This window comes from Pseudophryne corroboree, chromosome 1 (genome assembly GCF_028390025.1).
Source record: "Pseudophryne corroboree isolate aPseCor3 chromosome 1, aPseCor3.hap2, whole genome shotgun sequence".
Taxonomy (NCBI): domain Eukaryota; kingdom Metazoa; phylum Chordata; class Amphibia; order Anura; family Myobatrachidae; genus Pseudophryne; species Pseudophryne corroboree.
This window is the reverse complement of record NC_086444.1, coordinates 155,358,089-155,430,177: the sequence shown is the minus strand read 5'-3', so window position 1 is coordinate 155,430,177 and position 72,089 is coordinate 155,358,089. Positions and strand designations below refer to the sequence as shown.

At 44.0% G+C, this 72,089-nt stretch overlaps 1 protein-coding gene across 1 annotated transcript; it reads left to right on the top strand.

The window, feature by feature from the left end:
• The first annotated feature begins 29,721 nt into the window (after positions 1 to 29,721).
• Positions 29,722 to 31,493, top strand: LOC134888031 (proteinase-activated receptor 1-like). The gene is made up of 2 exons (XM_063913268.1): positions 29,722 to 29,866; positions 30,508 to 31,493. Exons 1-2 carry the CDS (start codon positions 29,722 to 29,724, stop codon positions 31,491 to 31,493), a joined length of 1,131 nt encoding a protein of 376 aa, XP_063769338.1.
• Positions 31,494 to 72,089: the final 40,596 nt, after the last annotated feature.

Here is a 72,089-nt window from a genome sequence, read left to right as displayed (position 1 = left end):
TACAGGAGCTTGGTTACAAGAGGAAGGGATTTAGTGGTCAGTGGACTGCTTCCGCTGTCATCCAAAGTTTTTGAACTTGTCACTGACTTATGATGAATGCGCTGCAGGTGACGTATAAGGGAGGATGTTCTGAGGTGGTTAACGTCCTTACCCCTACTTATTACAGCTTGACAAAGGCAACACACGGCTTGACACCTGTTGTCCGCATTTGTGTTAAAATAATTTCACACCGAAGAGGTGATTTTTTTTTGTAATTTGACCAGGCATGTCAATGGCCATATTCGTCCCACGGACAACAGGTGTCTTCCCGGGTGCCTGACTTAAACAAACCACCTCACCATCAGAATCCTCCTTGTCAATTTCCTCCTCAGCGCCAGCAACACCCATATCCTCATCCTGGTGTACTTCAACAGTGACATCTTCAATTTGACTATCAGGAACTGGACTGCGGGTGCTCCTTCCAGCACTTGCAGGGGGCGTGCAAATGGTGGAAGGCGCCACCTCTTCCCGTCCAGTGTTGGGAAGGTCAGGCATCGCAGCCGACACAATTGGACTCTCCTTGGGGATTTGTGATTTAGAAGAACGCACAGTTCTTTGCTGTGCTTTTGCCAGCTTAAGTCTTTTCATTTTTCTAGCGAGAGGATGAGTGCTTCCATCCTCATGTGAAGCTGAACCACTAGCCATGAACATAGGCCAGGGCCTCAGCCGTTCCTTGCCACTCCGTGTCGTAAATGGCATATTGGCAAGTTTACGCTTCTCCTCAGACGCTTTTAATTTAGATTTTTGGGCCATTTTACTGAACTTTTGTGTTTTGGATTTTACATGCTCTCTACTATGACATTGGGCATCGGCCTTGGCAGACAACGTTGATGGCATTTCATCGTCTCGGCCCTGACTAGTGGCAGCAGCTTCAGCACGAGGTGGAAGTGGATCTTGATCTTTCCCTATTTTACCCTCCACATTTTTGTTCTCCATTTTTTAATGTGTGGAATTATATGCCAGTATCAATAGCAATGGCCTACTACTATATATACTGCGCACAACTGAATTGCACCACAGGTATGGATGGATAGTATACTTGACGACACAGAGGTAGGTAGAGCAGTGGCCTACTGTACCATACTGCTATATATTATATACTGGTGGTCAGCAAACTGTGCAAAACTTAAATGCACCACAGGTATGGATGGATAGTATACTTGACGACACAGAGGTAGGTAGAGCAGTGGCCTACTGTACCGTACTGCTATATATTATATACTGGTGGTCAGCAAACTGTGCAAAACTTAAATGCACCACAGGTATGGATGGATAGTATACTTGACGACACAGAGGTAGGTAGAGCAGTGGCCTACTGTACCGTACTGCTATATATTATATACTGGTGGTCAGCAAACTGTGCAAAACTGAAATGCACCACAGGTATGGATGGATAGTATACTTGACGACACAGAGGTAGGTAGAGCAGTGGCCAACTGTACCGTAATGCTATATATTATATACTGGTGGTCAGCAAACTGTGCAAAACTTAAATGCACCACAGGTATGGATGGATAGTATACTTGACGACACAGAGGTAGGTAGAGCAGTGGCCTACTGTACCATACTGCTATATATTATATACTGGTGGTCAGCAAACTGTGCAAAACTTAAATGCACCACAGGTATGGATTGATAGTATACTTGACGACACAGAGGTAGGTAGAGCAGTGGCCTACTGTACCGTACTGCTATATATTATATACTGGTGGTCAGCAAACTGTGCAAAACTGAAATGCACCACAGGTATGGATGGATAGTATACTTGACGACACAGAGGTAGGTAGAGCAGTGGCCTTCTGTACCGTACTCCTATATATTATATACTGGTGGTCAGCAAAATTATGCACTGTACTCCTACTATATACTACAATGCAGCACAGATATGGAGCGTTTTTCAGGCAGAGAACGTATAATACTGGTGGTCACTGGTCAGCAAAACTGTGCACTGTACTCCTCCTATATAATACTGCTGGTCCCCAGTCCCCACAATAAAGCAGTGTGAGCACAGATATATGCAGCACACTGAGCACAGATATGGAGCGTTTTTCAGGCAGACAACGTATAATACTGGTGGTCACTGGTCAGCAAAACTCTGCACTGTACTCCTCCTATATAATACTGCTGGTCCCCAGAATAAAGATATGCAGCCCCCTGAAACAAAGTGAGAGGACGCCAGCCACGTCCTCTCACTATCATTTCCAATGCATGAGTGAAAAATGGCGGCGACGCGCGGCTCCTTATATAGAATCCGAATTTCACGAGAATCCGACAGCGGGATGATGACGTTCGGGCGCGCTCGGGTTAACCAAACCATACGGGAGAATCCGAGAATGCCTCGGACCCGTGTAAAATGGGTGAAGTTCGGGGGGGGGTTCGGTTTCCGAGGAACCGAACCCGCTCATCTCTAATCATAATGACATTGCATCAGCGTTTACATGATGAATGTTAATGTGGTCAATGTCAACATGGCAAACATGCTGACATGTTGCATTTCAACATTCTGAATGTCGACAAAATTTACTGAACTCATATTATCCTGACACATCTATAACAAGTGTTTGTTTTTTCAGACAGATTTGTTTTCTTACTTAATAACATTTCATAGTCACCCCTTCTGATCACCAACCAACATAAAGCCTTAGTATGCACAGCTATTGCCCACTCACTTCATATTTCTATCACTGCCCCTCCATATCATTCTCATTACCTCCTGTATAGTTCTCTCATCCATATTTCTATCACTGCCCCTCCATATCATTCTCATTACCTCCTGTATAGCTCTCTTATTCTCTCATCCATATTTCTGTCACTGCCCCTCCATATCATTCTCATTACCTCCTGTATAGCTCTCTTATTCTCTCATCCATATTTCTGTCAGTGCCCCTCCATATCATTCTCATTACCTCCTGTATAGCTCTCTTATTCTCTCATCCATATTTCTATCACTGCCCCTCCATATCATTCTCATTACCTCCTGTATAGCTCTCTTATTCTCTCATCCATATTTCTGTCACAGCCCCTCCATATCATTCTCATTACCTCCTGTATAGCTCTCTTATTCTCTCATCCATATTTCTATCACTGCCCCTCCATATCATTCTCATTACCTCCTGTATAGCTCTCTTATTCTCTCATCCATATTTCTATCACTGCCCCTCCATATCATTCTCATTACCTCCTGTATAGCTCTCTTATTCTCTCATCCATATTTCTGTCACTGCCCCTCCATATCATTCTCATTACCTCCTGTATAGTTCTCTTATTCTCTCATCCATATTTCTGTCACTGCCCCTCCATATCATTCTCATTACCTCCTGTATAGCTCTCTTATTCTCTCATCCATATTTCTGTCACTGCCCCTCCATATCATTCTCATTACCTCCTGTATAGTTCTCTTATTCTCTCATCCATATTTCTGTCACTGCCCCTCCATATCATTCTCATTACCTCCTGTATAGCTCTCTTATTCTCTCATCCATATTTCTGTCACTGCCCCTCCATATCATTCTCATTACCTCCTGTATAGCTCTCTTATTCTCTCATCCATATTTCTGTCACTGCCCCTCCATATCATTCTCATTACCTCCTGTATAGCTCTCTTATTCTCTCATCCATATTTCTGTCACTGCCCCTCCATATCATTCTCATTACCTCCTGTATAGCTCTCTTATTCTCTCATCCATATTTCTGTCACTGCCCCTCCATATCATTCTCATTACCTCCTGTATAGCTCTCTTATTCTCTCATCCATATTTCTGTCACTGCCCCTCCATATCATTCTCATTACCTCCTGTATAGCTCTCTTATTCTCTCATCCATATTTCTGTCACTGCCCCTCCATATCATTCTCATTACCTCCTGTATAGCTCTCTTATTCTCTCATCCATATTTCTGTCAGTGCACCTCCATATCATTCTCATTACCTCCTGTATAGTTCTCTCATCCATATTTCTGTCACTGCCCCTCCATATCATTCTCATTACCTCCTGTATAGCTCTCTTATTCTCTCATCCATATTTCTATCACTGCCCCTCCATATCATTCTCATTACCTCCTGTATAGCTCTCTTATTCTCTCATCCATATTTCTGTCACTGCCCCTCCATATCATTCTCATTACCTCCTGTATAGCTCTCTTATTCTCTCATCCATATTTCTATCACTGCCCCTCCATATCATTCTCATTACCTCCTGTATAGCTCTCTTATTCTCTCATCCATATTTCTGTCACTGCCCCTCCATATCATTCTCATTACCTCCTGTATAGCTCTCTTATTCTCTCATCCATATTTCTATCACTGCCCCTCCATATCATTCTCATTACCTCCTGTATAGCTCTCTTATTCTCTCATCCATATTTCTGTCACTGCCCCTCCATATCATTCTCATTACCTCCTGTATAGCTCTCTTATTCTCTCATCCATATTTCTGTCACTGCCCCTCCATATCATTCTCATTACCTCCTGTATAGCTCTCTTATTCTCTCATCCATATTTCTGTCACTGCCCCTCCATATCATTCTCATTACCTCCTGTATAGCTCTCTTATTCTCTCATCCATATTTCTGTCAGTGCCCCTCCATATCATTCTCATTACCTCCTGTATAGCTCTCTTATTCTCTCATCCATATTTCTGTCACTGCCCCTCCATATCATTCTCATTACCTCCTGTATAGCTCTCTTATTCTCTCATCCATATTTCTATCACTGCCCCTCCATATCATTCTCATTACCTCCTGTATAGCTCTCTTATTCTCTCATCCATATTTCTGTCAGTGCCCCTCCATATCATTCTCATTACCTCCTGTATAGCTCTCTTATTCTCTCATCCATATTTCTGTCACTGCCCCTCCATATCATTCTCATTACCTCCTGTATAGCTCTCTTATTCTCTCATCCATATTTCTATCACTGCCCCTCCATATCATTCTCATTACCTCCTGTATAGCTCTCTTATTCTCTCATCCATATTTCTGTCAGTGCCCCTCCATATCATTCTCATTACCTCCTGTATAGCTCTCTTATTCTCTCATCCATATTTCTGTCAGTGCCCCTCCATATCATTCTCATTACCTCCTGTATAGCTCTCTTATTCTCTCATCCATATTTCTGTCACTGCCCCTCCATATCATTCTCATTACCTCCTGTATAGCTCTCTTATTCTCTCATCCATATTTCTGTCACTGCCCCTCCATATCATTCTCATTACCTCCTGTATAGCTCTCTTATTCTCTCATCCATATTTCTGTCACTGCCCCTCCATATCATTCTCATTACCTCCTGTATAGCTCTCTTATTCTCTCATCCATATTTCTGTCACTGCCCCTCCATATCATTCTCATTACCTCCTGTATAGCTCTCTTATTCTCTCATCCATATTTCTATCACTGCCCCTCCATATCATTCTCATTACCTCCTGTATAGCTCTCTTATTCTCTCATCCATATTTCTGTCAGTGCACCTCCATATCATTCTCATTACCTCCTGTATAGCTCTCTTATTCTCTCATCCATATTTCTGTCACTGCCCCTCCATATCATTCTCATTACCTCCTGTATAGTTCTCTCATCCATATTTCTATCACTGTCCCTCCATATCATTCTCATTACCTCCTGTATAGCTCTCTTATTCTCTCATCCATATTTCTATCACTGCCCCTCCATATCATTCTCATTACCTCCTGTATAGCTCTCTTATTCTCTCATCCATATTTCTATCACTGCCCCTCCATATCATTCTCATTACCTCCTGTATAGTTCTCTCATCCATATTTCTGTCACTGCCCCTCCATATCATTCTCATTACCTCCTGTATAGCTCTCTTATTCTCTCATCCATATTTCTGTCACTGCCCCTCCATATCATTCTCATTACCTCCTGTATAGCTCTCTTATTCTCTCATCCATATTTCTATCACTGCCCCTCCATATCATTCTCATTACCTCCTGTATAGTTCTCTCATCCATATTTCTGTCACTGCCCCTCCAAATCATTCTCATTACCTCCTGTATAGCTCTCTTATTCTCTCATCCATATTTCTGTCACTGCCCCTCCATATCATTCTCATTACCTCCTGTATAGCTCTCTTATTCTCTCATCCATATTTCTATCACTGCCCGTGCCCCTCCATATCATTCTCATTACCTCCTGTATAGTTCTCTCATCCATATTTCTGTCAGTGCCCCTCCATATCATTCTCATTACCTCCTGTATAGCTCTCTTATTCTCTCATCCATATTTCTGTCAGTGCCCCTCCATATCATTCTCATTACCTCCTGTATAGCTCTCTTATTCTCTCATCCATATTTCTGTCAGTGCCCCTCCATATCATTCTCATTACCTCCTGTATAGCTCTCTTATTCTCTCATCCATATTTCTATCACTGCCCCTCCATATCATTCTCATTACCTCCTGTATAGTTCTCTTATTCTCTCATCCATATTTCTGTCACTGCCCCTCCATATCATTCTCATTACCTCCTGTATAGCTCTCTTATTCTCTCATCCATATTTCTATCACTGCCCCTCCATATCATTCTCATTACCTCCTGTATAGCTCTCTTATTCTCTCATCCATATTTCTATCACTGCCCCTCCATATCATTCTCATTACCTCCTGTATAGTTCTCTTATTCTCTCATCCATATTTCTATCACTGCCCCTCCATATCATTCTCATTACCTCCTGTATAGCTCTCTTATTCTCTCATCCATATTTCTATCACTGTCCCTCCGTATCATTCTCATTACCTCCTGTATAGTTCTCTTATTCTCTCATCCATATTTCTGTCACTGCCCCTCCATATCATTCTCATTACCTCCTGTATAGCTCTCTTATTCTCTCATCCATATTTCTGTCACTGCCCCTCCATATCATTCTCATTACCTCCTGTATAGTTCTCTTATTCTCTCATGCATATTTCTGTCACTGCCCCTCCATATCATTCTCATTACCTCCTGTATAGTTCTCTCATCCATATTTCTATCACTGCCCCTCCATATCATTCTCATTACCTCCTGTATAGCTCTCTTATTCTCTCATCCATATTTCTATCACTGCCCCTCCATATCATTCTCATTACCTCCTGTATAGTTCTCTCATCCATATTTCTGTCACTGCCCCTCCATATCATTCTCATTACCTCCTGTATAGCTCTCTTATTCTCTCATCCATATTTCTGTCACTGCCCCTCCATATCATTCTCATTACCTCCTGTATAGTTCTTATTCTCTCATCCATATTTCTGTCACTGCCCCTCCATATCATTCTCATTACCTCCTGTATAGCTCTCTTATTCTCTCATCCATATTTCTGTCACTGCCCCTCCATATCATTCTCATTACCTCCTGTATAGCTCTCTTATTCTCTCATCCATATTTCTATCACTGCCCCTCCATATCATTCTCATTACCTCCTGTATAGCTCTCTTATTCTCTCATCCATATTTCTGTCAGTGCCCCTCCATATCATTCTCATTACCTCCTGTATAGCTCTCTTATTCTCTCATGCATATTTCTGTCACTGCCCCTCCATATCATTCTCATTACCTCCTGTATAGCTCTCTTATTCTCTCATCCATATTTCTGTCACTGCCCCTCCATATCATTCTCATTACCTCCTGTATAGCTCTCTTATTCTCTCATCCATATTTCTGTCACTGCCCCTCCATATCATTCTCATTACCTCCTGTATAGCTCTCTTATTCTCTCATCCATATTTCTATCACTGCCCCTCCATATCATTCTCATTACCTCCTGTATAGCTCTCTTATTCTCTCATCCATATTTCTGTCAGTGCCCCTCCATATCATTCTCATTACCTCCTGTATAGCTCTCTTATTCTCTCATCCATATTTCTGTCACTGCCCCTCCATATCATTCTCATTACCTCCTGTATAGCTCTCTTATTCTCTCATCCATATTTCTATCACTGCCCCTCCATATCATTCTCATTACCTCCTGTATAGCTCTCTTATTCTCTCATCCATATTTCTGTCAGTGCCCCTCCATATCATTCTCATTACCTCCTGTATAGCTCTCTTATTCTCTCATCCATATTTCTGTCACTGCCCCTCCATATCATTCTCATTACCTCCTGTATAGCTCTCTTATTCTCTCATCCATATTTCTATCACTGCCCCTCCATATCATTCTCATTACCTCCTGTATAGCTCTCTTATTCTCTCATCCATATTTCTGTCAGTGCCCCTCCATATCATTCTCATTACCTCCTGTATAGCTCTCTTATTCTCTCATCCATATTTCTGTCAGTGCCCCTCCATATCATTCTCATTACCTCCTGTATAGCTCTCTTATTCTCTCATCCATATTTCTGTCACTGCCCCTCCATATCATTCTCATTACCTCCTGTATAGCTCTCTTATTCTCTCATCCATATTTCTGTCACTGCCCCTCCATATCATTCTCATTACCTCCTGTATAGCTCTCTTATTCTCTCATCCATATTTCTGTCACTGCCCCTCCATATCATTCTCATTACCTCCTGTATAGCTCTCTTATTCTCTCATCCATATTTCTGTCACTGCCCCTCCATATCATTCTCATTACCTCCTGTATAGCTCTCTTATTCTCTCATCCATATTTCTATCACTGCCCCTCCATATCATTCTCATTACCTCCTGTATAGCTCTCTTATTCTCTCATCCATATTTCTGTCAGTGCACCTCCATATCATTCTCATTACCTCCTGTATAGCTCTCTTATTCTCTCATCCATATTTCTGTCACTGCCCCTCCATATCATTCTCATTACCTCCTGTATAGTTCTCTCATCCATATTTCTATCACTGTCCCTCCATATCATTCTCATTACCTCCTGTATAGCTCTCTTATTCTCTCATCCATATTTCTATCACTGCCCCTCCATATCATTCTCATTACCTCCTGTATAGCTCTCTTATTCTCTCATCCATATTTCTATCACTGCCCCTCCATATCATTCTCATTACCTCCTGTATAGTTCTCTCATCCATATTTCTGTCACTGCCCCTCCATATCATTCTCATTACCTCCTGTATAGCTCTCTTATTCTCTCATCCATATTTCTGTCACTGCCCCTCCATATCATTCTCATTACCTCCTGTATAGCTCTCTTATTCTCTCATCCATATTTCTATCACTGCCCCTCCATATCATTCTCATTACCTCCTGTATAGTTCTCTCATCCATATTTCTGTCACTGCCCCTCCAAATCATTCTCATTACCTCCTGTATAGCTCTCTTATTCTCTCATCCATATTTCTGTCACTGCCCCTCCATATCATTCTCATTACCTCCTGTATAGCTCTCTTATTCTCTCATCCATATTTCTATCACTGCCCGTGCCCCTCCATATCATTCTCATTACCTCCTGTATAGTTCTCTCATCCATATTTCTGTCAGTGCCCCTCCATATCATTCTCATTACCTCCTGTATAGCTCTCTTATTCTCTCATCCATATTTCTGTCAGTGCCCCTCCATATCATTCTCATTACCTCCTGTATAGCTCTCTTATTCTCTCATCCATATTTCTATCACTGCCCCTCCATATCATTCTCATTACCTCCTGTATAGTTCTCTTATTCTCTCATCCATATTTCTGTCACTGCCCCTCCATATCATTCTCATTACCTCCTGTATAGCTCTCTTATTCTCTCATCCATATTTCTATCACTGCCCCTCCATATCATTCTCATTACCTCCTGTATAGCTCTCTTATTCTCTCATCCATATTTCTATCACTGCCCCTCCATATCATTCTCATTACCTCCTGTATAGTTCTCTTATTCTCTCATCCATATTTCTATCACTGCCCCTCCATATCATTCTCATTACCTCCTGTATAGCTCTCTTATTCTCTCATCCATATTTCTATCACTGTCCCTCCATATCATTCTCATTACCTCCTGTATAGTTCTCTTATTCTCTCATCCATATTTCTGTCACTGCCCCTCCATATCATTCTCATTACCTCCTGTATAGCTCTCTTATTCTCTCATCCATATTTCTGTCACTGCCCCTCCATATCATTCTCATTACCTCCTGTATAGTTCTCTTATTCTCTCATGCATATTTCTGTCACTGCCCCTCCATATCATTCTCATTACCTCCTGTATAGTTCTCTCATCCATATTTCTATCACTGCCCCTCCATATCATTCTCATTACCTCCTGTATAGCTCTCTTATTCTCTCATCCATATTTCTATCACTGCCCCTCCATATCATTCTCATTACCTCCTGTATAGTTCTCTCATCCATATTTCTGTCACTGCCCCTCCATATCATTCTCATTACCTCCTGTATAGCTCTCTTATTCTCTCATCCATATTTCTGTCACTGCCCCTCCATATCATTCTCATTACCTCCTGTATAGTTCTCTTATTCTCTCATCCATATTTCTGTCACTGCCCCTCCATATCATTCTCATTACCTCCTGTATAGCTCTCTTATTCTCTCATCCATATTTCTGTCACTGCCCCTCCATATCATTCTCATTACCTCCTGTATAGCTCTCTTATTCTCTCATCCATATTTCTATCACTGCCCCTCCATATCATTCTCATTACCTCCTGTATAGCTCTCTTATTCTCTCATCCATATTTCTGTCAGTGCCCCTCCATATCATTCTCATTACCTCCTGTATAGCTCTCTTATTCTCTCATGCATATTTCTGTCACTGCCCCTCCATATCATTCTCATTACCTCCTGTATAGTTCTCTCATCCATATTTCTATCACTGCCCCTCCATATCATTCTCATTACCTCCTGTATAGCTCTCTTATTCTCTCATCCATATTTCTATCACTGCCCCTCCATATCATTCTCATTACCTCCTGTATAGTTCTCTCATCCATATTTCTGTCACTGCCCCTCCATATCATTCTCATTACCTCCTGTATAGTTCTCTCATCCATATTTCTGTCACTGCCCCTCCATATCATTCTCATTACCTCCTGTATAGCTCTCTTATTCTCTCATCCATATTTCTGTCATTGCCCCTCCATATCATTCTCATTACCTCCTGTATAGCTCTCTTATTCTCTCATCCATATTTCTGTCACTGCCCCTCCATATCATTCTCATTACCTCCTGTATAGTTCTCTTATTCTCTCATCCATATTTCTATCACTGTCCCTCCATATCATTCTCATTACCTCCTGTATAGCTCTCTTATTCTCTCATCCATATTTCTGTCACTGCCCCTCCATATCATTCTCATTACCTCCTGTATAGTTCTCTCATCCATATTTCTATCACTGCCCCTCCATATCATTCTCATTACCTCCTGTATAGTTCTCTCATCCATATTTCTGTCACTGCCCCTCCATATCATTCTCATTACCTCCTGTATAGCTCTCTTATTCTCTCATCCATATTTCTGTCACTGCCCCTCCATATCATTCTCATTACCTCCTGTATAGCTCTCTTATTCTCTCATCCATATTTCTGTCACTGCCCCTCCATATCATTCTCATTACCTCCTGTATAGTTCTCTTATTCTCTCATCCATATTTCTGTCACTGCCCCTCCATATCATTCTCATTACCTCCTGTATAGCTCTCTTATTCTCTCATCCATATTTCTGTCACTGCCCCTCCATATCATTCTCATTACCTCCTGTATAGTTCTCTTATTCTCTCATCCATATTTCTGTCACTGCCCCTCCATATCATTCTCATTACCTCCTGTATAGCTCTCTTATTCTCTCATCCATATTTCTGTCACTGCCCCTCCATATCATTCTCATTACCTCCTGTATAGTTCTCTTATTCTCTCATCCATATTTCTGTCACTGTCCCTCCATATCATTCTCATTACCTCCTGTATAGCTCTCTTATTCTCTCATCCATATTTCTATCACTGCCCCTCCATATCATTCTCATTACCTCCTGTATAGCTCTCTTATTCTCTCATCCATATTTCTGTCAGTGCCCCTCCATATCATTCTCATTACCTCCTGTATAGCTCTCATTAATCTCTCATCCATATTTCTGTCAGTGCCCCTCCATATCATTCTCATTACCTCCTGTATAGTTCTCTTATTCTCTCATCCATATTTCTGTCAGTGCCCCTCCATATCATTCTCATTACCTCCTGTATAGCTCTCTTATTCTCTCATCCATATTTCTGTCAGTGCCCCTCCATATCATTCTCATTACCTCCTGTATAGCTCTCATTAATCTCTCATCCATATTTCTGTCACTGCCCCTCCATATCATTCTCATTACCTCCTGTATAGTTCTCTTATTCTCTCATCCATATTTCTGTCAGTGCCCCTCCATATCATTCTCATTACCTCCTGTATAGCTCTCATTAATCTCTCATCCATATTTCTATCACTGCCCCTCCATATCATTCTCATTACCTCCTGTATAGTTCTCTCATCCATATTTCTGTCAGTGCCCCTCCATATCATTCTCATTACCTCCTGTATAGCTCTCATTAATCTCTCATCCATATTTCTATCACTGCCCCTCCATATCATTCTCATTACCTCCTGTATAGTTCTCTCATCCATATTTCTGTCACTGCCCCTCCATATCATTCTCATTACCTCCTGTATAGCTCTCTTATTCTCTCATCCATATTTCTATCACTGCCCCTCCATATCATTCTCATTACCTCCTGTATAGCTCTCTTATTCTCTCATCCATATTTCTGTCACTGCCCCTCCATATCATTCTCATTACCTCCTGTATAGTTCTCTTATTCTCTCATCCATATTTCTATCACTGCCCCTCCATATCATTCTCATTACCTCCTGTATAGCTCTCTTATTCTCTCATCCATATTTCTGTCAGTGCCCCTCCATATCATTCTCATTACCTCCTGTATAGTTCTCTCATCCATATTTCTGTCACTGCCCCTCCATATCATTCTCATTACCTCCTGTATAGCTCTCTTATTCTCTCATCCATATTTCTATCACTGCCCCTCCATATCATTCTCATTACCTCCTGTATAGCTCTCTTATTCTCTCATCCATATTTCTGTCACTGCCCCTCCATATCATTCTCATTACCTCCTGTATAGTTCTCTTATTCTCTCATCCATATTTCTATCACTGCCCCTCCATATCATTCTCATTACCTCCTGTATAGCTCTCTTATTCTCTCATCCATATTTCTGTCAGTGCCCCTCCATATCATTCTCATTACCTCCTGTATAGTTCTCTCATCCATATTTCTGTCACTGCCCCTCCATATCATTCTCATTACCTCCTGTATAGCTCTCATTAATCTCTCATCCATATTTCTATCACTGCCCCTCCATATCATTCTCATTACCTCCTGTATAGTTCTCTCATCCATATTTCTGTCACTGCCCCTCCATATCATTCTCATTACCTCCTGTATAGCTCTCTTATTCTCTCATCCATATTTCTATCACTGCCCCTCCATATCATTCTCATTACCACCTGTATAGCTCTCTTATTCTCTCATCCATATTTCTATCACTGTCCCTCCATATCATTCTCATTACCTCCTGTATAGCTCTCTTATTCTCTCATCCATATTTCTGTCACTGCCCCTCCATATCATTCTCATTACCTCCTGTATAGCTCTCTTATTCTCTCATCCATATTTCTATCACTGCCCCTCCATATCATTCTCATTACCTCCTGTATAGCTCTCTTATTCTCTCATCCATATTTCTGTCACTGCCCCTCCATATCATTCTCATTACCTCCTGTATACTGTAGCTCTCTTATTCTCTCATCCATATTTCTGTCAGTGCCCCTCCATATCATTCTCATTACCTCCTGTATAGCTCTCTTATTCTCTCATCCATATTTCTGTCAGTGCCCCTCCATATCATTCTCATTACCTCCTGTATAGCTCTCTTATTCTCTCATCCATATTTCTATCACTGCCCCTCCATATCATTCTCATTACCTCCTGTATAGCTCTCTTATTCTCTCATCCATATTTCTGTCACTGCCCCTCCATATCATTCTCATTACCTCCTGTATAGCTCTCTTATTCTCTCATCCATATTTCTATCACTGCCCCTCCATATCATTCTCATTACCTCCTGTATAGCTCTCTTATTCTCTCATCCATATTTCTATCACTGCCCCTCCATATCATTCTCATTACCTCCTGTATAGCTCTCTTATTCTCTCATCCATATTTCTGTCACTGCCCCTCCATATCATTCTCATTACCTCCTGTATAGTTCTCTTATTCTCTCATCCATATTTCTGTCACTGCCCCTCCATATCATTCTCATTACCTCCTGTATAGCTCTCTTATTCTCTCATCCATATTTCTGTCACTGCCCCTCCATATCATTCTCATTACCTCCTGTATAGTTCTCTTATTCTCTCATCCATATTTCTGTCACTGCCCCTCCATATCATTCTCATTACCTCCTGTATAGCTCTCTTATTCTCTCATCCATATTTCTGTCACTGCCCCTCCATATCATTCTCATTACCTCCTGTATAGCTCTCTTATTCTCTCATCCATATTTCTGTCACTGCCCCTCCATATCATTCTCATTACCTCCTGTATAGTTCTCTTATTCTCTCATCCATATTTCTGTCACTGCCCCTCCATATCATTCTCATTACCTCCTGTATAGCTCTCTTATTCTCTCATCCATATTTCTGTCACTGCCCCTCCATATCATTCTCATTACCTCCTGTATAGCTCTCTTATTCTCTCATCCATATTTCTGTCACTGCCCCTCCATATCATTCTCATTACCTCCTGTATAGCTCTCTTATTCTCTCATCCATATTTCTGTCACTGCCCCTCCATATCATTCTCATTACCTCCTGTATAGCTCTCTTATTCTCTCATCCATATTTCTGTCAGTGCACCTCCATATCATTCTCATTACCTCCTGTATAGTTCTCTCATCCATATTTCTGTCACTGCCCCTCCATATCATTCTCATTACCTCCTGTATAGCTCTCTTATTCTCTCATCCATATTTCTATCACTGCCCCTCCATATCATTCTCATTACCTCCTGTATAGCTCTCTTATTCTCTCATCCATATTTCTGTCACTGCCCCTCCATATCATTCTCATTACCTCCTGTATAGCTCTCTTATTCTCTCATCCATATTTCTATCACTGCCCCTCCATATCATTCTCATTACCTCCTGTATAGCTCTCTTATTCTCTCATCCATATTTCTGTCACTGCCCCTCCATATCATTCTCATTACCTCCTGTATAGCTCTCTTATTCTCTCATCCATATTTCTATCACTGCCCCTCCATATCATTCTCATTACCTCCTGTATAGCTCTCTTATTCTCTCATCCATATTTCTGTCACTGCCCCTCCATATCATTCTCATTACCTCCTGTATAGCTCTCTTATTCTCTCATCCATATTTCTGTCACTGTCCCTCCATATCATTCTCATTACCTCCTGTATAGCTCTCTTATTCTCTCATCCATATTTCTATCACTGCCCCTCCATATCATTCTCATTACCTCCTGTATAGCTCTCTTATTCTCTCATCCATATTTCTGTCAGTGCCCCTCCATATCATTCTCATTACCTCCTGTATAGCTCTCTTATTCTCTCATCCATATTTCTGTCACTGCCCCTCCATATCATTCTCATTACCTCCTGTATAGCTCTCTTATTCTCTCATCCATATTTCTATCACTGCCCCTCCATATCATTCTCATTACCTCCTGTATAGCTCTCTTATTCTCTCATCCATATTTCTGTCAGTGCCCCTCCATATCATTCTCATTACCTCCTGTATAGCTCTCTTATTCTCTCATCCATATTTCTGTCACTGCCCCTCCATATCATTCTCATTACCTCCTGTATAGCTCTCTTATTCTCTCATCCATATTTCTATCACTGCCCCTCCATATCATTCTCATTACCTCCTGTATAGCTCTCTTATTCTCTCATCCATATTTCTGTCAGTGCCCCTCCATATCATTCTCATTACCTCCTGTATAGCTCTCTTATTCTCTCATCCATATTTCTGTCAGTGCCCCTCCATATCATTCTCATTACCTCCTGTATAGCTCTCTTATTCTCTCATCCATATTTCTGTCACTGCCCCTCCATATCATTCTCATTACCTCCTGTATAGCTCTCTTATTCTCTCATCCATATTTCTGTCACTGCCCCTCCATATCATTCTCATTACCTCCTGTATAGCTCTCTTATTCTCTCATCCATATTTCTGTCACTGCCCCTCCATATCATTCTCATTACCTCCTGTATAGCTCTCTTATTCTCTCATCCATATTTCTGTCACTGCCCCTCCATATCATTCTCATTACCTCCTGTATAGCTCTCTTATTCTCTCATCCATATTTCTATCACTGCCCCTCCATATCATTCTCATTACCTCCTGTATAGCTCTCTTATTCTCTCATCCATATTTCTGTCAGTGCACCTCCATATCATTCTCATTACCTCCTGTATAGCTCTCTTATTCTCTCATCCATATTTCTGTCACTGCCCCTCCATATCATTCTCATTACCTCCTGTATAGTTCTCTCATCCATATTTCTATCACTGTCCCTCCATATCATTCTCATTACCTCCTGTATAGCTCTCTTATTCTCTCATCCATATTTCTATCACTGCCCCTCCATATCATTCTCATTACCTCCTGTATAGCTCTCTTATTCTCTCATCCATATTTCTATCACTGCCCCTCCATATCATTCTCATTACCTCCTGTATAGTTCTCTCATCCATATTTCTGTCACTGCCCCTCCATATCATTCTCATTACCTCCTGTATAGCTCTCTTATTCTCTCATCCATATTTCTGTCACTGCCCCTCCATATCATTCTCATTACCTCCTGTATAGCTCTCTTATTCTCTCATCCATATTTCTATCACTGCCCCTCCATATCATTCTCATTACCTCCTGTATAGTTCTCTCATCCATATTTCTGTCACTGCCCCTCCAAATCATTCTCATTACCTCCTGTATAGCTCTCTTATTCTCTCATCCATATTTCTGTCACTGCCCCTCGATATCATTCTCATTACCTCCTGTATAGCTCTCTTATTCTCTCATCCATATTTCTATCACTGCCCCTCCATATCATTCTCATTACCTCCTGTATAGTTCTCTCATCCATATTTCTGTCAGTGCCCCTCCATATCATTCTCATTACCTCCTGTATAGCTCTCTTATTCTCTCATCCATATTTCTGTCAGTGCCCCTCCATATCATTCTCATTACCTCCTGTATAGCTCTCTTATTCTCTCATCCATATTTCTGTCAGTGCCCCTCCATATCATTCTCATTACCTCCTGTATAGCTCTCTTATTCTCTCATCCATATTTCTATCACTGCCCCTCCATATCATTCTCATTACCTCCTGTATAGTTCTCTTATTCTCTCATCCATATTTCTGTCACTGCCCCTCCATATCATTCTCATTACCTCCTGTATAGCTCTCTTATTCTCTCATCCATATTTCTATCACTGCCCCTCCATATCATTCTCATTACCTCCTGTATAGCTCTCTTATTCTCTCATCCATATTTCTATCACTGCCCCTCCATATCATTCTCATTACCTCCTGTATAGTTCTCTTATTCTCTCATCCATATTTCTATCACTGCCCCTCCATATCATTCTCATTACCTCCTGTATAGCTCTCTTATTCTCTCATCCATATTTCTATCACTGTCCCTCCATATCATTCTCATTACCTCCTGTATAGTTCTCTTATTCTCTCATCCATATTTCTGTCACTGCCCCTCCATATCATTCTCATTACCTCCTGTATAGCTCTCTTATTCTCTCATCCATATTTCTGTCACTGCCCCTCCATATCATTCTCATTACCTCCTGTATAGTTCTCTTATTCTCTCATGCATATTTCTGTCACTGCCCCTCCATATCATTCTCATTACCTCCTGTATAGTTCTCTCATCCATATTTCTATCACTGCCCCTCCATATCATTCTCATTACCTCCTGTATAGCTCTCTTATTCTCTCATCCATATTTCTATCACTGCCCCTCCATATCATTCTCATTACCTCCTGTATAGTTCTCTCATCCATATTTCTGTCACTGCCCCTCCATATCATTCTCATTACCTCCTGTATAGCTCTCTTATTCTCTCATCCATATTTCTGTCACTGCCCCTCCATATCATTCTCATTACCTCCTGTATAGTTCTCTTATTCTCTCATCCATATTTCTGTCACTGCCCCTCCATATCATTCTCATTACCTCCTGTATAGCTCTCTTATTCTCTCATCCATATTTCTGTCACTGCCCCTCCATATCATTCTCATTACCTCCTGTATAGCTCTCTTATTCTCTCATCCATATTTCTATCACTGCCCCTCCATATCATTCTCATTACCTCCTGTATAGCTCTCTTATTCTCTCATCCATATTTCTGTCAGTGCCCCTCCATATCATTCTCATTACCTCCTGTATAGCTCTCTTATTCTCTCATGCATATTTCTGTCACTGCCCCTCCATATCATTCTCATTACCTCCTGTATAGTTCTCTCATCCATATTTCTATCACTGCCCCTCCATATCATTCTCATTACCTCCTGTATAGCTCTCTTATTCTCTCATCCATATTTCTATCACTGCCCCTCCATATCATTCTCATTACCTCCTGTATAGTTCTCTCATCCATATTTCTGTCACTGCCCCTCCATATCATTCTCATTACCTCCTGTATAGTTCTCTCATCCATATTTCTGTCACTGCCCCTCCATATCATTCTCATTACCTCCTGTATAGCTCTCTTATTCTCTCATCCATATTTCTGTCACTGCCCCTCCATATCATTCTCATTACCTCCTGTATAGCTCTCTTATTCTCTCATCCATATTTCTGTCACTGCCCCTCCATATCATTCTCATTACCTCCTGTATAGTTCTCTTATTCTCTCATCCATATTTCTATCACTGTCCCTCCATATCATTCTCATTACCTCCTGTATAGCTCTCTTATTCTCTCATCCATATTTCTGTCACTGCCCCTCCATATCATTCTCATTACCTCCTGTATAGTTCTCTCATCCATATTTCTATCACTGCCCCTCCATATCATTCTCATTACCTCCTGTATAGTTCTCTCATCCATATTTCTGTCACTGCCCCTCCATATCATTCTCATTACCTCCTGTATAGCTCTCTTATTCTCTCATCCATATTTCTGTCACTGCCCCTCCATATCATTCTCATTACCTCCTGTATAGCTCTCTTATTCTCTCATCCATATTTCTGTCACTGCCCCTCCATATCATTCTCATTACCTCCTGTATAGTTCTCTTATTCTCTCATCCATATTTCTGTCACTGCCCCTCCATATCATTCTCATTACCTCCTGTATAGCTCTCGTATTCTCTCATCCATATTTCTGTCACTGCCCCTCCATATCATTCTCATTACCTCCTGTATAGTTCTCTTATTCTCTCATCCATATTTCTGTCACTGCCCCTCCATATCATTCTCATTACCTCCTGTATAGCTCTCTTATTCTCTCATCCATATTTCTGTCACTGCCCCTCCATATCATTCTCATTACCTCCTGTATAGTTCTCTTATTCTCTCATCCATATTTCTGTCACTGTCCCTCCATATCATTCTCATTACCTCCTGTATAGCTCTCTTATTCTCTCATCCATATTTCTATCACTGCCCCTCCATATCATTCTCATTACCTCCTGTATAGCTCTCTTATTCTCTCATCCATATTTCTGTCAGTGCCCCTCCATATCATTCTCATTACCTCCTGTATAGCTCTCATTAATCTCTCATCCATATTTCTGTCAGTGCCCCTCCATATCATTCTCATTACCTCCTGTATAGTTCTCTTATTCTCTCATCCATATTTCTGTCAGTGCCCCTCCATATCATTCTCATTACCTCCTGTATAGCTCTCTTATTCTCTCATCCATATTTCTGTCAGTGCCCCTCCATATCATTCTCATTACCTCCTGTATAGCTCTCATTAATCTCTCATCCATATTTCTGTCACTGCCCCTCCATATCATTCTCATTACCTCCTGTATAGTTCTCTTATTCTCTCATCCATATTTCTGTCAGTGCCCCTCCATATCATTCTCATTACCTCCTGTATAGCTCTCATTAATCTCTCATCCATATTTCTATCACTGCCCCTCCATATCATTCTCATTACCTCCTGTATAGTTCTCTCATCCATATTTCTGTCAGTGCCCCTCCATATCATTCTCATTACCTCCTGTATAGCTCTCATTAATCTCTCATCCATATTTCTATCACTGCCCCTCCATATCATTCTCATTACCTCCTGTATAGTTCTCTCATCCATATTTCTGTCACTGCCCCTCCATATCATTCTCATTACCTCCTGTATAGCTCTCTTATTCTCTCATCCATATTTCTATCACTGCCCCTCCATATCATTCTCATTACCTCCTGTATAGCTCTCTTATTCTCTCATCCATATTTCTGTCACTGCCCCTCCATATCATTCTCATTACCTCCTGTATAGTTCTCTTATTCTCTCATCCATATTTCTATCACTGCCCCTCCATATCATTCTCATTACCTCCTGTATAGCTCTCTTATTCTCTCATCCATATTTCTGTCAGTGCCCCTCCATATCATTCTCATTACCTCCTGTATAGTTCTCTCATCCATATTTCTGTCACTGCCCCTCCATATCATTCTCATTACCTCCTGTATAGCTCTCTTATTCTCTCATCCATATTTCTATCACTGCCCCTCCATATCATTCTCATTACCTCCTGTATAGCTCTCTTATTCTCTCATCCATATTTCTGTCACTGCCCCTCCATATCATTCTCATTACCTCCTGTATAGTTCTCTTATTCTCTCATCCATATTTCTATCACTGCCCCTCCATATCATTCTCATTACCTCCTGTATAGCTCTCTTATTCTCTCATCCATATTTCTGTCAGAGCCCCTCCATATCATTCTCATTACCTCCTGTATAGTTCTCTCATCCATATTTCTGTCACTGCCCCTCCATATCATTCTCATTACCTCCTGTATAGCTCTCATTAATCTCTCATCCATATTTCTATCACTGCCCCTCCATATCATTCTCATTACCTCCTGTATAGTTCTCTCATCCATATTTCTGTCACTGCCCCTCCATATCATTCTCATTACCTCCTGTATAGTTCTCTTATTCTCTCATCCATATTTCTATCACTGCCCCTCCATATCATTCTCATTACCACCTGTATAGCTCTCTTATTCTCTCATCCATATTTCTATCACTGTCCCTCCATATCATTCTCATTACCTCCTGTATAGCTCTCTTATTCTCTCATCCATATTTCTGTCACTGCCCCTCCATATCATTCTCATTACCTCCTGTATAGCTCTCTTATTCTCTCATCCATATTTCTATCACTGCCCCTCCATATCATTCTCATTACCTCCTGTATAGCTCTCTTATTCTCTCATCCATATTTCTGTCACTGCCCCTCCATATCATTCTCATTACCTCCTGTATAGCTCTCTTATTCTCTCATCCATATTTCTGTCAGTGCCCCTCCATATCATTCTCATTACCTCCTGTATAGTTCTCTTATTCTCTCATCCATATTTCTGTCAGTGCCCCTCCATATCATTCTCATTACCTCCTGTATAGCTCTCTTATTCTCTCATCCATATTTCTATCACTGCCCCTCCATATCATTCTCATTACCTCCTGTATAGTTCTCTTATTCTCTCATCCATATTTCTGTCAGTGCCCCTCCATATCATTCTCATTACCTCCTGTATAGCTCTCTTATTCTCTCATCCATATTTCTATCACTGCCCCTCCATATCATTCTCATTACCTCCTGTATAGCTCTCTTATTCTCTCATCCATATTTCTGTCACTGCCCCTCCATATCATTCTCATTACCTCCTGTATAGCTCTCTTATTCTCTCATCCATATTTCTGTCACTGCCCCTCCATATCATTCTCATTACCTCCTGTATAGCTCTCTTATTCTCTCATCCATATTTCTGTCACTGCCCCTCCATATCATTCTCATTACCTCCTGTATAGCTCTCTTATTCTCTCATCCATATTTCTGTCACTGCCCCTCCATATCATTCTCATTACCTCCTGTATAGCTCTCTTATTCTCTCATCCATATTTCTGTCAGTGCCCCTCCATATCATTCTCATTACCTCCTGTATAGCTCTCTTATTCTCTCATCCATATTTCTGTCACTGCCCCTCCATATCATTCTCATTACCTCCTGTATAGCTCTCTTATTCTCTCATCCATATTTCTGTCAGTGCCCCTCCATATCATTCTCATTACCTCCTGTATAGCTCTCTTATTCTCTCATCCATATTTCTGTCAGTGCCCCTCCATATCATTCTCATTACCTCCTGTATAGTTCTCTCATCCATATTTCTATCACTGCCCCTCCATATCATTCTCATTACCTCCTGTATAGCTCTCTTATTCTCTCATCCATATTTCTGTCACTGCCCCTCCATATCATTCTCATTACCTCCTGTATAGCTCTCTTATTCTCTCATCCATATTTCTATCACTGCCCCTCCATATCATTCTCATTACCTCCTGTATAGCTCTCTTATTCTCTCATCCATATTTCTATCACTGTCCCTCCATATCATTCTCATTACCTCCTGTATAGCTCTCTTATTCTCTCATCCATATTTCTGTCACTGCCCCTCCATATCATTCTCATTACCTCCTGTATAGTTCTCTCATCCATATTTCTGTCAGTGCCCCTCCATATCATTCTCATTACCTCCTGTATAGCTCTCTTATTCTCTCATCCATATTTCTATCACTGCCCCTCCATATCATTCTCATTACCTCCTGTATAGCTCTCTTATTCTCTCATCCATATTTCTGTCACTGCCCCTCCATATCATTCTCATTACCTCCTGTATAGCTCTCTTATTCTCTCATCCATATTTCTGTCAGTGCCCCTCCATATCATTCTCATTACCTCCTGTATAGCTCTCTTATTCTCTCATCCATATTTCTATCACTGCCCCTCCATATCATTCTCATTACCTCCTGTATAGCTCTCTTATTCTCTCATCCATATTTCTGTCAGTGCACCTCCATATCATTCTCATTACCTCCTGTATAGCTCTCTTATTCTCTCATCCATATTTCTATCACTGCCCCTCCATATCATTCTCATTACCTCCTGTATAGCTCTCTTATTCTCTCATCCATATTTCTGTCAGTGCCCCTCCATATCATTCTCATTACCTCCTGTATAGCTCTCATTAATCTCTCATCCATATTTCTGTCAGTGCCCCTCCATATCATTCTCATTACCTCCTGTATAGTTCTCTCATCCATATTTCTGTCAGTGCCCCCTTCTTAGCACTCTCACTCTGCACTACAGGGTGTACTAGGCCTTGGAGAGAGATGAAGTTCCAACCAAGCAGCTTCTGTCATTTTTTAAACACAACCTGTAACTTGGCAGTTAGCAGCTGGTTGGCTGGTACTTTATCTCTGTCCACTTTATCTCTCTCCAAGACTTAGGGGTCTATTTACTAAGCCTTGGATGGAGATAACGTTGCTGGAGACAAAGTACCAGCCAATCGGCTCCTAACTGTCATTTTTCAAACACAGCCTGTGGCATGGCAGTTAGGAGCTGATTGGCTGGTACAGGACCGGTGCTAGAGTGTCTGGCGCAACCCTGCAAACTAAAAATTTGCGCCCTCTCTCCCATACCTAATAAAGGGACAGCATACGCTGAAGGCGCGCGCTGGAAAAAGTGGTGTGGTCTCACAAGAAAGGGACGTGGCCACATAATAGTATCCCCAATTCTAATTACGTCACACAGAAGCACAATCTTACTCACATAACACTGCATATAGTACCCCTGATTCATATTACACCACACAATAGTGTCTCTTAGTTACACAGTAATGCCCCTTACACATGTTGCACCACACAGTAGTACCCCTTATACACGTTACATCACACTGTAATGTACCTTATACACAATACCCACGGTCGTACTCCTTATACACATTGGGGGTAATTCAGATCTGATCGCTGCTGTGCGTTTTCGCACAGGAGGCGATCAGATCCGAACTGCGCATGCGTCTGAGTCGCATTGCGCAGGCGCTTCGGATGGCTACAACGGGCATTGGCGGTCAGCGACGGGATGGTGCGAAGGATCCATTCGCACGGGCGTTCGCAAGGTGATTGACAGGAAGAGGCCATTTGTGGGTGGCAGCTGACCATTTTCAGGGAGTGTCCGGAAAAACGCAAGCGGGCTCAAGCGTTTTGAGGGAGGGTGTCTGACGTCAGCTCCGGCCCTGATCAGCAGGAGTCAATCGCACTAGAAGAATAAGTCTTGTGTAAGAAAAAACAATTTGTGTTCCCTAATGCACACTGAGTGAGAAATAATACTACATAATAATCAGATAATACGGAGAGCTTAGTTGCGTATATCTGCAGATATAGGGTAAAGCCCCCAGGCCGTTCGGCAAGGCATCTCCGTCACTGGGAGTCCCTAATACTAGGTATGGGTCCAGGGTGCAGGACCCCATCACGTCGGCACAGGTCGGCTACTCCAGGTCAGCACACAGATGAAAGTTAATAAGGGTTAATAAGAAGCACATAAGTGCTATATAAGTGAAGTGTGATTAAAAGAATACAAAAATATATACAAAGTTTTTAGCAGCCGTGCAAACGCTATGCCACCGCCCACTGGGAGTGTATTTTAGCTTAGCAGAAGTGTGAACGAAAGGATCGCAGAGCGTCTACAAAAATGTTTTGTGTAGTTTCAGAGTAGCTCAAAACTTACTCAGTGCTTGCGATCACTTCAGACTATTCAGTTCCGGATTTGACGTCACACACCCGCCCAGCGTTCGCCCAGCCACGCCTGCGTTTTCCCTGGCACGCCTGCTTTTTTCGGAACACTCCCTGAAAACGGTCAGTTGCCACCCAGAAACGCCCACTTCATGTCAATCACTCTGCGGCAACCAGTGCGACTGAAATGCATCGCTAGACCCTGCGTAAAACTGCATCGTTCGTTGTGCCCGTACATCGCGTGTGCGCATTGCGTCGCATACGCATGCGCAGAACTGCCATTTTTTAGCCTGATCGCTGCGCTGCGAACAAATGCAGCTAGCGATCAACTTGGAACGACCACCAGAGAACACAGTGCAGAGAGAATGTTCTTTACCTCACATCACGGTCTCACGTGAAGGAACATAAAGCACAGTGACAGAGGAGAGACAGCCTGTGCGGACGGAGTTGCCGGCTGTTGGTGTGTGTGTGTCTGTGTGCGCGCATGGAAGGGGGGAGAATACCTCCGCTGCGTGCGCTTCTGGTAGGGAGGGAGGGAGGGAGGAAGTGACGGGAGAAGTGTGAACTGACCGAAGACAAGCCCCAAGCCGGCGCCGCTGCGCTGTCATACTGCTAACGGGTGCAGCGGCAGCAGACAGCAACAGCAGAGTAGCAGAGCAGGGAGAGCGCCTCTCCTGCACAGCGCCTCCCTGCTTTGCAGACTCTGCTGAGCGGGTAGCGCCGGGCCTGGGCTGGTACTTTATCTCCAGCGACTTTATCTCCATCCAAGGTTTAGTAAATAGACCCCTTAGTACATAGACCCCTCAGCCTGCTGCATACACATCTCTTTAGCTGCTGAGTCGCTCATTCAGAGAGGAAGTGAACACAGACATTTCCTCTCTGAGTGCCATGAGGTTGCTGTGGCGTTGCCTGGCTGATGTCTGGATCATTTCAGACAGTGATCTGAGGAGCCACATTTGCTGAAAACTTTCTGCCCTTCACTGCTGCCCCCCAACATCCATCACCTGGAGCACAACCCCCTTAGGACACCCATATTTTCTCCCTAGCATACAGTACTATGACCACTGGCATTAAGGCTGGTGTTACATTGGGATTGGGACATCTAAAAAATAGAAAATGTCTCTTTAGTGCGCTCTGATTGCTGCCTTTGAACTTGGTGCTGAATTTTGGGATTTCCCAAGGGTGTCGTACGGTATGCCGGCGGTCGGGCTCCCGGCGCCCAGCATACCGGCGCCGGGAGCCCGACCGCCAGCATACCGACAGCGTGGCGAGCGCAAAGGAGCCCCTTGCGGGCTCGCTGCGCTCGCCACGCTGCGCTCGCCACGCTGCGGGCACGGTGGCGCGCTACGCGCGCCACACTATTTTATTCTCCCTCCAGGGGGGTCGTGGACCCCCACGAGGGAGAATAGTTGTCGGTATGCCGGGTGTCGGGATTCCGGCGCCGGTATACTGTGCGCCGGGATCCCGACATTCGGCATACAGATGACCACCCTTTCCCAATGCCCTGAAATTACAAAGTGCAAGAACTTTTGGCACAAAGCTCAAAATGGTGCTTCCAGGTCCAGATATACCACTATTTGTTAATCACATACATGAAAAAACATTGGAATTTTATACTTATACATTTTCTTTCATCCAGTGATTCTCAGAGAGCAGATAACGTGTAGTCCACAGATATAGATAGATAGATATCCCCTGTTCCAATTAGATCACATGGGTCCTCATAATATGTAGAAAATAGAATGGAAATGTACATATTATAATATTATTATTATTATTATTATTATATTTTATTTATAGGGCGCCACAAGTGTTTTGCAGCGCCGTACAAAGGACAGTACAGGGAGACAAAACTTAGCATTACAGTAAATAAATAACAAACATAGAGTACAGGTAACAAAGAGCACCACAATTCTCAAAACATAATACAGCTTAGATGTAAGTAGCGGGGGAGTAGTCACCGCACTACTTGGGGCTGGCGGCCATAGATAGAGATGAGCCTTTACCAGCAGGAGAAAAAGCAATTTAAATACAATTTAATACTCCATTCACACAAAAATTACATAAAATTCACACGCATTGTTATGAAACTTTTAAAAACAAATTTAGCACAATATATATGGATATGACAATCTTTCTTTTGTATATGAAAGATCCACACTTCCTATTATCATGCTATGCCAGCACACATGGAATTAAGGCAGTGTCCCAAGAGTAAATGGAGGCTCTAATTACCAGATGGCTTGAGAACTGGCAACGGACAGTTCTCAAGCAGATTGTATCTCGGTGGAATCCTGTGCCCTCCCGGGTAAGGCACCACAGACTAGGCAAACACTCTAGCACTTTGGGATTGGAACATACTTGTCTACTCTCCCGAAAATCGTATGGCACTCCTGGCCCCCCTGGGAAGTGGACAAGTCTCCCGCATGCCGCTCACCCCCGGCCGCACCTCACTGCTCACCGCATCCCCCCTCTCACCGTGGCAACCCATCACACAGAAGGGGGCGATGATGTGATTCGTGCATTACATCATCATAGCCCCGCCCCTGCTTTACAATGCCGGTAATGTGGGCATTATAAAGCAGGGGCGGGGCTATGATGATATGATCATGTCACCACACTCCCTCCTATGTGACCTGGCTGCTCCCAAAATGTAGGCAAGTATGGATTGGAAGTGTATATTGTCCCGGGAAAGATCCATGAGACTAACTAAAAGTATATATATATATATATATATATATATATATATATATATCCACAGTATATACTGTATACAGTACATGAAATTTAAGAAATAAAAATAATGAAAAGATGTAACTATATATAAACAGAGAAAAAAGTTTTTTCCTTTTACTGTACATTTTAGGAATAAGAAAATACCTATAGGTTTTGAGTAACCTCAATACCTATAGGTATGTCTGTAGCACCTTACAAAGTACATAAACAAAATGAAAAGAGTCACAGTATATAACATTGCATAACATGGATAAGGTTTATAAATGTTGCTGCATAAGCATGAGAATTTGAGTTGGGTTCTGAATGGGAAGGTGAGCCAGTGCAGGGCTTGCTGGAAGTGGGAGGCAGATGTAATACATTTAGAGAAGATGAACCTGTGGCAGTATTGAGGAGAGATTGCAGTAGATACAGATCGGAGGCAGGGAGGCCAGATAAGAAGAGGTTGCAGTAGTCCAATCTGGAGATGATCAGAGAGTGGAAGAGGGTCTTCGTTACCACCAGGGTGAGAAAGGTTCTGATCCTGGAAATGTTTCTGAGATGGAAATGCCAGGACTATGAGAAATACTGAATGTGTAGTTTGAAGGAGAGGGAGGCAAAGAATAACTCCAAGACAGTGCACTAGTAGGTTAGAGTAGATGGTGGTGTTGTCAATAGATAATGAAATTGAGGGATCAGCTCAGTCTTAGCCATGTTAAGTTTAAAAGAGTCTTGAGATCCAGGATGAAATAGCAGAGAGACAGTTAGAGATACAAGTGCTGAAACAGGGGGAGAGGACAAGAGAAGGAGAGGTAGATCTGAGTGTAATCAGCATATTGATATTGGAGGCCAAAAGAGTGGATGTGCTCACCTAGAGAGGATGTATGTATAGATAACAGGAGAGGTCCCAGAACAGAACCTTGCGAGACACCTACCAGTGGGGCAGGGGGGAATGGAGATATGAGAGGAGACAGAGAATGAACGATCAGAGAGATACACAGCCAGGAGAGAGCAGTATCACACAGACCAAGGGAGTGTAGGATTTACAGGAGGGGAGGGTAGTCTACAGTGTCAAAAGCAACAGAGAGGTCAAGGAGAATAAGAAGAGAGTAGTGGCTCTTGGATTTGGCAGCTAGAAGGTCATTACTGACTTTCATGAGGGTAGTTTTTGTGGAGTGGAGATGACAAAAGCCAGACTGAAATGGGTCAAGCAGAGAGTAGGAAAAAAGAAAGGTGATAAGGAAGTTGTAGACAATGTGCTGTGGGAGTTTGGAGGGACGAGAAAGATGGAGTGGTAGTTTGAGAAATTGTTAGGCTCAAGGGTGGGTTCTCTGAGAATGAGAGAGACAAGAACATGCTTTAATGCAGAGGGTACAGGTCCTGAGGAGAGGGAAAAATTAAGGAGATGGGAACAGTCAATGGGAGAGAGGTGGTGGAGGTAAGAGAGGATAGGGTATATTAGGGAGGTGGAAGGCGGGGGACTGGATGAGGGCCATGACTACAGTATATCTGTAGATAATGAGGAAAAAGATTTCAGAGTTGGTAAGATGAATGGGGAGGGTTATGGGGAGTCAAATTTACATCTGAAGTCGATGGCAAAGTCAAGGGCAGAGAGTGAGGAGGGCAAGGATGTGTCAGGGAGGGGTTTCAAAGTGTCAAAGAGATAATGGGGGCTGGAGACTGGGAGTACAGTAGATAAACTTCTTGAAATATGACTGTTTACAGAAATAGAGGACAGCACTGTAGAATAGGGGCACACATGTGAAATAGAGGAAGTCTGTATGGCAACATGATTTCCTCCACTGTCACTTGGCGGTTTTTCAATACTTTTGTAGATCTCTGGTGCATTTGGAATGAAATGCACTAAACTTTTCAGCCCTGTCACTTCTGAATGTCAGCGACCAGCCATGGTTCTGCCTATCACATCCAAATGAGGAAGATGCAAAAGCATGAAGAGGGAGGTGGTATGTTGCAAGAGGAAAATGGGTGGTCATGGCAGATATGAATAGGAGTAGGAAGTACAGATAGAATAGTGGACAAAAGGAGATACACAGGCAAAAGGGTGAAAGAAATACAAAAAGGAGAAAAAGATGCACCCACACAATGGCGGTGGGGCAGAGGTAAACATGGTGAGTGGATGGGCAGAGTTACACATGGGTATGAAGGAGGGGCAGATTCACATATGGAGAGATGCTTAACATTTAGGGGAAAATGGAATCTGGGATAGAAGAGGAGGCGGAAAGTCAAGGCAGCTGGATGGGCGAACTGCCCAACTTTGAGCCAATGGATCCAACTTCCAATGAGGGAATAGGAGAACAGGGGAACCATATGTGGGGACTGGGACACTACACACCAGGTACCTCCTGAAAGAGAGGTCATCCATGAGAAAGGCCACATGAGCTTGCACCCATGACAGAGGGGCCCTCATGAGCTTATTCTTCTTAATCAGGTATTGCCAGTACCAATGACCCCAAAACTATTTAAAGGAATCAGGTTAACAATTCAGAGGTAATATTTTCTAATATATTATATGTGCAATATGCACAATTAGGAGAGTGTGAGCATAAGGAAGTTAATAAGTTGTTAAGCAGTTGATTTAAGAGGATGTAAGAGGATTTGGGGGTTCATAAAGAACTTATTTATTTCTTTGCTCTACAGTAGGGATAGGATGCAATTTTACATAGAGGGCAAGATGGTTAGATTGCTGACGTTTTAAACGAAGAACAAGGGGATGGTGAAGATTAAAGGAAATCACAACATAGCATAGATTGGGAACAGGGCTTAATAAAGAGAACTGGGGGAATTTATACAAAAATTATATTTATACAAACATTAGAAAAATGAAGTTACAATAGAAAAGTGACTCTGGTGATGATCAATAAAAAAAGATTCCAAGCAAAACAATCTGTTTCAATTGTATATAATGATTAAATCTCATTTTATCCCATCATAAAACTTACCTTTAAATAAATGTCTAACAATTTGTTTCTTCTGTAGATCGAATTCTCGCCTTTGACAAAAAAACAGATGATGCCACATTTTACCTCTCTAGTCAATGGTTGACTAAGTTTGTACCATCGGTGTACACCTTGGTATTCATTGTGGCTCTACCTTTGAATGTATTGGCAATCATCATATTCCTGTTCAAGATACACATCAAGAAGCCAGCGGTGGTATATATGCTGAACCTGGCAGCTGCCGATGTACTCTTTGTTATTCTGCTGCCTTTCAACATCGCTTATCGATTCTCCGGGAACAACTGGCTCATTGGGGAGGGAATGTGCCGATTTGTCACTGCTGCCTTTTACTGCAACATGTACTGCTCCATCCTGCTTATGACCAGTATGAGCATGGACAGGTTCCTGGCTGTGGTTTATCCAATGCAGTCTCTTACCTGGCGCACAATGAACCGAGCCTGGCTGGTCTGTCTCTTCATCTGGATAATATCCATAGCCAGCACCGTGCCGCTTCTAATCAGTGAGCAAACTCAATACATCGACTCACTAGACATCACCACCTGCCATGATGTGCTGGACCACAAACAACAACAAAACTTCTATCTGTATTACTTCATTATCTTTTCTTTAATCTTCTTCTTCTTACCTTTAGTCATCACAATCATCTGTTACATTGGGATCATACGAACATTGAGCTCCAGAAATATTGTAAATTCTAACAAAAAGACAAGAGCTGTGGTCTTAGCCATTATAATGCTTTCTGTGTTCGTTATTTGTTTTGGCCCAACAAATGTCATCTTTTTAATGCATTATATGCATTTCACTGTTGGCTATGATGGGTCCCTATACTTTGCCTACATCCTGTGTGCCTGTGTTAGCAGTATCAGTTCCTGCCTCGATCCTCTTATGTTTTGCTATGCATCGTCAAAGTGTCGGTTGTATGCCTACAGTTTGTTGTTCTGTAAGAAAACTGAGGAACTGCGGACAAAACAAAAAGAATTATCTACAGAAAGTAGTACTTTGTAACAGAAGTAGAAACTTACTTTGCTATCCAGTTTTAACTAACAATGTTTGGTGTGATTGTATGGCTTGTGGATTTAATGTTGCCATATAAATGTTTACAACTTCCATTTGCCTTCAACACACATTTATTTTCACTATCACTTATTTAACTGTTGGTTGAATACTCTTAGTATTCCTCACTTACTTGAACTCTTCCAATATACTGTAAAAAGGCACATGTACACATCAGCTGACAGCAACAATTTCCCAGAATCATGACCAGTAAAAAGTTTCAATCAACATTAGCTGCTGTGGCCTGCTTGAAAAGAATGACCGTTGGTTATGGGATTTTCTTAGTGTTCAAATAAATTAGTGGTGGACAAAAACAGCAAGGAGCCCTGTGTAGGGATAGTTTTTCAACTCCACTATTCCACTTGACACTATTAAACGTTTTAACCCAAAGGTTCTCAACACCTATCCTTAATTCATACTTGCCTACTCTCCCTGAATGAGAGGCTCCTGTCCTGGCCCCCGCGGAAAGGTAGGCATGTCTCCTGGAGCTGACCTCATCCCCCTTCCCCTGCAGCCTTCTGCAACCCCCCTTTCTTCAGCCATCCTTGAAAGTGGGCTATTTGGGGAGACCAATGAAGTGATTCAGGCTGAATTGCGTCATCGTAGCCCCACCCCCAGCTATATAATGCCGGTAACCTGGGCATTGAAAAGCAGGGGGCCGGACCACAATGTTGCAATCACGCCCTCAACCGACCATCCATACGGCACGCCCGCTGATGTACCATCTAACTGCCTCTTCCTGCACAGGGCAGCAGGAAAGTTGGTAAGTATGCCTTAACTACCACAAAATGGTCATGTTTTCAGGATGTCTATAAAAATGCACAGGTGAGTTAATCTGTTTATCTGGGTCAGTAAGTATCCCACCTGTTCCCACAGACAGAAGGACCGAACTCCTGGAGACATCACTTTCTGTTGTTACTTGAAGATTGTAGTCCATTTCTTTTTTCACGGTTTTCAACATTCTGGGTACAAAAAAATGGTCCTGTCCTTGGGATGCTATGACATGCATACTTTCATGTGACATGTGACTTTTTAGGCTGGAAATCTTGCCAATGGTCGGGACGAATTCCCTTTGTCTCAGAACAACCTAGATTGCCCATACAGACTGTTCAATTTAATGAATGATGGAATGATATCTGGTTCCATCCTTCATTTAACTGCACCACCTTGCACGCAATATCTTCTGGTTGGCCATGCTGCATAGCCAACCAAAATATATTGCTTGAGACTTGTGGGAGCATGCAATTGTGCCTACAAACTGCATGATATGCACAATTTGTTGTTCTAACATGACAAATCATGCCAATATCGTGCAGTTGTGTACCCGTGCTAAGGGTTTTTCTTTTTAAATGGCTGACTGAGCATACCTATTTGATGCTGTTAGTATTTCGATGTGAATAGCAGAGAATAGGCTTACAGTTCCATTTTGGAATTTTTACATGAAATGTAAACATTTCATAATAATGTCAAAGTAGTGTAAGGGCTTTATCATACGAGTATTTAGAAAAATGATCTCATATGGTGCCCCTGATGCAACACACAATGAGCAAACTGCTTAGAATATTAGTGATTCCAGTAGTTCCAATGAATCTACGTACTAGAGCAAAAATTATGCACTTTCCATTTTCCATCTTATAGGATTGAACCACAGTCTCTACAATTCTCATCGGAACAATGATCCATATACCTGACAGATATTCAGAGCAGTTTGCCTGTATGCATTCCATTTGGAACACGGTCACCCTGGGGGAAGATAAATCAAACCTTGGAGAAAGATAAAGTAGAGAGAGAGATTAAATAGCAACCAACCTACTCCTAAAGTATATGAATAAATCACAGATCCTTTTTTGTTGTTCTTTGTTTAATAGAGTTGCACTGTTAATGGTCTTTTTTTTACAGTATTAAGAACATGACATACAGAACCTTTTTTATTAATTTCATTTTGAGTCAGTGGCACTCATAAAGAGGAGAAGATGCTATTGATCAAAATGCCTGATATGTAACATAATGGGGACATTGTATGATAACTAGCAATAGTATGTGAAATGTGGTCAGGGAGTATAGTTGGAAAGTAGGAGCTGTAAGTTATCCTAGAAGATAATTTGTGTTGGAAACATGAGGAAGAGAAAAGATAGATGTTATCCCTGGGTGGCACACTTATTTAAAATATAACCTTTAATATATTTTTTAAAATGTAACAAGAAAAGTGAAATATTGTTAAAATGTGGCCAAGGTCAATGTATTTCGAGAAATTGAATAGGCATTTCAATTATAAAAATTGCCATACACAACTCATGCTTAATCCGACTTCTTAAAAAGATATAACAACATGATTCCAAAAGCATTCACATTGGGTATTACAAATAAAAAAAGACTAGGACTTCTTAAAACACACAAACCAAACATTCCAAAGGTATATCTCCTTCCCAAAATTCATACAAAAAATATAAAATTCCACCAAGTAGACCAATAGTCTCTGGTGTAGGAAAGTTATCTGAAAAGCAAGTATATTTGTAGATCTGTACTGTTATTAACATGTATTTTTCTACCTTCTTACACCAAAGACACTGTAAACCTACAGGTACTTACTAAATTAGAAAAGATGAATGTTAATCCTGGAGTATGGTTGGGTTCTTGTGACGTAGAAAGCCTCCTCACAATTATCAGTCATCATGATTACATAGACACAGCCAAACAAGTTCTGGATATGGAGGTCCAAAGTGAATTTAACAAACTTATTACTGCACTTTTGAAATTTATATTAACCAAAAATGTCTTCACATACAATGAACGGTTCTACCTCCAGGTTGGAGGGACATTGTGGAGATGTCATGTGCCCCCCATGTATGCCAGACTCTACATGGTGTGGTGGGAGAAGGAATTCGACTTCTAAAAATTCTGTGAACCATACACAGATTATATACTGCTTTATTTACTATACATAGATGATATTGTTATGATTTTGGAGAGAAGAAATAGTTAGAATTCATGCTATTATTACATACCAATAATCTGGACCTCAAATGAATTCATTAAGGAGATTAACTTGCTCGGTCTAACAATCAAGATTGAAGATGATGCACTTATATCTACAGATATATTTAGAAAATCCACAGCCACCGATAGCCTTTTACATGCCACTATCTCTCACTTGCTTGCTACTAAAGGAATTCCAAGTGGAAAAGAAACAAATATGTGACAGACTTAACATTTGAGGATAGAGTAACTGTACCATAAAATATGCAATAAAAGACACATATTCTAGGAACACTTTTCTTGTGCCGAAAGCTAAACACAAAGGTGAAGAATCATTAAGATATAATGATACCATCAATGAAAACTGGAGAGAAATTTAGTGTATACTGTATTAAACAAACACTGGGCAGTTGTTCAAACAGATTCTGATTTGGCTAGTATATTACCACCACAGGTAAATTGCACCAGCCAATCCACTCCTAACTGTCATTTTTCAAACCCAGCCTGTGACTTGGAAGTTAGGAGCTGACTGGCTGGTACAATTTATCACTCACAGTGAAATTTATCACTCATTGATAAATAAGGGCAATCATTTTTAAAATAAATCCACTCACTACTGATAGCTGCCTCACCTCTGCTCTCTCCCTGACAGCAGAAAAAAGCTTAGCCATTATATGCATGGCATGCCAAATTGAGCAAAATAGAAAAAGTGTATGTGGACACATCTGTATGACTGGATACTCTCAGGGGGTTCTGCAGAGCAGTGTTACAAGAATGTCTGTTCAGTATAACATTTTTTACTGGCAAGTAGAAGTGCGCCTAGTTTTCAGAGTACCGAGCCCACCCAAACTTCCTGGATTTGAGGGGATCTGGGCTGGGACTCTGATCTCCTGGCCTGCCTCAGATACCCAAACAAGGCAAACGTCATCTTCCTGCTGTCGGATCTGGCGGGTTTTGGATTCGGGCTCCAAATTTCAAAGTCCCATTGAAATCAATGGGCTAACCACTGATTGGCTGAGAGATCAGCTCTCAGCCAATCAGCGGTCAGCCCATTATTTCTCCCAGTAGTCAATTGGCGCCTGCAGAGCTAGTCTTCTCCTTTAGCAGCGCATTTGAATGGGCAAATTAGGTCTGCCCAGACCACGATGCCCCCTGGTCGTATGAGGTAACAAGGCACCAACCAAGACTGAGAGAGAATAAGGGGAAAAACTAGCTAAGGCTAATGAGACTACAAATGAGAGAATGTATAGAGAATACAACAAACAAATTAGGTGCGGCACTACCAACAGAACCCAAACAGGAAAACTAAGGCAAGCGGTCGACCCGCAGAATATGATAACCGGGACAACCGGGATACTGAAGAGTTCCAAATTCAGGCTTATTCCACTGGAAGCAAATCTGGATTCAAGCTGGACACGATCCGAACTGATGCAGGGAACTGGAACACCAGGAATTACAGGCAGGAACCAGGAACTACCAGAGGCTGGCTGACTGGCTTGCTGAAAGCTATCAACGGCAGGGCTGCATTGTTCTGACTCCCATAAAAAGGCCCAGAGGACCAATTATGGGAGACCCAGGCAGCCCAAATTATGCCAGCTGTAATCTGGCACGCTGATCAGAGTGCCCCGGCTGCTTAGTAACAGCTGGGAATGAGAGCGGCCGTCTGGCGTCTCTGGTTGCCAGGCAACAGGCCAGTACGCTCGGTGGCGGAAGTGACGAGCCGGCCCATTGCCCATTGGCGTCCCACCATCACCATGGCAGCTAACTGTACCCACCCTTGAGGAGGTGTTAAGCAACCCCTATATCCGGGTTTATGAGGAAACTCCTAAAACAAAAACTTTTTTGAGCTTAGGGGCACGCAGATCCTTATCCAGGACCCAAGATCTCTCTTCCGGCCCATTCCCCTTCCAATGGACCAAGAAATAGAGCAGACCACAGGAAAACTTTGAGTCCAAAACTTTCTCTACCAAGAATTCCTGTTGACCCTGAACATTCATAGGAGATCTACCCCTGATGACTTTCCGAGGGAATTTCCTGGAAATGACAAACGGCTTGAGCAAAGAGCAATGAAAGATGTTGGGTATCTTTAGAGATCTGGGAAACTGTAGCTGAAAGGCAACTGGGTTGATCTGCTTGATAATCAAGAATGGTCCGATGAACCTGGGTCCTAACTTGGCTGATGGTTGCCGGAGTTTTATGTTACGGGTTGACAACCACACCCTGACTCCCACCTAGGTGCAAAGACAACGGAACTTGTCCGAATTTTTCCCCCCCCGGAAAGCAGCTCTCTTAAGGGCAATGTGCACCTTTCTCCAAACAGCTCTGAAGCGGGAAGTCAAAGGCAAGGACGAAGATGGATTATTGGGAGTAAATGAATTGGCTCTGGGATGATAGCCAATGACTGAAAAGAACGCATTCCAGCCACAGTCGTTCGACCATCAGCGAAACTCTGTACTTCAGCGTGATTTTTACCCTGTCTGAATGCACGTAAATGGCTTTCTGCAGACGCTTCTCTGTCTGGGTCGTCATACAATAGACCTAAAGACTTAAAAAAGGTATCTACAGTGAGTAAGGCTGGGTCATCTGAACAAAGATCAAAGGCCCATGTTTGTGGATCCCCCTGTAGTAAAGACATCACTATGTCTACTCGCTGAGACTCTGAACCTGAGGATCGAGGCCTTAACCGAAAGTAAAGCTTACAACTTTCCCGGTGTCAAGAATCGGCATTCAGTGGCATCTCACTTACCAGCGCACTGGTGTGCAGGCCTCCGGAGGTCACGGCCCCAGTTTGCAGCTGCATGAATGCTCTGTCCGCGGGCGCGGTGCCCATTGTCTTCGTGTACACCTGAAGTCCATCTAGTGTGTACCCACCATCTGTGCAGCATGGGCGCTGCCATGACACTTGCGGTCAGCAGACCTGTAAACACCCAATCCTGCACTGTGTCTGCACACATGATTCAAGCATCCAATGCCTGCTGACCAAGGGGTATAAATCCAGAACATCGGCTCAGTCTCATCGCCTTGAACAACGCGTCACATCCAGTGTACAACGTCTCCTGGCTCCAGTCTTCTGTCTCCAGTGATTTCCTTGCTCCAGTGTCTCTGTGGAACTACAGGCTCTAGCCATCCAGCTCTGCTACAACTCCTTCCACAGTCAGCTTCCACCTCTGCATGCAGTAAGAGACTCTCTCCAGGTGCTACTTACCATTCTCACCTGTGTGTGGTTTATCTGCGTTCAGCACTGTGCTATTCCATCTGGCTCTTAAAACAACCAGCTTGCAATTTACAAACTGTCTCCTGCTTTGGCCTTGCTTGGCTTTTTTGGACTTGTGCATATATATATATACTGTGTGAATCTACTGCTGTTGGTTTCCAGACCAATTACCGGAGTCACTATTGCCTGTGTTTACTGTCATCAGTTGCATTATCGTCATCTGCATATTTGATCCTGTTACCATTGACTTCCAAGTCAACCATCGATGTTTGCCATCGGCTTCCAGGCTGGTCATCACTGTTGTTCATTTAACTGGTTTACAGATTATCACCTGTGACTGTTGTTATACCTCTGTCAGCTTCTTTTCTCAAACCATCTGTATTGTTATTGTGCTTCAGAGACTGTCATACCTCTGTGTGCTAAATAAATATAATTTCGCACATGCGCAGGAATCTTCTACAGCCTCCTCGTTTCCTCCACCGCACCACCACTGACCCACTAGTGCCCCCTCCGGGAACAGACACAGTTACAGACCTGACACCCGTAAGTTAAAAAAGTATTTTCAGTTGCCCGAAAAGCAGTCAAGGAGGTTCATCTTAGGTTCAGGAGAAGCACTCGGAGAAGTTTGTAGGAGATCCTCCTGAGACCTAACCCGTAAGGTAAGATCCTGCACCATTTGAGTAAGGTTCTGGATCTTACTAGCAAGAATTTGGCTTGGATTCTGACCTTGCGCAGAGGGATTCATGGAAAAAACTCAAGGTCATCCTGTTTTTGGGCCGGTGATAATGTTATGAACCGAGTACCTGGAACTCTGGAGATCAGGTGGCAACTGGGGCATTCCTGGTACTGACGTGTAAACTGCAGCTGGGGATGGAAAATAGCAGCAACACCAACACTACCCCTTGACTCTGTTTTTTCTCCCAGTAGTCAATTGGCGCCTGCAGAGCTAGTCTTCTCCTTTAGCAGCTGCGTTTGGATGGTCCTCCCAAACTCCGATGCCCCCAGGACTTACGAGGTAACAAGGCACCAACCGAGACTAAGAGAGAATAAGGGGGAAAACTAGCTAAGGCTAATAAGACTACAAATGAGAGAATGTATAGAGAATACAACAAACAAATTATGTGCGGTGCTGCCTCCAGTACCCAAACACGAAAACTAAAGCAAGCGGTCGACCCTCAGAATATGACATTGTCGCTACTTAAGAAGAATAATCAAAGTATTGCGGCCTAGCCGCATAATGCGACCCCGTCGCGAATAAGTGAAAGAGCTGTGCGGAAACCACCGCAGAAATAACACAAGCAAAGATAATAAAGATGCGGCCTCTGTCGCAAGGTGGGGCAGAGCCGCTAACTCACGATGCCACAAGGGATGAATACAGGGACAACCGCGATACTGAAGAGTTCCAAATTCAGGTTTATTTCACTGGAAGCAGATCTAGATTCAAGCTGGACACGATTCGAACTGATACAGGGAACTGGAACACCAGGAATTACAGGCAGGAAACAGAGGCTGGCTGACTGGCTTGCAGGACCTGCAATGTAGCCAGCACTGTATGCAACCTGCACTGTATCTGACCCGCACTGTGTGTCCTGGACTGTAACCTGCTTAATATTTAACTATGTGTCCCAAAGTATTCCGCACTGTACACCACACTGTATCCTGCAGGTTTGGACCGCCATATTTAAGGTTGGGGATATTTTGGAGTGCAGCTCAATAAAAAAGCTGATTGATCAGGGCTTTACATGGACACAAAGTGCCAGTCATCAGTGGCCCAGGGCCCCCAGGAGGGACTGGTCACTAATAATAGGCATGTGCTGATGGCATGTGCACTTGTGTAGGGGACTTCCACGTCTGCTGTTGCTAATTTACACATGGTTTATGGTTTCTTTTTTTTTTTTTGCTGCTGCTGCTGCTTGTTAAAAATTCTGATACTCTAGGGCGACGTGATTCAAAAAAGTTTGGGAACTACTGCCCTAGAAAAAGATTTTCCTATCAGACTGATACTTCTGCCAAAACTGTAATTTCAGTGTTATTTGCATTGTCTTGCAATGTCCTCCTCCTCCTCCAATATCCTGGGGTCTTCTTCCAATACCAGTATCCTGGCATCCAGTGGCGGATTTAGCGGGGAGCGATTAGGGCGAACGCCCCCCCTACACATACCGGCAACGGGATGGAGGCCGGGTCCCGCCGCGGTGTTGGGAACGGGGTGGAGAGCGGTGCAGCGCGGCGGGGGAAGGGGAGAGAGAGAGAGCGTCCTGACGCGCATACAGCGGCCTCTGTTCTGACCACGCCCCCTCCTTCCTGTACGCGCATCAGGACGCTCTCTCTCTCTCCCCGTCCCCCGCCGCGCTGCACCGCTCTCCACCCCGTTCCCAATACCGCAACGGGACCCGGCCTCCATCCGACTCCTCATGCTGCTGGCTGCTGCCAAAATATGAGTAGGTGTCACTGTCAGTGTATGCCATGTCTCCTCCCCTCCAAGCTAAAGTAAGTGTGTGTGTGTGTGTGTGTGTGTGTGTGCGCGCCCTCCTGTGTGTGTGCCCTCTGTGTTCCATGTCTCCCCCCTCCGCTTCTAGCTAAAGTGTATATGTCCCTGCATTATTTTGGCTCATTCAGTGTACTGTAATGTGAATTTCGGCTCATTCTACATGCTGTAATGTGAATTTCGGCTCATACATTGTGCTATAATGTGAATTTTGGCTCATTCTGCGTGCTATAACGTGAATTTTGGCTCATTCTGCGTGCTATAATGTGAATTTCGGCTCATTCTGCGTGCTATAATGTGCATTTCGGCTCATTCTGCGTACTATAATGTGCATTTCGGCTCATTCAGTGTGCTATAATCTGAATTTCGGCTCATTCAGTGTGCTATGATGTGAATTTCGGCTCATTCTGCGTGCTATAATGTGAATTTCGGCTCATTCTGCGTGCTATAATGTGAATTTCGGCTCATTCAGTGTGCTATAATGTGAATTTCAGCTCATTCAGTGTGCTATAATGTGAATTTCGGCTCATTCAGTGTGCTATAATGTGAATATCGGCTCATTCAGTGTGCTATGATGTGAATTTCGGCTCATTCTGCGTGCTATAATGTGAATTTCGGCTCATTCTGCATGCTATAATGTGAATTTCAGCTCATTCAGTGTGCTATAATGTGAATTTCAGCTCATTCAGTGTGCTATAATGTGAATTTTGGCTCATTCAGTGTGCTATGATGTGAATTTTGGCTCATTCTGCGAGCTATAATGTGAATTTCGGCTCATTCTGCGTGCTATAATGTGAATTTCGGCTCATTCAGTGTGCTATAATGTGAATTTCGGCTCATTCAGTGTGCTATAATGTGAATTTCAGCTCATTCAGTGTGCTATAATGTGAATTTCAGCTCATACAGTGTGCTATAATGTGAATTTCGGCTCATTCAGTGTGCTATAATGTGAATTTCGGATCATACTGTGTGCTACAATGTGAATTTCAGCTCATACAGTGTGCTATAATGTGAATTTCGGCTCATTCTGTGTGCTGTAGAAACAGAATTTGTCGGCAGATAAGAACCACTTGGCCCATCTAGTCTGCCCTTTTTTTTTTTTTTACATTATTTTTTATCTCTAACCTTATCTGATCCTTATTTCTTTGTAAGAATATCCTTATGTCTATCCCATGCATGTTTAAATTGCCCTACTGTCTTAGCCTCTACCACCCCTGATGGAAGGAATGGCGATTCGCCAGTCTGTATCACCAGTGCGCAGGGTTCTCTCCACTAACTGGCAACATTTTATTAGTAATGGCAACAATAGGAAATTTTAAAAGCGAACGGGAAGGGCATTACTAAGTGGGAGGGGCTATGATTAGGGGGAGGAGTCACAATTCTTAAACCGCCCCCCCTAAAAGTTAAGTCTAGATCCGCCACTGCTGGCATCCACCCAGCTTCACCTTGTGCAATATCCCAGGGTCTTCTTCCTGTTCTGCATCCCTGCATTGCTGTATCTCATAGATTCTCCTCCTTCTCCAGATGGCATTAAGGACGATATTTAATTATCATATTGCGCCCGATCTCCCACCTAAAGTAATGGTAGATCGCAGAGTGATATTCAATTAATTTTGTTTATCTCCCTGATCGTGCCCATAGAGATCAGGTTTAGCTGCGTAAAACAGTGCTAGGCGCGATCACAAAAACTGCCATTTGGGCACTCAAACGGGTTACTTTTTGTGCATTTACGCTCACCACCCCAGGGGGGGTGTGAGCTGAAATGCAGATGCCGACAGCCATCTTGCCCGAACTGAGCTACCCCCATCACTGCCCTCCCCCCCCCCCCCGCGCCGCCAGGTGACCCGGCGGCGGGGGGGCAGTGATGGGGGTAGAGAAGTTTCTTCACTCCCCGCATCACACGGCTCCATAGAAGTGCAGGCAAATATGGACGAGATCGTCCATATTGGCCTGCATGCACAGCCGACGGGGCACCAGCGATGAACGAGGGCGGGGCCGCACATCGTTCATCACTGGTGCCTCCACACTGCACGATATGAACGTTATCTCGTTCATTAATGAACGAGATCATTCATATCTTGCACTCAAATCGCCCAGTGTGTAGGGCCTATAACATGACCTATTTCATAGATTGCTCCAGTTTTTCCATTGAAGAACAAGCCGACTGATATACTGATAAAGCAGGAAATTCCCCACAGATAATCCTACAGAAAAGTCCTAACAACATGTAAGTACAGAGACAGCTCTTAAGGCCAGAGAAACTAGTGTGATTAAGAAATAGTAATCTACAATGGAAAGTACTGGTTCCCTGTATTCAGTGTATTATTCACGTGTGTATTAAATGATAAAGGGAGTATTGGAAATGTTTCCATTCACATTCGTCAAAATATTAGCAATGCAAATTAAAACGTCTTTGCATCACTTGCACATTCATTATTATCCACCAGAGGGAGTGTTTCCCTAACATTTGCCTTCTGTGAAAGTATTACTGAAATTTAGAAATTGTGTAATTCACTTTATACAGGGTTGGACTGGCTCACAGGGGCACAGAGGAAACCCCCGGAGGGCCATACTGCCTGTGGGCCCACCTCCTCCTCTAGTGATCAGATTCCAGACTCTGCACTAGAAATATACATGTTACATTATACTCATACTTGCCTACTTTTGAAAAGTAGTTTCAGGGAGATTGTAAATGTTAGCAGAATGTGTGGCACGCCATTGAGTGGGCGTGTCATGTTCCACCAAAGGGGCGTGTCTAGCTCCACCTATGGGCGTATCTATTTCCACTCAGGGGTGTGTCCTGGAAAAGTGGGCGTGGTCTCACAACTTCATATTATCAAACACTAAATATCTTTTCACACCCCCTCTGCACACACAATTAGCAGCCTTACACATAACAGCCACAGTAGTGTTCCTTACACACAGTGTCTCCAGTACAGTGCCAGATACACATGATATACCCCCCCAGCAGTGCCAGATACACATGATATACCCCCCCAGCAGTTCCATATAGATATGACATGCCCCACAGCAGTGCCAGCTACACATGACATGCCCCGCAGCAGTGCCAGCTACACATGACATGCCCCCAGCAGTGCCAGATAGACATAATATGCCCCGCAGCAGTGCCAGATACACATGATATGCCCCCCAGCAGTGCCAGATAGACATGATATGCCACCCAGCAGTGCCAGATAGACATGATATGCCCCCCAGCAGTGCCAGATAGACATGATATGCCCCCCAGCAGTGCCAGATAGACATGATATGCCCCCAGCAGTGCCAGCTACACATGACATGCCCCGCAGCAGTGCCAGCTACACATGACATGCCCCCCAGCAGTGCCAGATAGACATGACATGGCCGCCAGCAGTGCCAGATAGACATGATATGCCCCCAGCAGTGCCAGCTACACATGGCATGCCCCGCAGCAGTGCCAGCTACACATGACATGCCCCGCAGCAGTGCCAGCTACACATGACATGCCCCGCAGCAGTGCCAGATACACATGATATGCCCCCCAGCAGTGCCAGATACACATGACATGCCCCCCCAGCAGTGCCAAATACACATGACATGCCCCCCAGCAGTGCCAGATACACATGACATGCCCACCAGCAGTGCCAGATACACATGATATGCCCCCAGCAGTGCCAGATACACATGACATGCCCCCCAGAAAAGCCAGACATGCCCGCCAGAAAAGCCGCTTCCAATCAGCTACCGCTGCCCAGTGCACGGAACCCCGCGGTGGAAGACATTTACATAAAATACCATACATGTCATGATGTCGCCCGTGAAGACCCGCCCCTGGCATTGTTGGGAGGGGAACGGCGGAGAGTAGCGTCGGCCCGTTGGCGTGGGTACGGCGTACCCACGGCTAAATTCTTAAGGGTACGCCGTACCCACCCTTACCCGCCCACTTGCACTGCTAATCACAGCCCACCCCAGCCATCATGCAGTTTAAATTAATTAACTTACATTTTAATTGTAAGAATATTATATACTACCATAGGGGTGAGAGAGAGAGACCACCACTCTGCTCCTACCTCTACCTGATGCTAGTGACCGTCGATTGTTTACCTTATGCGGCCACCGCCACCCGCCCAGAAACCCGCAGTGGCCGGTATTGAAGTGACGCATGCAGGCTCCACCCCTAGCATTCAGGACTCTCATAAATGCAATCTGCGCATGCTCGAGTCCGGAATGACAAGGGGCAGGGCCAGTACCGTGACGTCATGAGGTGGGTGTCCTTTATTTAAATGCCGGCTTCTGCTCCCCACATTCCCGCCCGCTTTCACTCATTTCAAGGGGCCCGCACCGCGACGTCATGAGTAGAGATGAGCGGGTTCGGTTCCTCGGAATCCGAACCCGCCCGAACTTCAGGTTTTTTTACACGAGCGACTCGGATCTTCCCACCTTGCTCGGTTAACCCGAGCGTGCCCGAACGTCATCATCCCGCTGTCGGATTCTCGCGAGGCTCGTATTCTATCGCGAGACTCGGATTCTATATAAGGAGCCGCGCGTCGCCGCCATTTTCACACGTGCATTGAGATTGATAGGGAGAGGACGTGGCTGGCGTCCTCTCCGATTAGACTAGAGTACTAGAGAGAGACACAAATTTTGGGTAGCATATTATTAGGAGGAGTATTACTTGCTGCTGATAGTGTGACCAGTGACCACCAGTTTAATTAATCCGTTCTCTGCCTGAAAAAAAACGATACACAGTGTGACACAGTCACATACCATATCTGTGCTCAGCCCAGTGTGCTGCATCATATGTAATACTGTATATCATTATCTGACTGTGCTGAGTGCTCACTGCTCACACAGCTTAATTGTGGAGGAGACTGGGGAGCAGTTATAGCAGGAGTACATATTTTAAGTACAGTGCACACTTTTGCTGCCAGAGTGCCACTGCCAGTGTGACTGACCAGTGACCACTGACCACCAGTATTGTGATTGTCTGCTGACCACCAGTATATTGTGATTGTCTGCCTGAAAAAGTTAAACACTCGTCGTGTGGTGTTTTTATAAACGCATTCTGCAGACAGTGTCCAGCAGGTCCGTCATTACATAATATATACCTGTCCGGCTGCAGTACTAGTGTGATATATATATATTTTAATTTTATCTCATTATCATCCAGTCTATATTAGCAGCAGACACAGTACGGTAGTCCACGGCTGTAGCTACCTCTGTGTCGGCAGTCGCTCGTCCATCCATAATTGTATACCACCTACCCGTGGTTTTTTTTTTTTCTATCTTCTTGATACTAGTAGCTTACTTTAGGAGTCTGCAGTGCTGACAGACAGTGTCCAGCAGGTCCGTCATTACATAATATATACCTGTCCGGCTGCAGTACTAGTGTGATATATATATATATTTTAATTTTATCTCATTATCATCCAGTCTATATTAGCAGCAGACACAGTACGGTAGTCCACGGCTGTAGCTACCTCTGTGTCGGCAGTCGCTCGTCCATCCATAATTGTATACCACCTACCCGTGGTTTTTTTTTTTCTATCTTCTTGATACTAGTAGCTTACTTTAGGAGTCTGCAGTGCTGAGTCTGACAGACAGTGTCCAGCAGGTCCGTCATTACATAATATATACCTGTCCGGCTGCAGTACTAGTGTGATATAAATATATTTTAATTTTATCTCATTATCATCCAGTCTATATTAGCAGCAGACACAGTACGGTAGTCCACGGCTGTAGCTACCTCTGTGTCGGCAGTCGCTCGTCCATCCATAATTGTATACCACCTACCCGTGTTTTTTTTTTTTTCTATCTTCTTGATACTAGTAGCTTACTTTAGGAGTCTGCAGTGCTGAGTCTGACAGACAGTGTCCAGCAGGTCCGTCATTACATAATATATACCTGTCCGGCTGCAGTACTAGTGTGATATATATATATATTTTAATTTTATCTCATTATCATCCAGTCTATATTAGCAGCAGACACAGTACGGTAGTCCACGGCTGTAGCTACCTCTGTGTCGGCAGTCGCTCGTCATCCATAAGTATACTAGTATCCATCCATCTCCATTGTTTACCTGAGGTGCCTTTTAGTTGTGCCTATTAAAATATGGAGAACAAAAATGTTGAGGTTCCAAAAATAGGGAAAGATCAAGATCGACTTCCACCTCGTGCTGAAGCTGCTGCCACTAGTCATGGCCGAGACGATGAAATGCCAGCAACGTCGTCTGCCAAGGCCGATGCCCAATGTCATAGTACAGAGCATGTAAAATCCAAAACACCAAATATCAGTAAAAAAAGGACTCAAAAATCTAAAATAAAATTGTCGGAGGAGAAGCGTAAACTTGCCAATATGCCATTTACCACACGGAGTGGCAAGGAACGGCTGAGGCCCTGGCCTATGTTCATGGCTAGTGGTTCAGCTTCAGAGATTAATTGCTTCTTTTTTGGTGGGGGTCCAAACCAACCCGTCATTTCAGTCACAGTCGTGTGGCAGACCCTGTCACTGAAATGATGGGTTGGTTAAAGTGTGCATGTCCTGTTTATACAACATAAGGGTGGGTGGGAGGGCCCAAGGACAATTCCATCTTGCACCTCTTTTTTCTTTCATTTTTCTTTGCGTCATGTGCTGTTTGGGGAGTATTTTTTTGAAGGGCCATCCTGCGTGACACTGCAGTGCCACTCCTAGATGGGCCAGGTGTTTGTGTCGGCCACTAGGGTCGCTTATCTTACTCACACAGCTACCTCATTGCGCCTCTTTTTTTCTTTGCGTCATGTGCTGTTTGGGGAGTGTTTTTTGGAAGGGCCATCCTGCGTGACACTGCAGTGCCACTCCTAGATGGGCCAGGTGTTTGTGTCGGCCACTAGGGTCGCTTATCTTACTCACACAGCTACCTCATTGCACCTCTTTTTTTCTTTGCGTCATGTGCTGTTTGGGGAGTGTTTTGTGGAAGGGCCATCCTGCGTGACACTGCAGTGCCACTCCTAGATGGGCCAGGTGTTTGTGTCGGCCACTAGGGTCGCTTAGCTTACTCACACAGCTACCTCATTGCGCCTCTTTTTTTCTTTGCGTCATGTGCTGTTTGGGGAGTGTTTTTTGGAAGGGCCATCCTGCGTGACACTGCAGTGCCACTCCTAGATGGGCCAGGTGTTTGTGTCGGCCACTAGGGTCGCTTAGCTTAGTCATCCAGCGACCTCGGTGCAAATTTTAGGACTAAAAATAATATTGTGAGGTGTGAGGTGTTCAGAATAGACTGAAAATTAGTGGAAATTATGGTTTTTGAGGTTAATAATACTTTGGGATCAAAATGACCCCCAAATTCTATGATTTAAGCTGTTTTTTAGTGTTTTTTGAAAAAAAAACACCCGAATCCAAAACACACCCGAATCCGACAAAAAAAATTCGGTGAGGTTTTGCCAAAACGCGGTCGAACCCAAAACACGGCCGCGGAACCGAACCCAAAACCAAAACACAAAACCCGAAAAATTTCAAGTGCACATCTCTAGTCATGAGGTGATGTTCTTGACTTTATTTAATTGCCGTCCTCTTCTCCCCGCATACCCGTCCTATGTGGCTCGTTTCAATAAGATGCCGCCCTTATCGTGACGTTGTCCGTGCAGGCCTCTCCCCCAGCATTCAGGACTCGCAAAAATGCAATCTGCGCACGCGTGAGTCCGGAATGCTGGGGGCGTGGTCCGCACGGACAACGTCATTATAAGGGCTGCATGTTAGTGAAAGGAGATACCGTGGGCGGGAATGTGAGGATCCACTTCATGACGTCGCGGTTCAGGCCCCGCCCCCTGTCATTCCGGATCGCGCATGCGCAGACCGCATTTTCGGCTGTCAGCACTGAAAAACCGGGAGGACCCGGAGGTTTAGCGGGGCAGCGGGAGGGTCAAGTAAAAAACGGGAGCCGTGGGAGGGTAGGCAACCCTGATTATACTGCACAGGACTATGGTCTACTTTCTAGAGTGTATTGCTGTTGTTAATCTGGCACACTATCATGAATGCACTAGCAGTATTTACTATATATGTCTTTAAAGGGGCCCAGACCATATACACTGTAATGGTTAACAGCAATATACTATAGAAAATGCACCATAGGCATGTGCAGTATAAAGCCTCTGGTAGCTAGCCACACCCCCACTGGATGCTGGACACACCCATGTGCATGGGCCCCTACCGGTGGGCCCTTCATGCCCCAGTCCGACACTGACTTTATATGGAAAACATTAAAACAAAATAACTAAATGGTAGACACAGTATATTTCCCAGCCTGCCCGATCAGACCAAAGCTGATAGATTGGGATGGAGGGAAAGAGCCCCCAAGGCAGCTGCTGGCACTATTATCCCACCCTGTTGGTTCAACACAGTTCTCTGTATCTCAGTGGCCATATGCATTCTTACAAGGATAGAAGAAATGAAGAGAATAACAGCTGAAAAGCTTTTAGGGGCAAATTTATTATTGAATGCACTCCCCTCAAAAAATACAAATTCCTCATTGTTGCAAATAACAGTCTTCTTTTCCTGAATGAAAGGAGTCTGTGGAACCCAGACTCCAATAACAGTCTCTTCTGGTGATCAGTCGGATGTAAAGTGATCCCTTATCTGATTACTTTATTTCCGAATTTTGGCCCCCAGCACAGCTACTACTCATGCACAGATGCCTGTCTGCACATAAGCTAGCGTACATTACGCTGTCTGCGCCTACGTTATGCGCAATATAGCCTATAGCCTAAAGATCACGTTAGTTATCTGGGTCAAGCTCCGGGAAGAGTAGGGACATTTCCAATTTTATATATATAACGAAAGTCTTGTTGGGCCACATCATTTTTAATAATTGCCAGGGGTGCTAAACCAATTCCTGATTTTTCCAGGAACTAATAGCACTGGTCAACACTATGCCTATAGTCAAGAATTTTTCAGTCTTCTTATGGTAATTTGAGGGTGCTGATCATAGGCAAACGCAGGGGGGGTTTCTTGTTGCCCAGAAACCCCCCTCCATTTGGCAAGTGGTTCAAATTATGACAACAATAGCAATGTGAGAGCCACTGCTACAGCATGCAGTGTAAGACAGCAGCACAGAGTATATCAGGAGACAGCTTAACTCCGGAATTGTTGGCGCAATGGACTCAAAAATTGGTACACATATGCTTTACAATCTGGAAACAAACACTGTGGGGGGAAGACACCCCTAGCACCCCTAGGGGTGAGGCAGCAGCACTGAGTATTTCAGCAGACAGCATAACTCTGGAAAGCCTGCAGCAAGTTACAACAAACTTGGTACACATATGACTTACACTCTGGAAACAAACACTGTGGGGGTCAGATACCCCTAGCACCCCTAGGGGTGGGACAGCAGCACAGAGTATGTCAGCAGGCAGCATAACTGTGGAAGGCCTGGAGCAATTTACACCAAACTTGGTACACATCTGACTTACAATCTGGGAACAAACACTGTGGGGGTTAGACACCCCTAGGGGTGGGACAGGAGCACAGAATATTTCAGGAGACAGCATAACTCACGAATGCCTTGACCTATTTACAACAAACTTAGTACATATATGACTTACAAGCTGGGAACAAACACTGTGGGGGTAAATTTAGCACAGTTATGATCAACTCGGAATGACCCCCACATATATATATATATTCATTCTGTAACTGACCTGCGCTTATGCTGTGTGACATGTGCAAGCTGCTCACCCTCAGTGAAAGCTTCCATCTCGCAGGCTGGACCAGATAAAATGTCAACTTTGAGCCTAGTGCCTTATTTCTCAGTGGCTAAAAACACTGTGAGGTACATTTATCAATGATCGCATTTGCAATGTGACCTGGGCGTGATATTAGTGCCCAGGATCGCATTGCAAAATGCGATCACTTCGGGTGAATGTATCAACCGTCACAGACAGGGACACGGCTCCGTCCCTGCAATGTGCAGAGTCTGGGCATTCTGCACACGCGCTGTCAGCTCATCGCTCTGCACAGGGGCCATTTCCAGTGGAGGGTTCCTGGGGAACCCTGACATAATTACATGCAGAGAAGTGTAGCCCAAAGGCTACAACGGGCTACTGCAATCAGGAGACTGTGGTTGGCAATATCAGGAATGCTTCGCAGGCCCAATATTGATATATCAGGCAGCATTGCATCCCCTATAGAAACTTATGGGGGATGCGGCTATGGGTGGCATTGCAGGGATACATAGTATTTGCAGCTATCCCTTCCCCCCCAAAACGGGTGTTTTCGGGGGCCTTAGCCGCACATACTGTTTGAAAAATGGAGCCTCTGGGGAGAGATGTATCATATATCTCATATTCTATGCGAAACATCCCTTACTGCATGGATACCAGCATTTATTAATTCCATACACATGAATAATTGCAGAAGGGATAGTTCTTCTGATAAGAGCAGTCCCTTGTGGAGAGGAATTCTGGGTTATGACAGAGCATGCCCAAGCCATGAGGGACAGAGAGGGATCCGAGGGATCCCTCTCAGCTGAATTCTCCAGTAAGAAACTCATAGGCTTCTATAGGCAATGTCAGCTATGGATGGTGTTTCCTATCGGGCACAATATCTGGAAAGTTTTGCTTTCTGGATCTTGATGCATATCAACACTTCTCAGGCCCATAGCATTATATGGGGACTGCAGTGCCGGTAGACTACTTTAATGCAAATGAGATTTCAGCAAGCTTGACTGCATTTTGGAGTCTAGTACATCCTGCCATGGATACTGACTATTGAATCTTCCCACATATTAACTGCATCCACAGAATGTAATATACTGCTTATAGGAGGGGGGCTTGCCTCATCCGGTGCCCGGACTTAGAGAATAGATAGCCCTGGCCAGCCAGGTCCCTGCACCTATGTAATGGATCTGGAAGGTGTCGGGAACGCTCAAGCAGCGGTGGCATAGTACATGTATAAAACACCAGCTTCTATAGATTGCATTGGCTACAGCCCGTAGAAGCCAGGTAGGGCTGCCTAAAAGGCAGGGAGTGGCTTCCTACTGCAAGCACCTGGAGCTGCTTATTGTGTGTATGATTGGCAGTTAGTACTTTCAATTAGAAGTCGCTGTCAGTCACAGTGAAGCCAGTGAACAGATTGCAACTGGCTAAGGTGGTGGATTTTACTGGGGAAGGGGAAGCAGCAAACTGGGGAGATGCACTGAGCCTTTTAGAGTAATAAAGTGGAGATAAAGGCCCTCATTCCGAGTTGTTCGCTCGCTGCTAATTTTAGCAGAATTGCTAATAGGCTAAAATCCGGCAGTTCTGCGCATGCGTATGCATCTCAGGGTGCACGCGCTAAGCAAATTTACACAAAACTATGCTATTTTACTCACAGGCGAACAAAGCTTTTCAATCGCTCTGCTGATTGACAGAAAGTGGGAGTTTCTGGGCGGAAACTGGCCGTTTTTTTAGGGAGTGTGCTAAAAAATGCAGGAGTGTCTGGAGAAACGGAGGAGTGGCTGTTCGGACGCTAGGCGTGTTTGTGACGTCAAACCAGGAGCTAAACGGACTGAGGTGATCGCAATCTAGGAGTAGGTCTGGAGCTACTCAGAAACTGCAAGGAAATTGCTTTTGTTATCAATTCTGCTAATATTAGCAGAATTGCTAATCTTTCGTTAGCAATTGCTAATCTTTCGTTAGCAATTCTGCTATGCTAAAATACACTCCCAGAGGGCGGCGGCTTTGTGTTTGCATTTCTGCTAAAAGTAGCTAGCGAGCGAACAACTCGGAATGAGGGCCAAAGTACCAGTCAATCAGCTTCTAACTGCCATGTTACAGGCTGTGTATGAAAAATTACAGGTAGGATCTGATCGGTTGGTACAATTTATCACTCTCCAAGGTTTGATAAATTTGGGCCATATGGTGTTTAGGAAACAGTTACACTTTAATGTGCTCTGAAGAGTTCGGTATGAATGACTGCCGGATGGGATGTGTACGGTCAAAATACAGACGCCGTCATTTACAAGTATGAAATCCCGACAGGGGTGATTTACTACACTAATCCCTGTCCCCTACCCCTTAACCCTCCCTTCCCGCAGCTTAACCATAACCTCTCCCCAGTGGTGCCTAAACCTAACCCCCCACCCTGCAACCTAACCCTAACCTCCCACCCCTCTGCAGCCTAACCCTATCCCCTGGTATTGGCTAAACCTAACCCCCTCCCCGGCACTAACCCAAGCTCAGCGCTATACTTACAATGGTCGGAGTTCCGTCGCCGGTATCCTGACCCTGACTGGATTCTGATATCGGGATTTTGATGGGTGGCGGGATTCCGGCATTGGTAATTCGACAGCTGTGATTCCGACAGCCGGGATCTTAACCGCATCACGCTCAGAATGCTGCTGTGTAAAGTGGAAAAAGTACATTTTATTCTAGAACTCAAAATGACATACTGAAATGGTGGCCTACATAGCTGATTTCAGTTCAGATTACAGATTACTCATCTGTGTTAGATGAGTGTGTGTACAACTGTACACAATATGTGCTTTCATCCAGCATGTACTTCAACAATTTACTGAAGACTTGTGTGGACATGAATTCATTGCACAGTCAGGCATGACACCGTTTACATAGTGCATTGTTATCATTCTTCTGCCTAGGATTGTCAGGAAGATATTTTAAGGTAATGAGGGTTACCTACTATACAGTACTAATAATAGCAGGGTGTATTCCCAGTACAAATATTTATGCACAGATTATGACATAAGTATGTAAATTGCGTAAATTAATTATCCAAAGGCAAAATAGATTATTATGGCCTGGTGATATCACTGGTTCCTAGTGGATTAATAAGATGTGTTATTATGCAGACTTTGCAGAAATTCAGGGAGAACTCCCAGTCTCCCAGAAGAACAGAGCACTCTCCCATATACTGCCCATTTTCCTAGTGAATGGTCGATGCCGGGTATGGGTGAATCTTTGTCTAATCTTGCATGTCTAAATGTTGGAAGCTATGTATTTGAATTTTGGGCCTAATTCAGACCTGATCACTAGGCTGCGTTTTCGTACAGCCTTCGATCAGGTCTGAACTATGCATGTGTATGCACTGCAATGCACAGGCGCGTCGGTCCGCAGTGACGGGGATCGGCGGGCAGCGACGGGATGTGCGAGAAAAGCGATCACACGAGCGATCGCAAGGTGACTGACAGGAAGAGGCCATTTGTGGGTGGCAACTGACCGTTTTTAAGGAGTGTCCAGAGAAATGCAGGAGGGACCAGGCATTTGAAGGGAGGGCTTCTGACGTTAGCTCCGGCCCCGATCATCGCACTGGAAGAGTAGGTCCTGGGCTATGCAGAGACTCCTGCACATGCGATCGCACCCCTACACAGCGATTTCCCCCTCCCCCTGTAGGCGGCGACTACCTGATCGCAGGGATGCAAAAAACGCACCCTAGCGATCAGGTCAGAATTAGGCCCTCTGCCCATTATCATTTGTTGTTATATAATCCCTCCCCGATCACAATTTCAGTAATCTGCAAATCTGTTCCTGCTCATCTCTCAAGGGGGAATATTCATTATCCCTTAAAAGTCACAATTTCTACATTCCCCAGGGAATGTAGAAATTGTGACATTCATCAAACTCCAGAAAAGCATTTTTCCTGGAGTTTGACAGTGGAACTGTTCGCTATCCTTCCGAATCTCACCACAAGCTGCCATTTGCACATCAGCTTGTGCAGCAGAGGAGGGGGAGGAGTGATAAAAGTGTCGACAGGGGAGGTGAGCAGGAGCCGCTGGATCCCGGTGGGGGTGAGCAGGAGCCGCTGGATCCCGCTTTACCAGTGCCGGCAGTGGGGGTAAGCAGGAGCTGCTGGACAAGTACCGGCAGTGGGGGTGAGCATGAGCCGCTGGATAAGTGCCGGCAGCGGGGACCATGGGACACACACTGTGTCGGCAGGGGGGGGGGGGGAAGGCACGGCTGCAGCAGTGTGAGCAGAGCAGCGGGACACAATGCCAGCAGGGGGTACTGAGGGGGAGCTGCGGCAGCAGCCAGAGGGGAAAAATTATCACTTTTAGAAAACGTCTCAAAAAGGCCAGTTTTTTTAAAGTGATAATTTTCTCCTGGTGATGAATCATGAAAAAATTGTAAGAGAATGCAATGAGAATTGAAAACTAAAAATTCTCTTTTCATGATGAATATGCCCCAATGACACTCTCATCCAGGAACTACTATTAGGAGCTCCCATCTGAACTATTTTTTTCCTAGGCTATGGATTTGAAAGTCTTCATTCCAGAGTTTTGACTATAAAATTATTAGACTAGAAAGAAGATATTTATAATTTATAATATCATCTTTGTATTATTCTATATAATAAAATCATCTTTGTATTATACTAATCATTTTTATAATCATAGTTGTATTTTTCTAATAATTTTTAGGTGTGTAAATATGGCTGTGATACTAGTCAGTGCCTCCCCAGCCATTGACCTCACCGCACTTCACTGAAGTGGAGTTGTAAGTACACACAATGCTTACTTTATGACCAGTTATTGTAGACTCGATTACTACACTCTGAGTGCCTTCTTGTTCTGTTGTTCTATATCTATTTTAAGATCAATTTGCTGGCAAAGATCATACAAGAGGAGCAGCTTTGATTTATAATTTATCATTAATTATTGTATCTAACTTTAGTGCATTGAGGGTTAATCCAAGAAGATCTCAATCTATAAAAGTCATGCACAGGGGTGGATTGGCAATAGGGCTCACCAGATTGATTCCTAGCATGCCAAAGTGTCTGTGGGGCCTGTTTTATGTGTTGTGATGTAGCCCCACCCTCCACTTGACAGGCAGAGCACCCAGGGCCGGTGCAAGGTTCCTCAGCACCCTAGGCAAATATTCATCACCCCCCCCAATGCCCAGCCTCTCAGGTGAAACAGTGCATAGGTAGAGTCTTCTAAGCTCCTTCTAAGCTTTATAAATATATACAATATACTCCTGTACTTGTGCGCAGCACTTGCGCAGAAATAGCTTAACAACATTTCGGATGCTTTGATATTGAATCTTTAATATTGGATGTTTTGTCAAAAGATGAAACATTAAAGCATCTGAAAAGTTGATAAGCTATTTCCGCGTATGTGCATACTGTACTTCTTTGAAACCTGTGGAGTGCACCCATAAATACAGGAGAATATATACATATATATATATATATTAGAGATGAGCGCCTGAAATTTTTCGGGTTTTGTGTTTTGGTTTTGGGTTCGGTTCCGCGGCCGTGTTTTGGGTTCGAACGCGTTTTGGCAAAACCTCACCGAATTTTTTTTGTCGGATTCGGGTGTGTTTTGGATTCGGGTGTTTTTTTCCAAAAACACTTAAAAACAGCTTAAATCATAGAATTTGGGGGTCATTTTGATCCCAAAGTATTATTAACCTCAAAAACCATAATTTACACTCATTTTCAGTCTATTCTGAATACCTCACACCTCACAATATTATTTTTAGTCCTAAAATTTGCACCGAGGTCGCTGTGTGAGTAAGATAAGCGACCCTAGTGGCCGACACAAACACCGGGCCCATCTAGGAGTGGCACTGCAGTGTCACGCAGGATGTCCCTTCCAAAAAACCCTCCCCAAACAGCACATGACGCAAAGAAAAAAAGAGGCGCAATGAGGTAGCTGACTGTGTGAGTAAGATTAGCGACCCTAGTGGCCGACACAAACACCGGGCCCATCTAGGAGTGGCACTGCAGTGTCACGCAGGATGTCCCTTCCAAAAAACCCTCCCCAATCAGCACATGATGCAAAGAAAAAGAAAAGAAAAAAGAGGTGCAAGATGGAATTGTCCTTGGGCCCTCCCACCCACCCTTATGTTGTATAAACAAAACAGGACATGCACACTTTAACCAACCCATCATTTCAGTGACAGGGTCTGCCACACGACTGTGACTGATATGACGGGTTGGTTTGGACCCCCCCCAAAAAAGAAGCAATTAATCTCTCCTTGCACAAACTGGCTCTACAGAGGCAAGATGTCCACCTCATCTTCACCCTCCGATATATCACCGTGTACATCCCCCTCCTCACAGATTATCAATTCGTCCCCACTGGAATCCACCATCTCAGCTCCCTGTGTACTTTGTGGAGGCAATTGCTGCTGGTCAATGTCTCCGCGGAGGAATTGATTATAATTCATTTTAATGAACATCATCTTCTCCACATTTTCTGGATGTAACCTCGTACGCCGATTGCTGACAATTCTCCATATTCTCCATATTTTAATAGGCACAACTAAAAGGCACCTCAGGTAAACAATGGAGATGGATGGATTGGATACTAGTATACAATTATGGACGGGCTGCCGAGTGCCGACACAGAGGTAGCCACAGCCGTGAACTACCGCACTGTACTGTGTCTGCTGCTAATATATAGACTGGTTGATAAAGAGATAGTATACTCGTAACTAGTATGTATGTATAAAGAAAGAAAAAAAAACCACGGTTAGGTGGTATATACAATTATGGACGGGCTGCCGAGTGCCGACACAGAGGTAGCCACAGCCGTGAACTACCGCACTGTACTGTGTCTGCTGCTAATATATAGACTGGTTGATAAAGAGATAGTATACTCGTAACTAGTATGTATGTATAAAGAAAAAAAAAAAAACCACGGTTAGGTGGTATATACAATTATGGACGGGCTGCCGAGTGCCGACACAGAGGTAGCCACAGCCGTGAACTACCGCACTGTACTGTGTCTGCTGCTAATATATAGACTGGTTGATAAAGAGATAGTATACTCGTAACTAGTATGTATGTATAAAGAAAGAAAAAAAAACCACGGTTAGGTGGTATATACAATTATGGACGGGCTGCCGAGTGCCGACACAGAGGTAGCCACAGCCGTGAACTACCGCACTGTACTGTGTCTGCTGCTAATATATAGACTGGTTGATAAAGAGATAGTATACTCGTAACTAGTATGTATGTATAAAGAAAGAAAAAAAAACCACGGTTAGGTGGTATATACAATTATGGACGGGCTGCCGAGTGCCGACACAGAGGTAGCCACAGCCGTGAACTACCGCACTGTACTGTGTCTGCTGCTAATATATAGACTGGTTGATAAAGAGATAGTATACTCGTAACTAGTATGTATGTATAAAGAAAGAAAAAAAAACCACGGTTAGGTGGTATATACAATTATGGACGGGCTGCCGAGTGCCGACACAGAGGTAGCCACAGCCGTGAACTACCGCACTGTACTGTGTCTGCTGCTAATATATAGACTGGTTGATAAAGAGATAGTATACTCGTAACTAGTATGTATGTATAAAGAAAGAAAAAAAAACCACGGTTAGGTGGTATATACAATTATGGACGGGCTGCCGAGTGCCGACACAGAGGTAGCCACAGCCGTGAACTACCGCACTGTACTGTGTCTGCTGCTAATATATAGACTGGTTGATAAAGAGATAGTATACTCGTAACTAGTATGTATGTATAAAGAAAGAAAAAAAAACCACGGTTAGGTCACTGGTATATACAATTATGGACGGGCTGCCGAGTGCCGACACAGAGGTAGCCACAGCCGTGAACTACCGCACTGTACTGTGTCTGCTGCTAATATAGACTGGTTGATAAAGAGATAGTATACTACTAATATTATATACTGGTGGTCAGGTCACTGGTCACTAGTCACACTGGCAGTGGCACTCCTGCAGCAAAAGTGTGCACTGTTTAATTTTAATATAATATTATGTACTCCTGGCTCCTGCTATAACCTATAACTGGCACTGCAGTAGTGCTCCCCAGTCTCCCCCACAATTATAAGCTGTGTGAGCTGAGCAGTCAGACAGATATATAATATATATAGATGATGCAGCACACTGGCCTGAGCCTGAGCAGTGCACACAGATATGGTATGTGACTGAGTCACTGTGTGCTGTGTATCGCTTTTTTCAGGCAGAGAACGGATTATAAATAAAAGTGGTGGTCACTGGTCACTATCAGCAAAACTCTGCACTGTACACTACTGAGTACTCCTAATGCTCCCCAAAATTAGTAAATCAAGTGTCTCTCTAATCTATTCTAATTCTAAACGGAGAGGACGCCAGCCACGTCCTCTCCCTATCAATCTCAATGCACGTGTGAAAATGGCGGCGACGCGCGGCTCCTTATATAGAATCCGAGTCTCGCGATAGAATCCGAGCCTCGCGAGAATCCGACAGCGTCATGATGACGTTCGGGCGCGCTCGGGTTAACCGAGCAAGGCGGGAAGATCCGAGTCGCTCGGACCCGTGAAAAAAAACATGAAGTTCTGGCGGGTTCGGATTCAGAGAAACCGAACCCGCTCATCTCTAATATATATACAGTATATATATATATATATATACATATATACACACACACATATACAGTATATACATACATAGTAATATTGACACATCCTCCAACACCGCTACACCAGTTCCCCAGTCCCCCCAAGCCCTAGATGCTTGTACAAAGTAAAAAAAAAAAACCTCTGCAGGGTGGTGTGTTTATTAAATGTGACGTTTCGGTGACTGTATCCCCTTCCCCAAATGTCACATTTAATAAACAACACACCCTGCACAGGTTTTTTTTCACTTTCTACAAGCCTCTGAGTGCCGCTAGCTATTTGGATATCATATACATGTGAGCATTTACCCTTCAGGAGGGCACTGGAGCAAGCTACCTGTCATGGGTTATGGAGTGACGGGGCAAACATATGTTACTATATATATATATATATATATATATATATATATATATATATATATAAGATCTATCAGATAGATATACTGTGTTTATATATAGGTGGATATACTGTGTTGTGTGTATATATATATATATATATATATATATATATACACTGCTCAAAAAAATTAAGGGAACACTAAAATAACACATGCTAGATCTGAATGAATGAAATATTCTTATTAAATACTTTGTTCTTTACATAGTTGAATGTGCTGACAACAAAATCACATAAAAAATATCAATGGAAATCAAATTTATTAACCCATGGAGGTCTGGATTTGGAGTCACACTCAAAATTAAAGTGGAAAAACACACTACAGGCTGATCCAACTTTGATGTAATGTCCTTAAAACAAGTCAAAATGAGGCTCAGTAGTGTGTGTGGCCTCCACGTGCCTGTATGACCTCCCTACATTGCCTGGGCATGCTCCTGATGAGGTGGCGGATGGTCTCCTGAGGGATCTCCTCCCAGACCTGGACTAAAGCATCCGCCAACTCCTGGACAGTCTGTGGTGCAACGTGGTGTTGGTGGATGGAGTGAGACATGATGTCCCAGATGTGCTCAATTGGATTCAGGTCTGGGGAACAGGCGGGCCAGTCCATAGCATCAATGCCTTCATCTTGCAGGAACTGCTGACCCACTCCAGCCACATGAGGTCTAGCATTGTCTTGCATTAGGAGGGACCCAGGGCAAACCGCACCAGCATATGGTCTCACAAGGGGTCTGAGGATCTCATCTCGGTACCTAATGGCAGTCAGGCTACCTCTGGCGAGCACATGGAGGGCTGTGCGGCCCCCAAAGAAATGCCACCCCACACCATTACTGACCCACTGCCAAACCGGTCATGCTGGAGGATGTTGCAGGCAGCAGAACGTTCTCCTTGGCGTCTCCAGACTCTGTCACGTCTGTCACATGTGCTCAGTGAGAACCTGCTTTCATCTGTGAAGAGCACAGGGCGCCAGTGGCGAATTTGCCAATCTTGGTGTTCTCTGGCAAATGCCAAACGTCCTGCACGGTGTTGGGCTGTAAGCACAACCCCCACCTGTGGACGTTGGGCCCTCATACCACCCTCATGGAGTCTGTTTCTGATCGTTTGAGTAGACACATGCACATTTGTGGCTTGCTGGAGATCATTTTGCAGGGCTCTGGCAGTGCTACTCCTGTTCCTCCTTGCACAAAGGCGGAGGTAGCGGTCCTGCTGCTGGGTTGTTGCCCTCCTACGGCCTCCTCCACATCTCCTGATGTACTGGCCTGTCTCCTGGTAGCGCCTCCATGCTCTGGACACTACGCTGACATACACAGCAAACCTTCTTGCCACAGCTCGCATTGATGTGCCATCCTGGATGAGCTGCACTACCTGAGCCACTTGTGTGGGTTGTAGGGAGGTCATACAGGCACGTGGCGGCCACACACACTACTGGGCCTCATTTTGACTTGTTTTAAGGACATTACATCAAAGTTGGATCAGCCTGTAGTGTGTTTTTCCACTTTAATTTTGAGTGTGACTCCAAATCCAGACCTCCATGGGTTAATAAATTTGATTTTCATTGATAATTTTTATGTGATTTTGTTGTCAGCACATTCAACTATGTAAAGAGCAAAGTATTTAATAAGAATATTTCATTCATTCAGATCTAGGATGTGTTATTTAAGTGTTCCCTTTATTTTTTTGAGCAGTATATATATACATATATATATATATATATATATAGTATAAATATATATATATATATATATATATATATATACTTTATATATATATACATGTGTATGTTACTATGGCAGGTTATTGTGGCCACCTACAGACAGCTGACACCTCTCAGGCACTAGAGAGGCGCAGCTGCTACAGAACCTATTGCCTTTCACATGAATTAAAGCCAGCGAGGAACTGACCTGGCTGATGCTGTGGCTCTGTATGAGGGAGGACAGCTGGCAAATGCTGCCCCTGAAGAACCGTGCATGATGTCGAGTCTGCCGGGCATGCACTCCATGTTACCGCCGACTGTGAGGCGGAGTAGATCAGCTTGTGATTGAGGTCCGCCCCGTGTGAAGGTGCCACCCCCGGTCGTGGCCTCCTCCTTGGACTCCAGCTACTCCCCGCACGGCTTGCGATCCCGGCGGAGGGAGCGGATCTTGACTTCATTCATGAGGTCGGGGAAGGGAGCAAGTGATACAGGAGGGGAGGCTGGGGGAGTCCCCAGACATGCGGCTCTAGCCCTGGTTTACAGACCCGACATGGGTGAGCATGGAGCGGGCGCCTCGCTAGGAGTGCAGCGCACATAGCCTTCCTTTATTGATTTCACTCAGCACCGCCCTTCAAATGCCTGCGCCCATAGGAAGCTGCCTAAAGCTGCCTAGTGGTGGCGCCGGCCCTGAGCGCACCGCACTCAGTACACTGCATTGTCCACATTCATTGTTATTCCATCTCTGCAGTAGAGCAACTCTGCCATCCAGTGATGCTGCCATGGCTACACGGCATGTTATACGTCTTGTGCTGCCCATTTCGGGCCAATTCTACAAAATGTTACAGGGTCCATTTAGTTCCAAAATTGCCCCTGCTATCAGACACAACTGCAGCAAACGACAAAAGGAAGGCCACAATTGCATACAATCAGGCCCTATTAGGAGTAACCCCCCACCTCAGCAGAACCCACCCCCTCATCAGACAGCACCCACATTAGGGCTGCTTCCATAAATTTCCCGGGCGGGTTTTCCATCCCAATCCGCCCCTGGTCATGAATAATCAGAACCTTTTAACTATATAACTATTTTAACTATATAAAATTATACTGAAAGAGTAAATAATAACAGTTGTAAGATTGTATCCTAATGGTCCACCTTCATTGCAGCATTATGCCACAGGACTGCAATGGCTCAGTAATGTTGGACAGTGGAGAGGGGAAGCAGTTACCATACTGCTAGTCGGGATCCCGGACGTCACAATTCCGACGTCAGAATCCCAACTAGCTGTGAAATACCGCCACCGGAGAATAACTACTGTGGCGAGCGCAGCAAGCCACCGTGCCCACAAAGGGCTTTCTAGTGCTCGCCCCTCTGCCAGCATACTGGTGGCCGGGATCCCACTGTCGGTATACTGACGGCCAGGATCCCGGACGCTGGGTTTACATACTGATCCTGTGGAGAGGGTATTTTGTTCCTGTCCCCTCTTCTCATATACACAATTCACATACTTTTGCTGCGAGGGTGTGGGTCTAATGATGCTGTAGTCTGGCCCCGTCCCCATCCGCTAACACCAGCAATCCCCTCTCCGTGCTTATCCTAGAGAAGAGGGTTTTTCATTAAGAGGTCCTGTCACACAAGTCTTTGTCACTTGGCTGTGCCATGTTTTTTTCTTTCTGTTTGAAATCCCTATGTCTTTTCTTACCTATGGTGTTTTTTTCTACAGAGAACCTCTGAAGAAATTCAAGCTCCTTGAGCAGGAAGTGTCTTCAGTCAGTACTTTCTATTCATATAGGAGATCACATTGCCAGCAAGCCATCTGTTTACATAGGAATATAGCCACCATCAAAGAAAACAGATTGAACCAGATTAAAACATAGTAACAGTTTTGGGACAGGGCAACATGTGAATCTCCCAGATCAAATAATTTTATATTACAGGTTGAGTATCCCATATCCAAATATTCAGAAATACGGAATATTCCGAAATACGGAATTTTTTGAGCGAGAGTGAGATAATGAAACCTTTGTTTTCTGATGGCTCAATGTACACAAACTTTGTTTAATACACAAGTTATTAAAAAATATTGTATTCAATGATCTTCAGGCTGTGTGTATAAGGTGTATATGAAACATACATGATTTGTGTGAATTTACACACACTTTGTTTAATACACAAAGCTATTAAAAATATTGGCTAAAATTACCTTCAGGCTGTGTGTATAAGGTGTATATGAAACATAAATGCATTCTGTGCTTAGACTTGGGTCCCATCACCATGATATCTCATTATGGTATGCAATTATTCCAAAATACGGAAAAATCCGATATCCAAAATACTTCTGGTCCCAAGCATTTTGGATAAGGGATACTCAACCTGTAATAAGGTAATGCCCTGTCTTCTCCAGAGTAAACCTACAGTATATCCCCACAACCTAGAGGGGTCCTCCTAGTGGCAGTATATTGGTCTCCTATCGATATACACCTAAAAGGGTACTTCAGGCAGGACATTACCTGATATTGAGCACTGTAACTCATTTAGGCTGTCATTAGCCTTTTATATCCTACTAGCTTTTTGTGCAAACGCCAAACGCATGTGTGGCAGAGCTGCAGAAACTGATTTTGTGCAGTCTTTGCGTAGCCCAGGACTTACTTAGCCGCAGCGATCACTTTAGCCTGTCCGGGACCGGAATTGACGTCAGACACCCTCCCTTCCAATGCTTGGACACTCCTGCGTTTTTCCAGACACTCCCTGAAAACAGTCAGTTCCCACCGACAAACACCCTCTTCCTGTCAACCACCGTGCAATCGCTTTTTTCGCACCATCCCGTCGCTATGCACCTATATTAATTGCTGCGGTCCATCGTGCCTGTGCATTGTGGTACATACACATGCGCAGTTCGGAACTTATCGCAGGCTGTGAGAAAATGCAGCCTAGCGATCAGGTCTGAATTACCCCCCATATGTGTACCAAGTGTGGTGTAAATTGCTCCAGGCATTCCAGAGTTATGCTGGAACATACATACACACATACATCCATTTTTATATACATAGATAAAACATGTTTAACCATTGCTGGTGTGCGGTTTCACCAAATGCAAGCACATCCACGTCTCCTCCTCTCCCCCCCCCCCCCCCCTCATTGCTTTGCTATATCCCTGGTCCCTTCTTTTATTTACTGATTACCCAGAAAGCCAAGAGATACCATGCTCCCCCCCTTCCCCCCTTCCGTTTGTAAGCGCAGTCACGTCACTTACCTAGCAATCTCACTGGAGATTACTGCTCCCAGCCTTTTCTTATCTCACCATTGGTCCTACATGTGTGGCTCCAGCACCAGCACACCCAAGTATCTCTCCTGCACCATCCCCCCCTTGTGTTTCTCCAGCACCTTGCCGCTATCTGTCTCTTGAGCAACATCCTGTGTCTCTCCAGAACCATACCCATCTTTCCAGAACCATATTCCTGTGTCTCTCCAGAACCATCTACTCTGTGGCCCCAGCTCTATCTCCTCTTTGCTCACAGCTCCATCTCTTCTGGGCCTCCACCTACTGTAAATACCCGTCTCTCCAGTGCCATCCTCCTGTGCCTCTCCAGTGCCATCCTCCTGTGTCTCTCCAGTGCCATCCTCCTATGTCTCTCCAGTGCCATCCTCCTATGTCTCTCCAGTGCCATCCTCCTATGTCTCTCCAGTGCCATCCTCCTATGTCTCTCCAGTGCCATCCTCCTATGTCTCTCCAGTGCCATCCTCCTGTGCCTCTCCAGTGCCATCCTCCTATGTCTCTCCAGTGCCATCCTCCTATGTCTCTCCAGTGCCATCCTCCTGTGCCTCTCCAGTGCCATCCTCCTATGTCTATCCAGTGCCATCCTCCTATGTCTCTCCAGTGCCATCCTCCTATGTCTCTCCAGTGCCATCCTCCTATGTCTCTCCAGTGCCACCCTCCTATGTCTATCCAGTGCCATCCTCCTATGTCTCTCCAGTGCCATCCTCCTATGTCTCTCCAGTGCCATCCTCCTATGTCTCTCCAGTGCCACCCTCCTATGTCTCTCCAGTGCCATCCTCCTATGTCTCTCCAGTGCCATCCTCCTGTGCCTCTCCAGTGCCATCCTCCTGTGTTTCTTCAGCGCCATCTCCTCTGGGTACCCAGCTCCACCTCCTCCGACTCCTCTGTCTCTCAAGCGCCATCCTCTTGTGTCTCTTCAGCACCATCTCCTTTGCGTACCCAGCTCCTTCTCATCTGTCTCATGAAATGTCGCATGGGTAGGAGTACAGTATGAACAGGAGAAGACATGTACTGGAGCAAGAATAAGAGGTGACATATTTTGAGCATATAGTAAGGAGTAAGCAAATAAAATTTAAATTAAAGAGAAAATAAGCAGTCAACAAATCAGAAATAGCCAGTAACTATGGGCCTGATTCATGTTTGTAAGTAAAGAAAACAAGCCAGTAACTTTAAAATCATGTTGCACTGCAGGTGGGGCAGATGTAACATGTGCAGAGAGAGTTTGGCGGGGTGTGTTCAAACTGACATTTAAATTGCAGTATAAAAATAAAGCTGTTAAACATTTGTGGGCTACATGTAAAAGCAGACAGTATTTGCTCCGCACAGAAAAATATATATATATCTATTTGTTCTCCTTGCATTGCATACAGCATGGTTTGTTTCAGACACAAAGGGGGTAATTCCAAGTTGATCGCAGCAGGAAATTTTTTAGCAGTTGGGCAAAATCATGTGCAGTGCAGGGGGGGGGGGGGGGCAGATATAACATTTGCAGAGAGAATTAGATTTGGGTGGGTTATTTTGTTTCTGTGCAGGGTAAATACTGGCTGCTTTATTTTTACACTGCAATTTAGATTGCAGATTGAACTCACCACACCCAAATCTAACTCTCTCTGCAAATGTTATATCTGTCCCCCCTGCAGTGCACATGGTTTTGCCCAACTGCTAACAAAGGCCCTCATTCCGAGTTGTTCGCTCGCAAGCTGCTTTTAGCAGCTTTGCACACGCTAAGCCGCCGCCTACTGGGAGTGAATCTTAACTTATCAAAATTGCGAACGAAAGATTCGCAATATTGCGAAAAGACTTCTCTGTGCAGTTTCTGAGTAGCTCGAGACTTACTCTACCAGTGCGATCAGTTCAGTGCTTGTCGTTCCTGGTTTGACGACACAAACACACCCAGCGTTCGCCCAGACACTCCTCCGTTTCTCCAGCCACTCCCGCGTTTTTCCCAGAAACTGTAGCGTTTTTTCAAACACTCCCATAAAACGTCCAGTTTCCGCCCAGAAACACCCACTTCCTGTCAATCACATTACGATCACCAGAACGAAGAAAAAACCTCGTAATGCCGTGAGTAAAATACCAAACTTCATAGTAAATTTACTTGGCACAGTCGCAGTGCGAACATTGCGCATGCGCAATTAGCGGAAAATCGCTGCGATGCGAAGAAAATTACAGAGCGAACAACTCGGAATGACCACCAAAGTTCCTGCTGCGATCAACTCAGAATTACCCCCAAAGTTACTTGTGTTTTTTTTTTTTTTTGCTTTACTTACAAACATGGGGGGTCATTCCAAGTTGTTTGCTCGTTGCCGATTTTTGCTATACTGCGATTAGTCGCTTACTGCGCATGCGCAAGGTACGCAGAGCGCATGCGCTTAGTTATTTTACTAAAAACTTAGCTGTTTTGCTGTGGCTTCTGTGGCGCTTTTCAGTCGCACTGGTGTTCGGTAAATGATTGAAAGGAAAGGAGCGTTTCTGGGTGGTAACTCAGCGTTTTCCCGGCGTTGGCTAAAAAACGCAGGCGTGTCAGGGAAAAACGCGGGAGTGTCTGGAGAAACGGGGGAGTGGCTGGGCGAACGCAGGGCTTGTTTGTGACGTCAAACCAGGAACGAAACGGCCTGAGCTGATCGCAGTGTAGGAGTAAGTCTCGAGCTACTCAGAAACCGCTAAGAGCTTTCTATTCGCAATTCTGCTAATCTTTCGTTCGCAATTCTGCTATGCCAAGATTCACTACCAGAGGGCAGCGGCCTAGCGTGTGCAATGCTACAAAAATCTGCTAGCGAGCGAACAACTCGGAATGACCCCCATGAATCAGGCCTTATGTTAGGCATAATCAACTAACTGGTTACATTTGTAAAGGGATTAGTAAAAAAAAAACACAATCCCTTTGTGATCTTTACTTTAAAAGGGAACACAATTGATATGGGATTATAACAACCAGAAAGATGTCAGAAACAAAATAATAATAAAAAAAAAAAAAAGTCTCATAGTAGGCAAACATGTAAAACAAACAGTAAATTTCTTTTATATCAAACATATGATTCAAGTGGATGCATCATGAATAGGTGAAGGAATGCTGCTCATTCAAGACAATATTAACACAGATTAATTACACATAAATTAAGAAACATTGGTGGTCATTCCGAGTTGTTCGCTCGCTAGCAGTTTTTAGCAGCCGTGCAAACGCTATGCCGCGGCCCACTGGGAGTGTATTTTAGCTTAGCAGAAGTGTGAACGAAAGGATCGCAGAGCGGCTACAAAATTTTTTCGTGCAGTTTCAGAGTAGCTCAAAACCTACTCAGCGCTTGCGATCACTTCAGACCATTCAGTTCCTGTTTTGAGGTCACAAACACACCCTGCGTTCGCCCAGCCACTCCTGCGTTTTTTCTGGCACGGCTGCATTTTTCCGAACACTCCCTGAAAACGGTCAGTTGACACCTAGAAACGCCCACTTCATGTCAATCACTCTGCGGCAAGCAGTGCGACTGAAAAGCATAGCTAGACCCTGTGTGAAACGACATCGTTCGTTGTAATAGTACTTCGTGTGTGCGCATTGCGCTGCATATGCATGCGCAGAAGTGCCTTTTTTGCCTCATCACTGCACAGCGAACGAATGCAGCTAGCGATCAACTCGGAATGACCCCCACTGTTGGCTATTGTCAGAAAAGTATCAGACAATTAAATAAAAGGCTTTACATTACACACAAACCAAAAAATGAGACAGACAAGACCTTAATTTTAACAAACAGATATGTTATATATTTAAATGTAGCTCACTATTATTATTTTTTATTGCTAAGTTTGTTCCTCTAAAATTTCTGAATCCAGTAAAATCTAGTACAGGTCAGCCTTGAGGGCTCTGTACTCAGGTACATTATGTGTCAGTTGCTACATGTAGATGTACTTATGTAACGTACAGTTAATAAGAGTTTTTCCATACAAGTCCCAGTCTGTGTATTCTCGAAGCCATACAACAGTTACAGTACACTACAAGAGAAAATATATTTTGTATTACAAAGGTTTCATTCAAGCAGCATAATACTAATATATATTTATCATGACATAATCACTATTCATATTGACAAATGCAAATATGAAGCAACATTATCTATAACATATTGGGCTGGATTCAAATGTGCTCTTCCCTTCCCGGCCGTGATTGTGCCCACCAGCGGTATTTTAATGTTACTGCCGACGGGCGTGAGAAGATTATTTCAGCTCGCTACCCCCAGAGGCTGAAAATAGGATTTTAATTACCTACCGGTAAATCCTTTTCTCGTAGTCCGTAGAGGATGCTGGGGTCCACATTAGTAACATGGGGTAGACGGATCCACTAGGAGCCACTGGCACTTTAAGAGTTTGAGAGTGTGGGCTGGCTCCTCCCTCTATGCCCCTCCTACCAGACTCAGTCTAGAACCTGTGCCCAAGGAGACGGACATCTTCGAGAGAAGGAGTATTACACAGATAGTGGCGAGATTCGCACCAGCTCAAACACAAGGTAACCAAAGCTAACTAAGAAAAATATATTTGTATCAATTGCTTGATACAGGTTCTGGCGCTATGATTGTGCTGGTTCTCTAAGCTGCTGTTAAGGTGAGAGACAGTCAATCTCTCATAGACTGGAAATACAACATATAAACATAAAACAGCGCTAATAATAAATCTAAAAAACAGGTGTTTCCTTAAAATAAATCACATACGTTTTAATGTTATTCAACATACATATAAAAAATGCTCTCACAGATGTGAACCATAATAAATAGAGCCTCTAAAGCCAGTCTCTGACCACCGACGTTTTGATATAAATATGCACACCTCTTGGTATCAGTAATGTCCCTGTGACCGGTCACATTATCAACAGGATTCTTAGTTTTAAATATGCAGGTATGTCCAATCTTGTGGTATAATTACCAGAATTGCAGTGGATTGGCCGGGTATCCCACCTAGCGAGGGTCCAGAGGCTGTCTCCGATCCGACGCAGATGTTTGGTGGTTTTCCCTCTATTAATTTTCCACATCCATAGATTGATGAATGTCCAAGATGGTGATGACTGCAATGGTATCCTGAAGGTGGCTTTAGGGTGTCTGGGTCAGGGCTGGTTCACTTACGCGTTTCGCTGGCGTTTGGCAGCTTTGCCAAACGCCAGCGAAACGCGTAAGTAAACCAGCCCTGACCCAGACATCCTAAAGCCACCTTCAGGATACCATTGCAGTCATCACCATCTTGGACATTCATCAATCTATGGATGTGGAAAATTAATAGAGGGAAAACCACCAAACATCTGCGTCGGGTCAGAGACAGCCTCTGGACCCTCGCTAGGTGGGATACCCGGCCAATTCACTGCAATTCTGGTAATTATACCACAAGATTGGACATACGTGCATATTTAAAACTAAGGATCCTGTTGATAATGTGACCGGTCACAGGGACATTACTGATACCAAGAGGTGTGCATATTTATATCAAAACGTCGGTGGTCAGAGACTGGCTTTAGAGGCTCTATTTATTATGGTTCACATCTGTGAGAGCATTTTTTATATGTATGTTGAATAACATTAAAACGTATGTGATTTATTTTAAGGAAACACCTGTTTTTTAGATTTATTATTAGCGCTGTTTTATGTTTATATGTTGTATAACCAAAGCTAACTAGCTTGAAACATCAGCAACGGCTGAACAGGATTACTTACCAAGTAACAAGACAGTACTTACCCAGAACTAAGTAGTACTGAACTAAATAACCACTGCAGGATAACGAAGCGCTGGGCGGGCGCCCAACATCCTCTATGGACTACGAGAAAAGGATTTACCGGTAGGTAATTAAAATCCTATTTTCTCTTACGTCCTAGAGGATGCTGGGGTCCACATTAGTACCATTGGGATGTACCAAAGCTCCCAGATCGGGAGGGAGAGTGCGGAGGCTCCTGCAGAACCATTTGACTAAGCTGAAGGTCCTCAGAGGCCAAAGTATCGAACTTGTAGAACTTTGCGAACGTGTTCGACCCTGACCAAGTAGCTGCCCAGGAAGAACCCACCTTACGAGTAGAGTGGGCCTTAACAGATGTAGAACACGGCAAGCCTGCCATATAATACGTATGCTGGATAGTGAACCTGATCCAGCGAGAGATCGCCTGCTTAGAATCAGGACACCCAATTTTCTTGGGATCATACAGGACAAACAGAGAGTCCGATTTTCCGTGACGAGCAGTTCTCCTCACATAGATTTTGAGAGCCCTTGCAACATCTAAGGATTTTGATGAAATTGAGGAGTCAGTCGCAACTGGCACCACAATAGGTTGGGTGATATGAAAAGTCGACCCAACCTTCGGAAGAAACTGCTGGTGTGTCCGAAGCTGAGCTCTATCTTCATGGAAGATCAAGTTTTGGCTTATACATGACAAAGCCCCCAACTCCGACACACGTCTAGCAGAAGCTAAGGCCAACAAAGTGGCAGCTTGACCTCAAACACCAGGTTAGGATCCCAGGGCGCCGTAGGCTGTACAAAGGGAGGTTGAATGTACAGAACTCCCTTCAAAAAAGTCTGAACCTCAGGGAGGGCAGCCAACTGTTTCTGGAAGAAAATGGATAGGACTGAAATCTGGACCTTTATGGATCCCAACCTCAGGCCCATATCCACACCTGCTTGCAGGAAGAGGAGAAACCGTCCCAGTTGAAACTCCACCGCAGGAAACATCTTGACTCACACCAAGACACATATTTTCCAGATATGTTGGTAATGCTTAGACGTTACTCCTTTCCTAGCCTGTATCAGAGTAGGAATAACCTTGTTCAGAATGCCCTTCCGAGCTAGTATCTGGCGTTCAACCTCCATGCCGACAAACATAGCCGTGGTAAGTCTTGGTAGGCGAATGGTCCCTGCTGCAGCAAGTCCTCCCAAGGAGGGAGAGGCCTTGGCTCTTCTAGCAGTAGATCCAGCAGATCCGCGTACCAAGCCCTTCTTGACCAGTCCGGAGCAATGAGGATTGCCTAAACTCCTGTTCTCCTTATGAGTTTGAGAACTCATGGAATGAGTGGAAGTGGAGGAAACACGTACACCGACTGGAACACCCACGGAGTAACTAGGGAGTCCACCGCCACTGCTTGCGGGTCTCTTGACCTGGAACAAAACCGCCGAAGCTTCTTGTTAAGATGAGAGGCCATCACATCGATTTGGGGTAGGCCCCAAAGATCTGTTACCTCCTTGAACACCTCCGGATGGAGGCCCCACTCCCCTGGATGGAAATCGCGTCTGCTGAGGAAGTCTGCTTCCCAGTTGACTACTCCCGGAATGAAGATTACTGACAGGGCCAACGCATGTTTTTCTGCCCAGAGGATGATTCTTGTTACCTCTGACATTGCAGCTCTGCTCTTCGTTCCGCCTTGTCGGTTTATGTAATTCACTGTTGTTACGTTGTCTGACTGTACTTGAATGGCCCAATTTCTCTGAAGATAGGCCGTTTGGAGAAGACCGTTGTAGACAGCTCTTAGTTCCAAAATGTTTATCAGCAGGCCGGCTTACAGTCTTGACCACCTTCCTGGAAGATTTCCCCTTGAGTGACTGCGCCTCAGCCCCGGAAACTTGCACCTGTGGTTAGAAGGATCCAGTCCTGAATCCCGAATCTGTGGCCCTCCTGAAGGTGAGGTAATTGCAGCCACCAGAGGAGTGAAATCCTGGCCTTTGACGACAGACGTATTCTCTGGTGCATGTGTTGATGGGATCCCGACCACTTGTTCAGGAGATCCAGTTGGAAGGACCGAGCGTGAAACCTCCCATACTGCAGAGCCTCATAAGAGGCCACCATCTTCCCCAGAAGGCGAAAGCACTGATGAACCGACACCCGGGCTGGCTTCAGGACATCCCGGACCATTGTTTGCATTACCAATGCTTTTTCCTCTGTAAGAAACACCCTCTGCACCTCCGTGTCGAGGAATATTCTCAGAAAGGACAACCTCCTGGTTGGTTCCCCATGAGATATTGGGATATTCAGGGTTCAACCCTGTTCCTTGAGAAGCAGGGTCGTGAGAGCTAGTAACTGAAAAAAGCTTCTCCTTGGACGATGCCTTTATCAGCAGATCGTCCAGATATGGAATTATGTTCACCCCCTGCCTGCGGAGGAGAACCCTCCTGTCCGCCATCACCTTGGTAAAAACCCTTGGTGCTGTGGAGAGGCCGAATGGTAGGGCCTGGAACTGAAAATGACAGTCCAACAAAGCGAT

Coding starts and splice junctions, on each gene's coding strand:
- LOC134888031 (XM_063913268.1), top strand. CDS start 29,722: ATGGAATCTGGGATAGAAGAGGAGGCGGAAAGTCAAGGCAGCTGGATG. Junction 29,867..30,507: donor ACTGGGACACTACACACCAG/GTACCTCCTGAA, acceptor TTTCTTCTGTAG/ATCGAATTCTCGCCTTTGAC.